At 31.7% G+C, this 72,089-nt stretch overlaps 4 protein-coding genes across 7 annotated transcripts; 2 read left to right on the forward strand and 2 right to left on the reverse strand.

Moving 5' to 3' along the window:
* The first annotated feature begins 15,805 nt into the window (after nt 1-15,805).
* LOC100159162 lies at nt 15,806-27,819 on the forward strand. Its single transcript, XM_001947147.5, has 5 exons — nt 15,806-16,488; nt 22,862-23,134; nt 25,628-25,828; nt 25,898-26,104; nt 27,133-27,819. The coding sequence occupies exons 1-5, from the start codon at nt 16,056-16,058 to the stop codon at nt 27,276-27,278; spliced, it is 1,260 nt and encodes a 419-aa protein (XP_001947182.2). The 5' UTR covers nt 15,806-16,055; the 3' UTR covers nt 27,279-27,819.
* Nucleotides 27,820-32,876: 5,057 nt separating this feature from the next.
* LOC100574589 (protein PRY1-like) lies at nt 32,877-41,564 on the forward strand. 4 transcript variants are annotated; one of them, XM_029489373.1, is made up of 8 exons: nt 32,877-33,442; nt 33,634-33,803; nt 33,911-34,028; nt 34,264-34,677; nt 38,981-39,124; nt 40,650-40,773; nt 40,879-40,996; nt 41,179-41,564. In XM_029489373.1, the coding sequence occupies exons 4-8, from the start codon at nt 34,327-34,329 to the stop codon at nt 41,345-41,347; spliced, it is 906 nt and encodes a 301-aa protein (XP_029345233.1). In that variant the 5' UTR covers nt 32,877-33,442; nt 33,634-33,803; nt 33,911-34,028; nt 34,264-34,326; the 3' UTR covers nt 41,348-41,564. The 4 variants fall into 4 exon arrangements, with proteins under 4 accessions (XP_029345233.1, XP_029345232.1, XP_016659271.1 ...); XM_029489372.1 differs by having other exon boundaries at nt 40,879-40,968; XM_016803782.2 differs by having other exon boundaries at nt 33,926-34,028; nt 40,879-40,968.
* A 2,948-nt stretch (nt 41,565-44,512) lies between these two features.
* LOC100574673 lies at nt 44,513-54,340 on the reverse strand. The gene is made up of 3 exons (XM_003243954.4): nt 53,827-54,340; nt 46,508-46,853; nt 44,513-45,189 (listed from the first exon to the last, which is right to left on the reverse strand). The coding sequence occupies exons 1-3, from the start codon at nt 54,037-54,039 to the stop codon at nt 44,741-44,743; spliced, it is 1,008 nt and encodes a 335-aa protein (XP_003244002.1). The 5' UTR covers nt 54,040-54,340; the 3' UTR covers nt 44,513-44,740.
* Nucleotides 54,341-61,799: 7,459 nt separating this feature from the next.
* Nucleotides 61,800-67,110, reverse strand: LOC100574758. The gene is made up of 3 exons (XM_003243955.4): nt 66,539-67,110; nt 63,817-63,960; nt 61,800-62,273 (listed from the first exon to the last, which is right to left on the reverse strand). Exons 1-3 carry the CDS (start codon nt 66,660-66,662, stop codon nt 61,921-61,923), a joined length of 621 nt encoding a protein of 206 aa, XP_003244003.1. The 5' UTR covers nt 66,663-67,110; the 3' UTR covers nt 61,800-61,920.
* Nucleotides 67,111-72,089: the final 4,979 nt, after the last annotated feature.

Below are 72,089 nucleotides of genomic sequence, written 5' to 3' on the forward strand. Positions count from 1 at the left end.
AAGCGTGGCGCAAAAATATCGGGAGAGTGTTCATAATTAAGAAATTCAACATTTTTATCGTTTATAAGCAACACATTACTAATTATTTATACCCATACAACTTCAACAGCCAGTATACTTTGCATTAGTCGCCGCTGAGGAGATAAAAATGAAAATCGAACTTTGTATATTTATAAACGCTCAAGCATAATAAATATAAAATGGAATACCGCGACTAGTCGTGTAAGACGCGAGATTGGTTTGTGAGGAACGTCAAATCAGCTGTGTAGAATGTGACACAGATTTTATAATTGTTATTTATGAATTATTATATAACTATAACACTATTATTCATATTCTCACTGAAGCTGATCGCCCACTATGATACATTTTTTTACGTGGTACATTTTCACGATATGATGTCCAGATTGCTTGTGGGTACGTCTAATATAATAAACAGGAAACAAATTTGGGAGGCATTTTGATTATTAATGATTAACATATTGTTATTGACTTATTGTTTATTAATTATAGTTATGCATTTTTGAAACGCTATCTCATTAAAGTGGTTAACTACGGTCTTAATAAAATCCATGAAGGTCTCTATAATGTAGATAATATCTATATGGAAAACATTAAAATTTTTTTTTGGTTAATACGTGTTTGTAATAAACAGTACCTATATCTAAAGAACGTTAATGATAATATTTTTGAATTTTCTAACTGATGAAAAGCTTACATGATTATTATAAGTTATAAGTTATAATATTATATATATACGCACTGTTGCTATAATATATTGGGTGAATAAATGAATAATTTATTATTATGTTTGCACAATTCGAATAATAATTTTAATTCAGACTTGAGAACATATTTGTACCCGTGCAGTGTAGGTATTAACGTGAATAAAGTACCTACAGGCGTGCAACGAATTACTTTTTATGTTTTGATAAAAATCTGACAGAATTGTTATTGCTCTATACATCAATCAAGATGTGTGTTTTTTAAGGGACAATATTAATAATGTTTATAAGCGCACTAGGCGTTTAACTACTATTAAACGAAATTACTTACGATGAAGATAAAATGTATAATGTTAATTTATTTTGAAACCATCGTAAATATATTTTTTATGTCGTACAAATTAATTGTCGGTAGTTATTATAATAATGTTATTAACTGCAATTCATTATAAAAACAGTACCTATATTGTAAAATTTAAATAAATATATTTTTTTCAATATGATTTATTCGAATAGGGTTATTATTTAGACCCCAAAAAATATGTTAAATCATGTAATTTTAATATCTTTACACTTTATATCGTAATAATAATAATAATAATACTATATATTTTAATGGGTGAACGAACAGGTGCCTATAAAATGATTTGTAAAATAGTGTTATATACATATTGTCACGCGATACTGTGTTTGTTGGATTCTTGGTATTATTTTTTAATGAATTATATACATTTTCAGAAAATATATTCGTTGCTCCAGTCAGACGTGTTTATAAACGGTTGCACAAAGAAGAAGGATTATACAATTATTTTGGAATGATTAATAAACGGATCTCTATGTTTAAACATATACGGTATACCGTATACCTATCATTAATCTGAAACATAAAAATACGCGCATCATGATATTACCATGACATAGGTACGCAATTCTTCTGCATCACGGATTTATAAATATTTCATTTTTTAAAAGTAGGTTATTTATAATAATCTTTGTTTAAAAATACTTTTGGGTGCATGGCTTTCGGAATTAATTAGGCCATCTTTTATATTTTCCTTATATTATTCATATTATTATGAAGTATAAACGTTTTGTATATACCTAAACTATATAAAGTGAAATTTGAAAACCAAGCAACACGAGTAAATGATTTAGTGAATGAGCGTCCGAAAATGTTATGAGCTGTTATTATTTATATGTGATTTACCGAATAAAATATTCCTAATGTTCAGTGAATATAATATTTAAATTTGTTTACGTACAAATCAATTTTTTACATTGATATATAACCTACAACGTGTTAGGTTTGTCCGCTATTGTTTAACTTGATCAAGTATATCAAGAAAATTACATTATAATAAAACTATTAATATTTAATATAAGTTAATATTATAACATAAATAATACCTATTATATGAACATAATATAATATTGTAAACATCGACATACAATAATAGTTGTTTGATTATATTAATAATATTAACCATCCCTCCGTGGATTATGGTTATAAATATAAATATCGCACTATATCAACACTACCCAAAGGCGAAACTATACCCAGCAGAAACAAAATACAAACAATCCTCGACGAGTACCAAGGGTATACTAAGTTTTTCACCGATGGATCCAAAATGGATGTCGGAGTAGGAGCCGCGGCGGCATAGAATGAAACAAAAAAGTGCTTAAGATACCAGATTCTTGCCCAATCTTCACGGCCGAAGCCCTTGTGATATCCCACGCTCTTGATATGATAAATGAAATCAAAATAAATAAAGCCATTGTTATCAGTGACTCTGTCAGTACTCTAAACAGTATCAACAACTTATGTGAACACAACATCTTAGTTAGAAAAATCCAAAATTTGATATGTCTTTCACATCTAATGCACAGACCATATTATTATCCTTCTACATTGGAGCCCAGCTTGAAATTCCAGAAAACCTTGATGAAGCACTAAATCCAGATCCAGACAACACCAACCAATTCTCAAATATCTAAAATCAACTAAATTGTACAACCTAATATTATAACGTATTATATTTAATGTATCATAATAATTGTACTATAAACCATTGCAACTTATTAATTTATAATTTCATTATTAAATAATAATAATAATTAACAAACCAACAACTGTAATTATTATTAATAACAATAAAGTCTGCAAAATATGTGATATAGATATCTATATACAATATTTTAATGAAACTCGTTATGCATGAATAATTATATTATCGTCTATAGCAGCAAATCTAATATTATTATTTTTAAACTAGGTTCATACTATTTTATCAATCGCGACTGTTATCAAATAAAAGCATTCGACATTTTCTTAACAGTATTATTGGTATATTATATGTTAGAGATATAAATAGTATTAGCACCTCACATACAATATTGTTGTATTGTTACAGGTGTCTGGTACCTCATTGTGTATGTAAATTATACGCTTTTCTTTATCTGAACGAAGATATTCCATGACTGTTGGTCTTATACTAGTATAATATTATGTTTTATACATTCATATTATTATACTTAAAGTCATTATTATATCTTATTCACACACATATTTTACGCACGCTACATTGAAAACGGAACCACGTGTCGTATATTTATTTAATATTGTTTTGTGAATTAAATATAAGTAAAATAACTATAAGCAGTAGGTTTATAAAAAGTATGAAATTATAGCATTAACAAAAATAATTAAATTATTATCGCAGGTATTAAATTTGAATACATACATATAAATAATATTATACCTACTATTGGAAGCAACCAATAAAACTAATACAGTTCTCAAAAAGTTTAAGAGTTCTTATTTCTTTATCAAATGTTTTCTGTTGTTAGTATTGATCTGTTTCTGTGATTATAGTATACATAATACATAATAATATAATATATTATGTTTTATATGGATAATATAATGATATAATAAGAAATTGTAATAATTATCGATACTGCAAAATGATATGCTGTTTAACATTATTTACATACAGCGTGGATTGTAAATCCTTAATGTGCCTTACCTAACTGTTAACCACGTAAGTTTTGAAAATATTGTGAAAAACTATAGAATATAACAAAGTTGTCGTTATGCACTGGTAAATTAGACACTGATGCTTTAATTTCTCAATGAAAATAATGATGCATATCAATTAAACGTATACCTAGCTATAGTGACTAGAGTGTGGTAAATAAAATGTACTTATTAATATTAATGCGTATAATATAGGTGCGCTGAACGATAACATGAAAATAATATGTACCTACTGAGACATTTTAAAATATACACTTTTACCTTTCAAAGAGTATATTAGCAGAAAAATACGCGTTTAAAATTATTAAAACTTGTGTGAGGATGCGGAGAGTTAGAATCCCGTCTCGGTTCGTTCAAGCCAGCACACGGTGTAATATCGTGTTTTTATTATAGGTACCTGCCTGACTATAATGCAATGAAAAATCATAATGCAATTAGTAAAACTGCTCTGTACGGAACTCATGTTACTGCAGTAGTGTATAGTTCACCCAAAGTGATTTTTTATCCTTTAAGTTAACCCATGTATATAATGTATACTTTTTTTTACATATATTATACGGTATAAAATGTTGACCTTGACTTTTATTTTATGAGAACAATTAGTATTAAGTCTATTTTTTCGGTATTGCATGGTCTTAGTAATTAACATACATAATTTTATATTTGCATGATTTAATATTATTTGTATGGAATACCTGGACATTTTCGTTCGTTAATTACCAACAATTAAATATTAATTGTACATTAATATTGAAATCAGTAAAATTCAAAATATATTTAGTAAACAAAATAGTAAAATACTCTAACTATTATATTTATAGTTTAGCGACAGATAAAAGTAATATAATATGTATACCTAAAGAATGGATTATGATACATACATAGACATCTGTACTTATCATTATTTAAAAATTGAAATCAACGACAGTGAAATTATTAAAACATCGAATTAAAAATTCGTATCGATAATTTAAAATTATTTGAAATTCTCGAATCTAATTCGATGGTGTTATAATTGTGTAACCATAATGGGTTTGTGACTCAATTATGTTTATTTTTTTTTCATTATAATTTTACGTTACTATTATATTTATTTATGTTTAATTGGTCAAGACTTTCACACTGTGAATTTAAAAAAAAGACAAATTCTAGGAACACGAGAAAAAAACGGAACATTGCCGGTGTACCTATACAAACATAATATTTAGTTATATTTTTCTTTGGGCGAATGGAAACTATATATATATATCTACAATTCATTCCTGTCGGTTTCTATAACATACAACAATACACAATATATTTGATATTATATTTGTTATATACGCATGCCATATAATAGATATTATGGTATTCTATAACGTCAAAAATGTACCAAAAAAAAAAAAACAAACAAACAAAAATGCGATTTCCCATAAACACTGTTTTTAACAGATATATAAAATAATATAATATTTCTTTTGACCGATTATAGATGAAGTACGCAGAGAGAGTGAGATTGTTTAGCTTCTCTGCCGCAGCTCAACGATGTAGTACATGTAGTACCTAGGTATATAATATATCTAGTATGTATTATATTATATACGTATACATATAATATAATACACAAACATGAAAATCATATATATATTTATTATTTATCAAGTCTTAAAACAATTATAATTAATTTAATAAAAAAATTTCATTTCTATAATCGATTACATTTTCTAACCCGTTAATTTGTACGCATAAATGTGTTGGTATGAAAAAACAAAAGTAATTCTAAGCGTTTTACGTATCGTACTATGAGACTAAACTCTAAGAGGGCTTACACCAAATCGTGTCGTATAAAATAATTTCCTCTGATTGGCTGAATCGCGTGGTTCAATTTATTATGGTATACCATTTCGTATATCATTATTTTATCACACGATATCACAGTAACCAAACGATACCGCATAGTTGAACATATTTAACTTTTGGCTGTGTGGTTACAGATATCAAGTGCAGACGAATTATAACTAAAAAAAAATATAAAATGTTATCATCAGACACAATATTATAATATCGTTGGAGTTGAATTTTGGTATACAGATAAAAAAAAGTCGCACTGCACGAAGATGCACGATCATGAAAAACATGACACGACACGATACGGTGTAAGTGTGAACCTTTTTAATGCCTCAATAGGTCTAAAATATAGGTCCAATACTGGAAGCATGTGACCAAACACACCCTATTTTCGTGACGGAATACGCCATACTGTGTGTAATGCGAAATTCATAATCGACTGAAATGTAAAGTGTGAAATGAAATATTATGACTACCTAATAATTTGTCCCAGTATTTATATAATATGTTTTAAAATAATAATATGGACCCTTTGAGACTGTACCTATATTATGTTATACGATTAGCCAGTATAATATTATATCGTCTCTGCTGTACAACGATATGCATGTTTAATACTGCAAGGTACATATTATTAAAAAATATTTATAATAATAATATATTGTCGTTGCGCGCTTAAAAATGTAACCTACATTCCAGCAAGTCAGCCGCAACAATAAGTAATATAAGCACGCGTGTATATTATATTTCCCGAAAAATAATAACTGCGGCCTCACAAAAGAACTCGCGTATCATGATGGTCGTCGCGGTACGACTTGCATGGGTCATCGCGAAAACCCATTATGATAACTTACTCGGAGAGTGGTCGTCCGTTCAGAGCAAAGCACTGTAATACTTTATTGTTGTTATGTTTAATTTCGAGTATACTCGCCGGGACGGGAAGGTACTACCAGCTACTACTACCGACGATGGAAACGCGAAAATCCTACTGAAAACGGCCACATAATATTATTATAACAATATCGTCGCCCGGTTCGTCGTTATAATAATATCGATATTGAACGCTCCATCGGCCTTGCCCCGTCTCGAGGTATCATCTCGACGATGACGACGGAGAAGAATACAAAAGAACGATAAGACGGTAACAATATAACGCAGAATATAGAATAATATCATAATACCTACACAATAAAGCTGTGCACTGCAGTGGGAACCACACGCCATAGAGTGTCGCGAAAGCATAATATATTATTATATACCTACATATTATTATTTGGGACAATCTGGTTCGAGACGAATCGACAAGAAAATACCTCAACGCCCGGAGTTGGTGAATTGCGTCCCCAAAAAAAGGTCACAGTGATATAGTTGTATAATATATTATTATATTATGCTATATAAATTTCAGCCCGGGTGTTATTGAATTTCACATAAATTCCATCTCAAGATATACTGTTTATTTCCAGTCAGCAAAACAATTTAAATATAATATGTTATAGGAAAATCTATTGAAGATATTATGTTATATATTATGTAGGCAATCTAAAATTATCCATTCTGAATTTATAAAATGCTGATATTAAAACTTTGACTTCTAAAGACGTAAAACTAGGTAGTTAAAATAAATGTACACAATATTCTCACAAGCTTCTATTTTACTTAAATATTACCATTTACCAACCACTTTTTTGGAATTAAATGAAATTTTTAAAAATAATACCCGATATATCCCGATGTGAGACTTTAAACGCACATCAATATTAATACATTCATATTGCCAGTCCTAAGTACACCTATAGGTCTGATAAATTAAAAGGAAAATATTGATTTTGATGAATACAAAATAAACTTGGACCGCAGTTTACGATGTGTACAAAATATGTACAATTTACACGAACAACTCAAAATGGGAAGTAATTTACAGCGACTCCCACCGACGTTCGACCGGACCAAAATTTGAAAATAGTCTTTTCCGCGAAAGAAAACCACGGTAATATTTAATAACCACACTCAGTAATTCTCACGATCGCTCAACAACATAACACTTTATTACACTACACGGTACCACATACCATAAGAGTACCACGTATTATATAGCTGCAGGTGTACCGCGACGAAACTCGGTCGTAGGTTTTTTTTTGGTTTTGTTCCTTTCGACCGGACGTTTTAAAAAACAATACGTCACGACAAACGTACTCGCACACTGTATATCATCAAAATATATAAAAATGCACACATATATGTGTTATAATAATATAAGCGTCAACGCGGCCCGGACACGGACGTCCGTCCATTCGTCGTCGTCGTCGTTTCTAATATTTATAAAGGTACGTTTGTGTGTACACAGAAAGACCGCCCATCATTATCGTCGTCGTCGTCGTCATTGCTCTCTCTAGAAAAAAGTAAAAAAATAAATAAAAACGGAGAAGACGCGTTTAATAATAATATTATATATTATGACAATAATATTATACACACCTGTGGACGGGCAGCACGCATCGGCGTTAAGTCCTGCAATACCGAAGTGGCGAAATTCTATTCTATCCCTCCCTACGCGCTGATAATATTATAACTCTGCTATAGTAATAACATTGTATCATTATTATTATAGCAGAGTTGACACAGTTTTTGGAAAATAAACATGACATTTACGTATGGGACGCGTATAATATTTTTATAAACGGTTGTCACACTACGCGTACACGAATCACGCCCTTGGTATAATCTGCATGCGCTCTCGGCGTGTACCATTATTATTATTATTATTATTATTATTATTATTGCTATCATCATGAATGTCGCGTGGTGTGTCCGCGATATTGTATTATATTTCATATTATTATATTATTTTTCCGCGACTGTCGGACTATTTATAAACGTACATTATTATTATACGTGGATTCGTCGGTCGAGAAAAAAACGGTATGAACAGAATAATAACCGATGAAAGGTAAAGGGGCTTAGCGACATGGAGTATATTATTATTATACGGGACGACCGACGGTTCGAGCTTTGGATCGTACAAGCGCCAGTCGTGGTGCTCTGATCGATTAGGACTTCGGGCTAATCGAAAAACACGTAGCTATATACTACCAATAATTGCTTAGCGGATGTTTTAAATGTTGATACATGATAGAACATGGTTAAAATTAAAAACGTGTTATTTCCTTTTCTTCAGTTTTTGTAGATACATTAATCACTTTCGTATACTAGATATGAGCTTATAGCTCAGATGGTATACGCATTAGCTGTTACTAATTGTCTTAGCTGAATAAAATATAAAATCGCCTTGCAACGCTAAAGTTAAGAAGGACGTATTATGAAAATGTTGATTTTGTTCTCCTGAAAAGTAGGTAGTAAAATTGTGCTTAGCCCCATATGCCTATAACCAGTCGAATGTTATGAGCGTTATAATATATGTATACAATTTTTATTTTTATTTCAAATGCCACTCCTTCCGAGCGACGAGGGTTGTACAGACTACCGCTATCAAGTCAGTAAATATTACAGAGTTTGAAGAAAACATTTGATATTCAATTATAAATAATTCCATTCTACACTGTCCGTCGGTGAACTTATAGCTATATAATATAACCCTAAAATTCAACCGTAAAATGAATAGTACGGTATGACATTGGAATTGTTATAAGTAACGGAGAAAGTTATTTTGTATTGATTCAAATACTTCGTAATAATTTATCGCATTGGTGGACCAAATAAGTGAGGCTTATTCAAACTAAAGAAAGGCAGTAAGGGCAGAAAAATTATTTACAGTTTCTTCAAAGAAAAAACTTTAGTTAAATATTTATAAAGATAGTTAATTTTTTTTATATACTTTGGAATACGTTTGGATTGATAGAGAAATCTAAGGATCAAAAAGTGTATTCTTAAGTTTTTTTTCTATTCGGGATATCTTATCACAAATAACTTTATAATTATTGATTTATTTATTTTGTGAAAAAAATAAATTTTGTAGCATTCGATTTCATTCCATTTGTGTCTTACCAGATTACTGCAATATCGATTTGTACACTAGCTGAATCCTGAAAAATAAGAATGAGTTTTAAAGTTATTTTTATTTGTGATCCCGGAGGAGAAATGTACTGCAGGTTGTGTCGTGACTTGTGAGTTATAAACAAGAGAATAATATACGAAAAGAGAGTATGATCTCCGTGACATTTTGAGATATTACTTAAAATCTGACATGAATATTTAAAATACCAAGTTCTTTTAGTTTCACATTTTACACGATCGTTGTGAACAAATACATATATGCACGTTTACTCGTCAAGTGTTATTTTTGGCAATATGACAGATCAAACTTATTATTATTTATAATAAATCCTAAGCATAAGCTCTAAAAAAAAACAAAAACATACTCCTGTCAGTAATATTACAATAATATGCTAAACGTGATGACGTAATTTAATTAAATTTTTGTACATACGTAACATTTTAAGCAGACCACTCAATTTTGGAAAAGAACGTCGCAAATTTAGGACCGAAAGGCGTACGCAGACTAACGCATTATATAGTTACTATAGCATTTTAAAATTTGAATTTTAATATGCAATTGTATACCATGTGTGGTCCAAATGATGTCACTGTATTCAGCTCAATACTTTGACAAAAATACTAATTTATTAGAATTTTAAGGTATGGATCTAGATATCAAAAAGTGAAAAGAATTCTCGAAATATAAAAAGTAAACGAATTATAGCAAATTGAATGACTTGTTGACTATTAATTTAAAAAGTATTTCCAGCTGATAAGCAAATACTTACAATTTAATAATTCTTAATTCAGTATCGAATCAAGAAAATAGAAAACGTTAGCATTTTGTTATAAAGTCGTTGTATTATAAATATGCTAAGGTTGTACAATTATTTAGCAATGTAAAAGTACTAATTTATAACTCATTTTATACACAATAATAATACTTATTATTAAACGGTACATTATTAGCTAACAATTTCCAACTTTGATTTACATTATGATAATTAATTTATTAGATAGATGGTGAAAATTTTCTTTTATTGAAGCGGAACTAATTGTATTAGTTTTCTGTACGGTTTCACTACTATATGTATTATTAGGTATTGTTAGTGAGGTACAATATTGTTTGAAAAGTAAATATTATAATGTCATGAACCATGGTAATTATATTAATTATAATATTATGTCATTGCAATAAAACCAAACGCTTAACTGTGTAATGTGTGTACAAAGATCTAAATCTTGTTCAATGATTGGCAAATAAATAGCTGTGAATGCATAATAATAATAGAAGCTACACAAATCATTTCAATTTAAACGCGTTACCAATGATGATGACGGTTCAATCGACTATCGAAATCATACAATATCGATGTTACACGTCTGTTTTCTGTAGTAGTACTTGTTTGTACTTAGTCAAATGCTCGTCAACGGATGGCAAAACTTGGTAAAAATGATAATAATTCCATAGTGTTAAAAAATATTGTTTTAAACGAATTAATATAGCTAAAAAAAAATTGGATTAAGCTGAAGTGCGGAAAAAAAAATTTGAATAAATCTGAAATGATGAGCATATTATTAGTAATATTATTATTATTATAAACAATCGATAGTTCGCACTGATAATAAACATATCTGTAGTTTCCCTTTGTCACGTTGATCTCTCATCTCTCATCTCGTGTTCACAGTGGCCGACTGTGTAAGTTTTTTTGAAAACGTTATAAATCGGTTTATAAATTAGATAGGTCGTAGGTGCTGGGTATTATTAATTTATAAACAGAGGGTAATTAATAATTATATAGATAACAATTGCATTAAACTATGGTGATAATATAATTTTAAGAATGACGCGCGAATCATAAGAAAGTACCCATTTATATATTTATAATTTTGACACACACACACACACACACACATACTGCTGTTGTTATTGAGTTATTATTATAATTATTAAAAATTATTTAAAAATTCAAACAATGTTTTTTCGTCTTCCATGTTAGCGTTTTTTTTTTTTGTTCACGTCCATTAAGTTTGCGCTAAAATATATTCCTGAAATAATGTTTTTATTTTTTTCCTATACCACGCTCGGTTGAGTACACTCACAGCAGAGACTATATAATAATAACAATATTTTAAATATGCATAATATACTCGCGTGTTATGGTGTAACGATACAACGACGATACCGCCGATTCGGTAAAATGTCGATCGGTATATTTAACGATTTCGTCTGCGATGACCCACGGTGGTCTCGACGATCGGTCAAAGTGAACGTGCCGTTTAATTATATAGTTAGGTGCCATCTACGGGAACATAATTCGACCGACGGCGAGTACACCCATTAAAATGAATCGCTAAAAATCGATCACGGGGTGTGGAAAACCGCATGGATCGTTGAGCTCTTTGTGTAAACACTATTCGCGTGTATTCTTTCCTGCCGATATTAATATAATATATTATGCTTTACAATATAGCCTACTTTCACGCGCGGATCGTCGCATTCAGTCGGTCTTAAAGATAATGATAATGAAATATAATATGCTCATATTATCATTATTATTATTATTATTATAGTCAACGCGTTTGTGTAGCCCGAGCAGTCAAACTGTGGGAATAGCGCACGTACTTATACGATAGGTATTATTATACATTGTACGCCGTACAACAGGACATAGGTATTATAATAATTTACGGATCCCGTCTACTTGACCAATTCGTTAATTCGATACGTCGCCGTACCTATAGGTCGATATCGTAAACACACGATCGATTTTGGCCGATTCATCCTCGTTATATAGGTACCCGAGGTATAATAGTACATGGGTATAGACATTAATATATCACACGACCGCTGGACTGCAGGCGTGATGGGTTCGTCGAAGTCGCCTCCGGTGGTAACGTAGTTTTTCACCACTCGACTAATAGGTGGGTCAAAATTATTAAAATTTCCAATGAGGCCGCCACTGCAATCAACTTTTATTGGACTTTAATTAGTATTTTAATCTTTGTCGTGTCAGGAAGTATCACTAAAAACAATTACGGCGTGATGACGATATACGTACAAATTAAAGATCTCAGTGAAATCATCGATTAAACTGTTCTGTTTAATAAAGAAAAAATTAGACACCATTTCTTTTTTACAATCATAATATTATAAAATATATAATCCTGGTATTCATAAAATTGTTCTCTACAATGAACAAATTTTATGAGTTGGACAGCGAATATGTTTTGTTAATATATTTTATGCAAGGTACAAAACAGCTATTTTTGAAAAACACAATATAAATATGGATATACAAATCATGTTTTCGTATTGAGTTTATACCTATACCTTACATAACTTAAAATCATTGTTGGCTATCTAGCTTAACAATTATTGATTTGGAAAAAATATATTGAATTTTAATATTTCATCAATATAATTAGGTAAAATAGACTAAATAAATATATAATTATTATATGGATATTATATTATTCATGGTTTTTTACCAAAAATAAGTTAATAAAAATATTAATTTGATAACTCGTGAATTTTTTCTAAAATCATCGTAAAATTTATATAGATAGCCAACAACCCTTTAAATCATATTATAATATAATATTATACTATACGGTAGTACTATATGTTATACTGTATAGTATGTTTCCAGTGTACCTAGGTTTTGAGTACAGGTCACTGTAATGGATATTGTGTTACATTTTAATTCAATGATAAATAGTGTATACAATGAAAATCTATATTGAGTGCAGTCGGTCCATCAGCCTATATTTCTAAGGATATTTTGCAATATATTTTTATTGTTAATAAATTGCTATTAGTATTTTTTCATATAAGGGCGGTTGACACATTTTTCCAAAAACAAATCTCATTATTAAATTAATTAACCCGCGGCAACTTAGGCCATTGGATGGTTTTTAACTGTGGGGGAGGGTACTGTGGGGTGTAGACACGTGTTTGTTGTTTTAGCAAATTTTCAAGTGGGCACCCGTAGGGATCTGCCATGCTCGGTTTAGTCCACTCGGCCACTCCATCCCCCTAAAATATATTGTTTCATAATATATTACTATTTATTGTTTCATATAATATTACTATTTATTTTGTTATTAACTGAGTATAAGTCAATACCGACACACCGTAGAGCGATGCCAATATAGATTCGTGACATAAATAGCTTAAATTCCATCCAAATTGCATTGTGTACTTATAGTAAATACTAATATATGTTAAGGCAAAAGTTTTAATTTCCTACAAATAATATTTTTTGAATTGCAACAAAATAACCAAACTCCTTATATTTGTTTATTTAAATATCGATTTTTTTCAAAATTTAAATTTAAAATGTCTTTAAAAGTACCCGTGTATTTTTAAGATTTTTCAGGTTGCTGTATGAAAAACGTATGAGGAATCTTGTGTTAAACATTTAAGTCTATGCTATACAAATTGTACTATAAAATAATATGCAAACTTTTGTAATTTTGATGAATTTTGTCAAAATATAAACTTTCAATGCTCAAAAAAACTATGCCTATACTTATGTAATTTGATATTATTGTTATAATTACAACTTTTAATGTACAACACGTTGTTTTACATTTTCAAGCTCTTTGACCGAGCATATCGATTATTTTTATCAACATTTATAGAAAACAATTGAAATTTTCAAAAGTGTATATTATAAATATATTGATATTAGTCGAATTATTATTAAAATTTCACTGTGAGTAGAAAATGATAATTTTCTGCCTCATCGACAATTGTTTCACGCGTAATATAACAACAGAGTTAGCTTCCTCGACTGTACTCTGCCGAAGCTGCCTCTTTGGATTAGCTTAAGGCAGTGGTTTTCAACGTGGGTGATATCGCCTCCCAGCGGGTGGTGAAGAGGTTCTAAGGGCGGTGAACTTGTTTTGGGTGATAGAGGGACATTGAGCAATCTTGGACGGTAGGGTGGTATTAAACTGATTTTCAGATATTATGCTTAGCCACGCGCCATGACTTATCTGTAATTATTTCCGAACCATATATCAAGTTATTTATAAAACGAACGCGATATTATAATAAAATACAAAAGACTTGGCTTGGCGTGGTGATTGCAATCAATACACAATACACATTACACATACATATAACTACATAAGTATTCAAAAACTAACTGTTACCTCCCTCACAGTAACAAACCTAATGTTTATTTTTCCAAAAAAGTTATTATATTGAGTAAATATTCATTCAAACTCGTAAGTTACAGTATTAAAAACAAAAATATGCATAATAATACAAAATTTATAAATAAATTGATTTTTCTCAATAAATTGTAAGTAGTTATTTAATTTATTGTAAATTTAAAGTCAATGTCGGAGAGTAAAAAAAAACAGCTTGAATATTCATTTTACAATGAAAAAATTTTTTGTTCTTGTCTTCACCTTTTGGAGTAGAAAAATGCATAGAGTTTTAGCTTAATTATGTTTTCTGGTAGGAAAGTGAGTCTTGCTTGAGGGTGAAAAAGAAAATTTATCGATTCGAACTTCGATAGCACAAAAACCTCGATAACTCACATATTTTTCTTGCTCCTAGAAGTGTTTTTAAGTTGTGTTTGTGATATATAACTTGAAAAACACAGAGGCCGAATTTTATTCTCCTTGAGATTCGAATTATAGAAATTCGACTAGACCTACATCATAAAATATACTTTGTCTTTATGTGCCTTTCCATTTTCAATTTAATGGATTTCGAAATCCTGGTCCCGGACACTCCAGCTGTATTCGGTACAAGTAAGTAGTAACATATTAATTAGTCGACGAACATTATACGAGTGTATGAGAAATATGAGCATCATGCGTTTGACAATCATATCATTATCTTCACGGATTTTATATGTATATAGTGTCTCAAATGGTACCTAATGAATATTTTGTTGAAAATTGTTTTCACGGGTAGATAATAATATTATAATATTAATATCTACTAACTCGTATAATAATTATCGCGATAATATTCCGTCGTGTATTTCTTTTAATTTTCGACAACAATAATTGTTTAATAATTATTATTAAAAAAAAGCGACAACGGTAAAAACGACGGAGCGCGTATCGCCTTCGTCGCGGTTTCGCCTTAACGTCACCGCCACTGGTTGCTGCTGCAGTCGCACGCGGTTCTTCGCGGGTGTCGTCGCTTGGGAAGGGGAGTCCTCTACAGACACTATAATACTGGAAGGCCCGCTCAGACGGTCGTATAAAACGTCTTGGACTCGTGTTCGTTGTAGTTATACTGCTCTGGTAACGTTCGCGTTCGGTACACCCGGTGAATCATTATTAGTTAATTCGGCTTTATACGCGTCTCTTCTCGTTCGTTTCTACCGTTCGCGTCCACGTTCATTATCGATTTCGTTTTAGCCAAATTAGTTAGTTGTAACACATAAACCCGCCGTCTTATCTCCGTCTCCGGCACGACGTACGATATTGCAACCATGGTGTCGTGCGCGGTGTCAATGTTGCTGACCGCGGCGGCTTGGTGCGCGTCCGCCAGTGCCCTTGCTGTCCCGGAGACCGTGACCGCGACCGTGTTAGCGAACGGCTCGTCGGCGACCACCGACTGGACCACGGAGTCCGTGGCCTCCGCTGCAGCAGGCGCCACCGAATCTCCGCCGACCATAGTGGTGTACAACAGCACCAGTGGCGAAGACGACAGCAGGGACTCTAGGTTCCTGAGCTTCACGATGGGCTCCGACCAGGCGGCCGGCACCGCCACCAACTCGCTGCTGCAAGAGAAACAGGACGACCCAACCACCGATCCGAGCGCCCATCTTGTCGACATCTACACCGACTGTCTGATGCAGCTGTCGTTCCCTTGCGTCCAGCGCAAATTGCTGTTGTTCCTGGACAAGCTTGGCAGGATGAAAGGTGAGTGTTAACGGTCGTCACCGTAACCGTGTTTTCGTTTACTCACCGCGGGTACCTATAGTCAGTAGTGACATGACCAACAGGGCATAGGTTCATACCTGCTCTTTGGTTTAGACACGATCGATTCGGATGTTTTATACCGTTCGATAATAATTCGTAAACAGCACTTTTATAACGTGTTTTGATACAGAATCCCGAACATCCTTTGACATATTATTTGAAATGCACTCGTCGTCACTCATACCAATACGGTAGGTACATTTGTAACATGCAAAAGTACTAAGCTGCTTACAGATTTTCGGTGTCCGATGATCGGGCGAATAATAAAAAAAAAATATAAATATATATAATATATATATATAATATCTTATATTATTATGGTTGTGTGGCGTTATGCCGTGAAAATGGTTTTGTGCGAAATCGGTTTCTGGGCGTGTAACTCGCTTTATTCGTTCGAAACACAAATTATCGGTCCGTGTATTCCGCCCGTGAAATCTGTTAAGAAGTTTTTTCCGATAACTACAAATATATATATAAACAAAAATAATATAACTGTTATAACTCTATGCTGTGTCGCAAATAAACTTAAATGACAGAAAATCGCGATTTTTATTAAGTTTACAATTTCACCATCGAACAGTTGACATAAGTGCAAGTGTCTTTCTGCGACATTAAAATATGATACCGTGTAGTAAATTTATAAAACAAAAAAACACTCCCATCGCTGTAATATCATTATTTATTATGTGTAACATGCCTGCAAAAAATGTAGACGATAAACGTTTGATTCTAGTTTTATTAGATTAATGCCGCTGGAAATTGTATACGTGACTACGTCATTATATTGTGTAGTTTCGAAAATTAAAAAAAAATAATACTTTTATTTTATTATACCGTCGTAATATTATAATATATTAAAAAAAAAATTAAAAACAAAATACTACTTCGATATGATTTTTTAAGCAAAAAAAATATATAAGTAGGTACTTAAGTAGGTATACGCGTATAGGTACCGTAGTAACGCGTTGGTATGCGGTCGTTTAATTTTATTGTATTATAGATACGTACATCGAGGTAAAGTTGAGAAAATTGTTGGCCATTAAGCACATCGTTTATAGATAGGCAGCAAATTATAAAAATTGACCTTTCACCATGTTTTCCGTATAATTCGGGCAATTTGGTTAGACTACATTATTAAACTACGACGATAGGTGTATATTATAAATTATAATATTATACCACCTATACCGTTTATAAAACCTTTTTCAACACGTTATTATTATATTATATCAATGAGTTATATCTTAAAAATGTCCGGGTACCTACAATGATAATAATAATATAGTTGCTTTAAATATGCCGCACATAGTATATTTTACAGTTAGTTTTAAAGTCCTACGCATCCTCCTAATTTGAGAGATTTTTTAAGTACCTCATCTATGTGCGACTGATATACAAATAAACTTGACGGATACTATATTATATAGTTTATTCTTTTTACATACTTTATTTTTATTACTACCTATAATATTATTGTTGTATAAATTGCTCCACTTCTCTGTGGGATGAAGTGGTGAAAAAAAGGATTATTGGTTGCAATTTCTCGTTTACTATATCTTGGGATAAAAGATAATAATAATACTAATAATATGTAAACTTACGTGTCTAATGTCAGAGTTTTGTCAATATTTAGAGTCATCGCGTCATAATGTTTACGTGCTTTGATCGCCTCAACTGATTTCTATGGTCATGTTTGTTTCAATTTGTTATTATCTGACAAAAAAATAAAAAAAAATATAGGAAAGCCGGAAAAACATTTCAAGTACCGTATATAGTTAGGTTTAGGTATTTAGTCGTTAAACTAGCATCAAAATATCTATTCACGAACTTCACAATAGATCTTACTGAAGTGAAACGCTTAATACCGGTGGCCAAAATATAGGCGTAGAATTGAACAGTTTACTTTCGGTTGGATCAGATAAGGATCTTTTTTTGACAATAACCATTAACGACCAAATACAATTTTTTGTTAAAACGGTTAGAAAGCAGAGGGATAATAATATTTATATTTTATCAATGTTTTTTTGAAAAATTTAAAGTAATTCACACGTAGGGGAAAAACGAGCACATAGATGCCTACGACTGTTTTACAGATAAGATGCAACCTGCCGGAGAAAAAAAAATCGATTGAATTGTGTAACAAAACAAATATATAAATTACTCGATAATTTGACACTAATAACTTCAGGCGAATCCATTATTTAAAATAGTAAAAATACAATGATCAATTCAATACGCAAACAATTGTTGAGACAGGCTTGGGTTCCCGTGGAAAATGTCAGAATTAAGTCGAAAGCATGGTGAAATCGGCCTTGGTTTTCATTTTCGGTCGGACCGAATGTAAAATATTTAAATACTATTCATATTGTATTTACACGTAAAAAAATATATCAATCACTTTTATTGCATGTATATATGTTTTTTATTTTTTTATTCAAGATTCGGTATGATTCAATTTTAAATACACATAAACACGTCACGGTTCGCCGCTTTTATTTCACTAGCTCGACCGCATACACACTGTATTTATTATAATACAACGAAAATCTGATATTTATTGGACGTGATTCAATATCACACTAAAGTTCAAGTTCTCCGCTTATAATATAATATATTAGTGATCGGAGAACAATGTGCTGTTAAATATCGGTATTATAATATTTTTCTCTTCGGATAACGCATAATAATAATAATAATAATGACACGTCCCTAAAATAATATTCGTTATACTTAATAAAAAAAACTATTTGCTGCACCACATAATGAATTCCAGTATATTATTATGATTATGTATCATAATATAATAATAATACCAATAATAATATAATAGGTAAGCTCGTTTAAAACGTATGACGACGTGACGTCCGAATCCCGTCGTACGTGACGTCCCGGATTTGTATTTAGCCGTCAATCGCCGAATTTTATTTCATTATGAAAAAAATAAACACACGTTTTGCACGCACAATGCGATGATGTCTAAGATAAATAATAATAACACATTGTATTAAACGTCTTGTCCGGCGGCGATGAAGGCCTTAGGTATTTGGTCTTATTTTTTAACACTCGGCTAATCGGTTTTTTTTTTCTCCCAATAATATTTTACGACATTTCTATATACCAATAATAATAATAATAATAACACAAACGTACAATAATATAATAAATCGTTCTCATTTCAATATCGTTCTGTATCTACAACTGATAGAGAATAAGCAGCAGCACAATGACGTATTCTAGTACGAGGCATATCTGTATATAATGCGCCGAGTGTCCTATTGTGTTCGGTGCCATATTATTATTACTGGGCTATGGGTTGATGGAATTTCTACACAGTTCTCACCACTGGAAAATGGGAAGAGTGAAATAAAAAAAAAATACAAACCGAAACATCATCGCGCGTTTAGTACAGCAGAGGAATGAATAACGCAAAGAGTGGACTGATGCGCTGTGTATGTGTAGTTGTACTATTATAGACCATTGGTACCTACCTACATCTAAACTGCAACAAGTCTGAGGTGGTTCATAGTTGTAGTAAACGATATTTTTACGAAAACGTGTTAAATTGAAACGTATAAAAAAAAAGTAGAAACTCGTCGAATACGAGTCGATCGATATTATTATAATTGATATATTATATTTGGGCGGGTTGCAGGTACTTGCGAGGTTTGTCCGAGAAGAGATTAAATGCGATTAAACCCGCGAAATCGAAGGACGTTTTATAACACTTTTTTCACGATAATGTTGTGGTCATCGTCGCCGACGATTGTTAATAATCCAATAATGATGACTCTTATAATATTGGATCGTTCTGAGATCGAATTATCTAAATGTATTGAGAGAGCAAAAGTGATAAAACCAAATAGAAATTGAAATTGGTTTCAATAATAGTGTACCTAATATAAACGTCTTGACAAAATACCAAACTATCGTTCGGCGCTATTAAAATCAAACAATGAATCGGCTTTCGTCGAGCATTAAATGTAATCAGATGTATAAATAAATTTGAAAGAAAATTATAAAAACTGTCCGTAAAAAATACAAAATGCAAAAAAACGCCAAACACGTGATTTCGTGCGTTTGTCAACACACATTTTTTTTTGTAGACAATTTATCATATAATATGTGCCTTCTATCGGTCAATAATTTTATTGGCACATTGATACGATTATTGACATTATATATTATTGTATTACTATAAAGACGATTGTAATAACCTATGTAAACACGTTCACAAATCAACGAATAATGATAATAAGATATCGCGTGTCTCATTTCGAAAATCTATACAATTTAACCATCTACCTACTTACATATTATTATATTTTATTTAAAACTCGCGAATAATACGAAAATACGTACACTCTGCGCGCGATAATTAGGTATTATAATGGACCGCCATTTCAAGAGAGGACCCGCAGAAAACGAGATAGGAGAGTTTTAAAAAAATATATTATTATTGTTTTCGCCTCCGGAAATTAGCAAAATCTGTCAGTTTTCCCGGTGAATTAGAAACGCCGGCAAACTGCAGTGTATACCTATGTATAAACAGTATGCAGCTAGACGATATTGTTGTTGTTATTATTATTATTATTATTGTACAACGCGTTGTTTACTTTTGTTTTCGAGTTTAATACTATATATATATATATATATTATTCTAGTTTTCATCTATTTACCGCGGACCGGTCTATTACAATAAAATAATAATAATATAAAGGATCCGCCGCCGTCATTCGCGACGGTTTCTTCTGCGGCGAGCTGCGATTTCGATTGGCGCGTAGGTCGCAGGAAAACATGCTGTCGGGAAAACGTCGTAACCCACATCGGTAGACATATTATAGTATAATATACCGTCGGGTGGGTCCTATGTGTGATAATGATAATTATAATAATAATAATAATAATAATATATTATAACCATATTTTCATATTAATATCGGCCACACGAGACTCTATAAGACCACGACGACGACTATTATTTATCTATTATTATTATTGTTGTCGTTGCTGTTATTATCATCATCATCATCACACTGTCACCGCTTCGGATCCATCGTATTTAAACACCATTAATGGGTCACACGACGCCGCGAAGACGAACCATTGTGTTCTTCATCCCATTCAAACTATACACTATGCACATATTATAAATCCCATTTGCCGTGTGTATAGTAAGTACAATAATATGACCATGTAGTGAACGTGTGTGTGTGTATAAAACCCTTTGTAATGGTAATTTTATCAACTACTCTGCTCCGAAGTTTTTCTTTATTTTCCTTTCGGATTTTTTTCGTACACCTCAAATTCGCGTTCGATCTTTGACCAGTCACGATGTCGCCACTCCTCCACACTAGTTCTCTTTTCTGAGCCCATGCATTATTATAATAACGCATTTACTTTATGACTTTCTTTTTTTTTTCATGTGGGAACTATATGGACTCGCCGCCGTTTTCTCCCTAAACGTCCGTCAGGCTGCAATATTAGTGGCCAGCCACTCTATTGCAGCGTCTGTTCAAATTGCAATTTCACAATTTTTTACTCCAGTCGGGATGACGGAGAATAAAACATACTTACTAAACTATAGGTATATAGAGTTTATAAAAAAAAATGACAAAATTCAGAAACAACAATTTACAGGATAATTTGATTAAACGGGCATGACAAATCACCGGTCTGGGGCAAGGTTATCGCGTCGTTTGTTTGAAACATTTTTCTTTTAACAGGCCACCACCCTCAAGGTATGATTAGTTTTCTCCGACTGACTTGAGATTATCTCAACAACAATACAACGATTGTAGTTGACTCGCTGATCGCTATGGCGTTTTAAATCTAGATCAATACTATTAAAAATCACGACAGTCGACGGATTGGTGTCATTGTCGTCAGACTTATGCACTCTTCTCCAGTAAATTACCTGTTTGGGTCACGTATTAGTTTAGATTCAATTTAATCACACGATGATACCACTTATTCATCCCTCGAAACGAGTCGTAACGAAAAATGTCGTACTTAATTAAAATAATAAAACGATCGTCACGAAACGAATTAATACTAATATGAACAATTTTACTTACCAACTACTCATAAGCCTTAATTAAATAATGATTACTATTCGATTAGCACGTCCTTGCAATGAATATGTGAATATTCCAGATAACTCCAATGATTTCATTGGCGAAACACTCTCTACAAATATGTTCAAATAATAAATTATAAAAATTCACAATTCTTTTTTAAATATATGGGCAATTTTTTTAAACGTAGACCGTAGGTACCTATTTTAGTTATCTAACAAATAGTTATATTTTTGCAGGATTCAGCGTTCTGGGTGATCTGCTGTCGGTGGTCAGGATCAAGAGGGATATGCGACCACCACTTAACGAGACCGACCTGATGGCCAGACTCAACACCGTCGACGAACAGAGTGCCCTGTCCGCGCTCATGGTGCATACCCTCGACCGTTTCATCGGGTCGCACATTCTCCGCGTCACTTTGCCATCCGGAATCACGGCGGCGCTAAAAGGAAACGCTCGGTCCATCGCCGGCAACACTTTAGACATAAACTTGTCTCGGGCCATCGGAGAAGGTACGTGATGACTGCCTTCAATGTTATATATAGTATAAAACAATATGGTTATTAACTTAACCGGTGTACCTTGTAAATTGCCGTGCTTGTGTGGCCAAAACAATTTATTTATGAATATTGCGTACACGTTCAAAGTATAAATATATTATGTCATTATGATGGTAAAAACCACAGATAAGAAAAACAATTGTGAAGATTCTCAATTTACATATAGGCTTAAAATTGTTGCTTTTTAAAAATTCTATTAATTTATTATAATATGAAGTGTGTTTTTATGAATCTAAATTAGCTAGGGTGTCGTCGTAATAAAAAGTTTGAGAAACACTGGGATAAACTATGTCTCCGAATCAACTTTTCCCATAGTGTCCATAGTATCCCGATAATATTATAATTAAATCTACCACAGTAATATGCTAATACAAAAAGTATAATATTATGTGAATGAAAAATTTTTAGAAATAATGCACAATAAGATAGATATTAGATAGTATATTGAAATTCAGACCAAGTATTAAAAAATCAAAAATATACAATGCAGCAGCTATATGGTAAACGAATATTATTTGATTTTCAATAGTTAAAGACAATTTAAATTCATATTTTAAACGCTAGTATATTGCTATCATATTTAAACAGAACATGATATCACAAAAACGTTTACAAGAAGCGGTTTATATTAATATTTCATTGAACGTTGTAACTATTAATTTATTTGTTCTCACACAAACCACCAGTAAGCAGAGTTGCAACGTCACACTGGAATTTCACAACTGTTCTTTTTAATAATGCGATAAAATTTACATTTCTCACACTTTGGAGCTTTAAAATCATGTTTTTTTCGACGCCCGTGAGTCGTGACGTCATATAATATCATACATAAAATGCCATTATAATAAGCGTAGGTATATAATATTATATCGTGTGTAGATCGCGCTTGATTCTGAAACTTACCGATTAACCGGTCTACGGTCGATGTTTTCTTTTTACTATTCAACAGAAATCCGTTTCGGAATTTCGGTCGAACTGTTTAAACGTCTACCTATTAATATTGAGACGCTATCTGAAAAAGTCATAATTGTGTCCTTTAAAAGGCGAGCGATAATCGAGCACCGCACCGCGTCCGTAATTATTAATTACTACACCGTCTGGTAAATTTTCAATATAATATACGTCACCGATGTGTAACGCCAAATTTTGTATTTTTATTTTGCTCTTTCCACCATTATCTTTTTTATTATTCCTACTACCTTTAGTACAATATAAAGCGATATAATTATTATTCGACGCGATATTATTTGACCTGGATGCGACTTTTACAGGCCACCGATCACATAAATTACCATCAAAGTATATTATTATTATTATTATTATTACGTGGTATAGTCGTTTGGTTTGGCGTGGTATACCTATACAATATAATATTGTATGGCACCACGCACAACAGTCACTTGATTACCGCTTTTTAATCGTACTAGTTATGTGTATCGCCCGTATAAAACCCCATACATTTTGTCAATACACCCTGACGAATCTCGAATCATTAAATTTTCCGACGAAACGTCAATTATTTTTCCATAATCGACTGGTGGACGACTGCGGCGGCGGCGGCGTCCAAATCATTTTCATCGATACGCGTCTCCCGCGGTCGGCTCCGGTCGGAGACGAAGAAGAAAATAAAACGACGTACATAATCCGCGACGGCGATCGACGTGGACGACGGACAAACTACAAACAACAATAATAATAACAATGTGATATATTTTACACTGGACGTCGAATTTTCACTTTTAGGCGTCGATTTGATTCGGAGTATTAAAGTTATTCGAAAACCTGTAGCGTACGACGATGACGACGGCGGAATATTACTTATATTTTCCGTATGGTTTAATTAACGCGATATTATTAAAGGAAACTCCTCGACGAAAATGTAAAATGTGTTACGGATCGCAACACATTATAATACGAACGGTGAATACTTTGTGATATATATTATAATATGTACGTTATTATTGTAATATTTCTAGGCACACATTATATTTTTAAACGCCCGTCGTACTTTCAAAAAAAATCGCTACGCCGCAGTACGTGCCAATAATAATTGCAGTCGAAGTATCTAAATAATATACGATGTTTTTAATGATAATTTTTCATTTCGATAAAACACATATTTTAATTTCATACTTAGTTTTCAATTGACATAGGTATTATTATAAAACTCAATTTCCCTAGGATGTGGGAAATAATTACGTGGATATTATAGGTAGGAGGTACGTGTGGTGTATAATATAATCGTTAAACGCGCGTTACAAACTAATTAGCAATAATTATTAATAATTATAATAATAATCATATCATTTACAGAGTTTGAATACACTGTAGAATGTGTTACAGCTCTCTCGTCCAATTTTTTTGAACTATTGTAATAAATAAATAATTATTAATAATTATTGAATCGTGTATTATCGTTTTTTTTTTTTTTTTGTTTGGAATCAGGCCGAGGAAAGGGAAAGAAGTACAAGAAAATGATGCACATGATGATGATGGGACTGATGGGTAAAATGGCGCTCATGGGTCCACTAATGATGTTGATGATCAAGGTGAAGGCCATTAAGGCGCTGCTCTTGAGCAAACTCGCGCTGCTGATGAGCTTGGCGCAACTGTTGAAGGGCAAGAAGAGCGGAGGAGGTGGATCTGGTAAGTACATATCACACGCGGGTAGTAAAAACGACAATGCCGGTGACAATCTTACGTCCAACGACTTAGGCAAAGAAGTGATCATCGTACACGACAACCACGGGGGAGGCGGTGGCGGTGCCGCGGAATATGGTGCTGGGACCGCAGCAGGATGGGTGTCCGGTCACACAGCAACAGGTTGGTCGACGGGCGGCGGTGCCGATAGCTACTCCGCGGGATCGCACATCGGCGGCGGCGACAACACGTACGCTGGCGGCCAGGACTCCTATTCATCAGGTATGAGAGAAAAACGACGATGACTCGCATTTTACACGGAATATTCGTAACCACGACCGACCACTAATTGTTGTGGTTTATATAGTTAGTGGAAAATAGAGGTCTAGCACGAGGTTACATAACTATTCGGGGCGAACAGATCGCACCTAAACCATACCTAAACCTAACCTAACAATAAGAAGTACATTTCAATATTTCTGTTTACATTTTATTTTGTTGACATTTCCCACAACACGAAAATTAGTGATAAATTAATATAAATAAACAAATAAATCACTGATAATTAATCAAAACAGTAGTTAATTACTATTATGCCGATAAAACAGCACACATTAACAATCCCACTAAAAATAGATGTTTATCATTCCGATGTGTGGTACTTATTAAATAATTCAATGCGATAGTAATAAGTTTTAGTTAAAAAATAGTTAAGCGCCCAAAATGTGAATATTATATTAATGATAACTGATAAGTCTCACCAATAAGACGTGATTTCATGTCGCTCTCAAAAAATGTTAATTTTGAGAACTTTGGATTTTGTATTTTTAACTAGCACACTAAAAATCATATTTGCCTAATAACTACCTTCTTGGGGTATAAAGCAGAAGTGTCTTTCACAGTAAATGTTTGTGTACCAATGACAACTGCTTGACAGTGGACTATTGTAGTTATATAGTCGAGTATCGATAACTCAAAAACTCGGAAACCTCAATACCTCGTATCTCAAGAGAAATACAAATAAATTTGACTTATCTATTTTTCGAGTTCTTCACGTCAAACACAACTTAAATACACGTCTTCTGGGGGTAACGAAAAAAAAATTCATTTATCTAAATTTTCTCATGGGACGTCGGGCGAGACCTCAGTTTTCGCGGTAAACGTGTACAATACAGTGCTCTGCACCGTCATCGAGATCGCTATGTACACGGAACTGACCACGGATAGGCTGACGAGGCCAATTTTCACATTCATTGCCATCGATAACAATTTGCGATTGATTTTTTCATGATTTTTTTTTTTACCTCTAGGCGCCGGAATGCCCAGTGGCTGGGCGGGCGTCAACGGACACGGCGGCAGCGGATGGGCAAGAAAGTCCATGGTGCACGAACCACATTGGGTGGCTTACCGAGCTTACATTCCCACGCCCGAAGACGACCACGCCAACGAAAAATGACTCGACAATCTAGACTAAGACCCATAACCCAACGCATATTAATATAATATTACTGTAACATATATGACGTATATCATATTATTATTGTGTACATAATAGTATTATGATTCGCGTTTTCGCAGTAAATACAACATATTATAGTTAAGTTATATTTTTTTTTCTAAAAACGGTCGGTTTGTGAGTGTATAATATTATTATATTATAATATATATTTCATGATATATGTGGTATGTACGATTAGGATGAAACGAGAAACTCGCGAGTACGTACACAGGTGTCAAAAGCGCATTTGCAAATTTAACGACCAGTGTAGTTTCGTCGACTATTCTATTTTAAAAATATCCTTTTCGTCGTGCCCCATATATTATTATTATAATTTAATATTATGCGTCATTGTGACCACGTCGATTATTATTTATATTCTATTTATTTGTAAATAATATTTTTTATCTATATATTCTCTCAATATTTATTATTTATTGAAGTAAACCATATTTATATATGTAAATTATTATATAATATATAAATATCGTGAACATTACATGCTCAATTTTTATTTGTTTTAAATCCGTCCGCTTTTCGTTGTTGCCTATTACTGTAAAAGTGTTATTATACTGATATTATCGCTGTGTGCTGTGTGCATATAGAATTTAAGCAAATATAAAAACACGAATTTTTACTGCGTATATAAAGACAAGATCGATTGACAATTATTATTGTATGGTACGCCACTTTGTATAAAATAGTATATTTGTTTAAAAATGTATAGTACGACCAACATGTAGACAGTTTTATGGTCATTGAGGTAGGTAGGTACTTTAGGAAAACTGTAAGATGTCCGCTAAAATATGTATTTTTTCACACTCTTCCATTCACGTTTTTAAGGCCAAACTTGTCTATAATACGTTTTTATCAATCTAGTTCTCCATACTTATTTAAGAGAGGAGGATAGTTCGGTGTTTTAGCAAAAAATATTACTTCACAAGATAAACTGTCAGGGATCGTAGTTTTGTCGGAATTTGATAACTATTTATTTTTTATCGGAACCTAATACCTATAGCCAGCATTGAAATATGATACTTTATGTTATTTAAAATAATAATATAAAACAATTTCAAAAAAAAGCTTAAAATTGCCTTTTTTAGACGAATAATACAATTTGAGATAAAATATTAAAAAATGAAAAATCACCATGGACTTTAAATCATTTTTCTCTGATAAAATAAAAAAAATAACTGACACTAGTTATCCCACGTCCTATTACTCTGCATACGTTTTTTGTAAAAAGTGTTAAGCTTAAAATATCTAAAACGTTTTATTTCTAAATAACGATAAACGCAAAATGCGTATAACGTTTTGAATTTAAATAACAATTATATTTTTATTAAAATTAAAATTTTTTAAGGCATCAACTGCATGGTAATTAGCCTGTTATTTTTCTGTAAGGAGGTATGGTTGGTATGGAACACGTGGTATGTGTGGCGAGAATTCGTCACTAAAACCTGGGTGGTCACCCATCCGGGAACTAGCAACACTGGCTGATGCTTGACCTCGGGACACAATAGTGACTGAGGCCAACAACAGTGCCACACGATAATAATATAAACACCGGAAGTCGTATGAGTTTTTAATTCTAAATAACGTATGACGAGATTTTTTTACAATCGCAAACCCTGCAGGCATAATATACTTTTTATACAGTATTGTATCGAGGGCTTGAAAAACGTCACCTGTAGCGTAACGTTATCATAGAATTAACTTTATTTAGCGACACGTTTTTTATACGCATTCCGATCTTCGTTGTTGATATGCGATAGTAACGGTTTTAGCGGTATCGCCAGCGGTTTCCAGCGTGTACTTCACGTAAAAAATTCTACGATCGATATTGAACGGCCGACATCGGACATTGTGCATTAAGTCTTAATATTTTCGTCACACATATCCAATAACTGAATCATCACGGCATGGGCCAAAAATACTAACTTATTGCAATAATGTTATAATATTGTTATTTATAATTAATCAGTTGAATTCTTATAATATTACGATATGTCAATATGTTAGAACATAAGCTATTATAGTCTTGTAAAAATCATCGATTTCCGCACAAGTGTACGACGTGCAACGAATACGAAATACTAAAATTATAATAAACGTTGTTTTAGTAGGTAATTATTAATTCGTGTTTAAAAAAAATTTGCAGAAATCGTCAATTAAGATTTATGTTTTCAGAAAACGTAAATGCGATTTTCCATTACTCCGGTGAAAACAACAATAAGATCGTCGCGGGGTTCCGAAAGAGAATTTATTATACATCGTTCGTTGTAATAATATAATCGTGGAACATGACGTATCTGTTATATTTTTGAATTGAGTCAGCGAAATAACCTGATTTTCAAATCACAACGTTTAAGATCAAATTGAATATATTATATTTTATGTATAATATAGGTTATGTTTAGTTATAACGCATTTGGCAATTGATAAAAACTCCGTCAGGTTTGGGGGCGTAGTTTAACTTTATTTTAGTGATGCGATCTTTTAAATAGGTAGGCCACTTTAAATGTTAGCAGGCTATTAAAAATATATATATATGTCCGGTTTTTAATTTTGTCTATGCTATTAAACTCATCGAATTCCAATAATTGTAAAAAATAATTTAAATAATTAGTTATCTATTAAACCCAATATGTACGACGAAAAAGCTTGTTGCGTTAAAAAAAAAATAATTAAAAAATAATGATCAGTTGGATGCTTATGTAAATTTGATTCGACTTTTGTATTTGCACTGTTCTCACAATAGGTAATAAGATTCCTGTTAAATCAAATTACATTTACCTACCTTAGAAAAATGTTCATCAGAGTTCTATGATAATAGATTCGTATTGAAGCCTTGAAGTAATAATAAAAAAAAAAATTAATTCCTTGTAATAAGTGATAAAAAAATATAAAAATTAACTTTAACTAATTAGATATAATTATACCATCAAATATTTTATAAGATATGTTTATTTGTGTTATATTCAAACAATGAAAATAATTTTGGCAGACCAGCTGGGATCGTTTTAAATGTAGGGGTGCAATAATATTCACGGAATATACTATTTGATATTATTATAAGATTTTAAATTTTTTAGTGTAAAAGTTGTTTGGAATGTACCTACTTTATATTTGACCTTTGTTGTAAAAAAATTTTCTCTCTGTTATAATTTCTGCAAATAAATTAAAATATTTTATTATAAGTTTTTTCAAATTCAGTTGTGTGTAATGTGTAGTGTCTACATAATTAAATAGTTTTAAAACGGGTACAATAAAATTATCGTTGTTAAAATATTATGAAGAAGACGAAACATTAATATATTTTGTATTGTAAATTAGTGACATTGTTTCAAATGTACAACCATATAATATTTTTTATATAATGGCTATTTATAATACTGCAAAATTTAAGTGAGTTAGGTGTTAATTTAGGGTTGTGCTTGTTTTGTTAAGATTCTAATAATAAAAATGCATAAATATAATATATAGATACAATTATTATGACATTAGGTATTATAAATCTGAAACGACGGCGATACCGCACACACCTAATTAGTTAATTATTTTTTTTTTTTATCTTATTACGATGTACGTATACCTATTATATGATGTATATTACTAATTATTGTATTATGATATTTATACTTATGAAAAAATGTATAATTATAATCGACAATAATAACAATATAATATAAACACGATATTATTAAACAAAAACAAATTATAGATTATTATAATATACTCTGTCCTGCAAAAGAACACGTCAATTCTACGCATTTCCACTTGATAATTTGCCATCGAGAACAGTTCCAATATTATGGCAGGATGTCACATGGTGATGCGCAGAAGAACCGATTTTTGTCGGAGTGTTCTCCCTCCCCTAGCATAATATAAAATAGTCTTAAATTTTAGATATCATAATTATTATATATTTTACAAAATATTGATCATAACTCAAATATTTTTGGACATGTGATTAAAAGTATCTGAATTACTTTAATCAATACTGAATACACTGAACAAAGTAATTGAATTAGTTTAATCAATTAAATCACTGAAAAAGGAAATTGTATTACTTTTTCATAATATAGCATCTATATTAATATTAGGAAATTGCACTATTGCGGTAGGTAGGTAGGTATTATGTGAATAGTAATGCATATTTACCAGCAACCTACAAAATACTTTGTTACTTTTTTACCTGCAGTTGAAATTTATTTTATTTTGATAAAAACAATTTTAATATAACTAATAACTTAACCTTATGTAATAATAATTTAGTTTATTGTATTTTTAAAATTCCTGAAGGGAGCTGCAATGAAATAAAATATGACAAATTTTTGGTAAAAATAATATGTCCTTCCAATATCATGATTATATTTTATATCATGTTAATACTATATAAAAGTCTTAGGGAAAAAATCAATGTAAGGTGCGTGGGTAATGGGAAATAAGTTAATTTTTCCATTTTTTTTTATTACCTTGCCATCATGTAGGAAAAAATTGTCTTGCCCATCTTAAGTTAATTATCTGTGGAAAATGAGACATTTTTTCGTTTCCTAAAAAAAGTGACTTTATTATTCTCTTTTACTCGCGCACTCTAAATAAAAATAAATGTTTGAAAAAAATGAATGTTGAATGTTGTGTGCTTGCTTAATGGTTTTTATTTAAATTTATAATTTGATTTTTCTTCTAATTCAGTGATTTGAAATATTAGGGCATCTGACTAATAAAGAATGATCGGATCTCGTTGATAACGTCTTAGAGAATATTTTAAATCTAAACGTTTATTTACGTAAATCAAAGATGATTATTTATTTTATAAAGTATGTTTCGTTTTGCTACTGGTATTCAACTATTAAGTATAAAGTACTCGTTTCCTTTCTACTGATATTAAGTCAGTATAGGTAGTATATCAAGTTAACAGCATATAACGACAGAAAATAATATGTAATAATATTACGTATTATAATATGGATTGCACACGAACGTGCACATATGAATAGGAATAAAACCATAATGCATCGTTATGAACTTATGACGAATGGGTTGACGAAAAAAAAAACGATAAAAAGAAAAATACAATTGAATTATTTACGTTTTTTTTTTTTTTTTATTGTTATTTGTCTTTTTACGATAAATCTCACGAAAAAACCCTACGACATAATGGACATTTCGTAATAAAATACCAAATAACTTCACATATTTTACTTTAGTTCGATACACTGATGTACATTATTATGTTGATTAGTAAGTATATATTATACGTCCGAACGCAGTCACGTAAGAACATAATAATAATATAATATCAAACGACGTCGGACGAACAACGCCAACGCATAACGATATTCTTATATTATATTATGCATTGTACTTTGGGTTATATAATAATTTAACGTAGGTACTTACGTTACTGCTGGATAAACACGTGATATTTAACCTTTTTGCCGCCCCTCTCTTTAGTGCGCCTCGACGCCGACCGTTTTTTCGAAACGCGACGGGCGCAGCGTAATAATAATAATATTATTACAACTATTGCACTATCGCCGTAGTCGGCTCACTCGCGCATTCGCCCCACGCGGCGCACAGCGGCCACACAACGCGGTCAGTCGTGTGTTGACTGCACCGAAAGGAGCGATATCGTTTAATTAATATTATTATTGTACGCAGTATACCAAAACAGTTGTGTAGTTTTCAATCCGACTTGTGGAATTTTTTTCATTGAGTATTAACACTTTTCTTCCGGAGTCGCGATATTATCATACCTATTTACTATGCACAACACCAAAACGGTAATTGTCGCGCTCAGACCGACTTGAGAAGTAAATTGTCTACGTTATCAAACCATTTCGACACCTCGTCGTCGTATTCGTTCGAATGATGATAATACGATATTATTAATGATCGTCGTATATCGTAATAATTACATTATAATTTTTTTATTTTAAACAATTTTTTTTCACATTCAAATATTTAAAACAATACAATATATTATTAAAACTAATTCATCCATGGAAGCTATTAGCTTGTAACAATACTATTATCATACTTTCGTCGACGTGCCATAATGTTGAACGCGGGACAAGTTGTGCCGGGTGTGGATGATATCTAATAACAATATCTAAGTAGGTATATTATAATTGTATTATAGTAAAATAATAATTTATTAAATTTTATCGATATTATGCTCCTCGATTATTTCTAGTGATTATTATTATTGTAATTATTGTTATCATGATATAACGACACGCCATGGAAAGTTTTTTTTTTTTTTTTATTATTAATGTTTAAAACGGCGCAATGACACAATTTATAGACTCGTGTGGAACATAAGCTGCCAGTTTCCTCACCATCTTGATGACGTGAATTTGCTGTAAGAACTCATCAAAAGGAAATCGGTTCGACATACCAGCTTGGTTATGTATTGTTTAAAAACAATATTATAGTACTGTTGATTATATTTTCACATAAACGCTGGGGTTTCCGGTAAGCTTAAAATATATATCTTTATACTTACAAAATGTTTCATTTATATCAAGTTATAATTCAAAAATTTAAAGAAATACAATATTTTAATTCATCATTATTTAAAGTGTTTTATGTCGTAGAGATTTTTCATAAAATTTACGGGACACGCAACACTGGTTCACGCGATATCTGTGTTGAAATTTTTTTCACTACAATCCAATCATCTAAACATTAATATTCTTGGTAAATAATTAAAATCAATATTCGAAGTTTGTATTTTCTATACTATTCTTTCGTACACAACGGTTCAAATGCTATATTAAAAACTTTAAATTACATCAAACATTTATTTCTTTAATATGAAACATAAAAAAATCGATTACTTTGTTGAATCGTTAAACTGCTCACTTTCTGTAAATAGTAATAAATTGTCAACGATTTTTTTTTTCTTGGTTTACCAACTTTTTCACATTTTCAGACCATGATGCTGACAACGGAAACGGTTATGGGCGCATGAGAGACCTTTGTACAATTATTCACAATGAACATTCGTGGGGCGGCTGGTGGGGGTGGCAGCGGCGACGGTTCCGGTTCACCTTCCGATGCCGGATACTCGGCCGCCTTGGTAGACGTTGGCCGGAAAATGTTGGCAATGGATGGGCTGCGGCTGCGGCCGATCAGGACCACAGGACCGTCGCCGGTGGCGCACAACGGACGCTACTGGACGCCGGACCGACGCAGGGAGAACGCGGAAACGGTCAGGTACATCCGGTGTCTGGTGCAGACTTGTGAGGCCATCAAGCCGTGGACCGCGGCTGGTTACCAAACGTCTTCGACACCGCAGACCCGAACCAAGGTAACGATGGACCAGTTGCCGAGAATAATGCAAAAGGTAAGCGAGATAGGTGGCAGAGTAGGTAGTCTGTGTCGAGCAGTAAGTGCTCTTGTGTACTTACGTCACATTGAAAGTGACGATATTCCATACGTCATAAGTACTATGCTTAACTATGGTGAAGACGATATTATGGTCAGTAAAAATGTATTCATGCATTCAGAATTATTTAAAATCTGAGAAATGTATGTATGTTGTACATTAGAACATAAAAGTATGCTCGATTGAACGATGTTAATATAATTTATTAGATAATATTAAGTTTTTATACTAGACTGGTTAAATATGCAATTTTCATAAACCACGAACGTCCATATTAACAAGAGTAATAACTTATGTGGTGGCTATATTAAATTGAGCATAAACTGTAGCACAACTATGCAACTATTCCTATAATTTTTGTTGCACTGAATGAATGTACCTAAATATTTTATATGTAAAATACAACATAATCATAGTCATTGAACATGGTAGGTGTAATTGGAAGAGTTGTGAGTATTTAGCATCCAAAGTGTTGATTTTGGCGCGATCATAATTTATCGCATTTGTGATTACAAAAATGTAAGTGCATAATAAAGCCATTATTTAGTATGTATTTGTTGAACTTTGTGGGAAGTAAAATTTATCAACGTGTCAAGCACTGTCATCGTTTTCATAAATAATGTCATCACTGATGATGGTTATATTATATTTAGCCAAATATAGCATTAATGTATTACTTTTATTTGTATTTAACAGCGACATTCAAAAATGAAAAAGCACGTTTTTCTTAAAAGTTATAACTTACATTATACATTACTAATTACATCAATACGCTCAAAGTGAACAAAATCTATCATGAGCCATTGATAAATTAATAAAAACGAACAATATTTTATTTACCATATTAAGCATACCGCGTTGGTAATTGATTATTTGTATAGGCTTGACGCTTTGGCTTTAGGTGCTTGAATATAGAATGCATCGTATATGCACCGTAAAGGTATATTTATTAAAAAACTGAGATTCGTATGGGGTGATAATTTATTTTGAATATTCTTACACCGGAAACAAAAATAATAGCTGCTGCAGGTTTAACGACTCACGAAATCGTTTCTAAAAAGTTTGCCTAAAATCTATACTTTGGTCATGCAATGGTAAAAATAAGAAGCGTTTTTATTTACATTGCTATCGCATGCCGACCACATAGGTAAATTAAAACGTTTCAATGTCATGTACAAAGTATGATATATATTGTATAAACATGCGTCATAATATTATACAGGGTAATGCATTTTTCATTCTCCTTATACCAATGAGCGCATCGTAATATCTAATGAAATTATTAAAATATATAATAATATTCAAGTGTAGGTACATTAAATGTTAGTAGATATAATTATTAATTTCTTGTCCATATCTACGTGATCGATTAATTAGTTCTAAAAGTTTTTAAAAAAATATCATTTTATTGGTTTATGCCTATGGAAATCGTTCGAAAAAAAAGTTTGGGCCTTTTATTTTATTTTACTTTATGTATATTGATGGGTGATCTCTTTTTACAACTATGCAATTGATACAAATTACTATGGATTTAAAGGTCATACATAGGAGTGATAAGATACAATTTATTGTTATTCGTTGAAGAGAGAATGTTTTTTTTTTTTTTTGGGGGGGGGGGTTGGTCTGCATTGGCTGACTGAATTAATCCTACAGATTGTTTGATATGTAATTGGTGGAATTGGTGGAGCATTTATGAATGTGAAATGGAGCGTTTAGATGGATCGAGCGAGAAGGAACTCTAAAATGAAATTAAGACATTTAAGAGTGAATCGATTGTAAGAACCGCCTAAGAATTTGTAGTTGACATTAAGTCGGTGGTTTGGCCATGAAAGAAGATTAATTTTGTTGGCGATAGGTTACACATCAGTTCGGCATAAAGTATATTCAGTCAAAACCAACGAATCTCGAGAGTTTACGTTAGATTCTATACCTACGTATGGAATATTTTATTCATAATGTCCAATAAAATGCCGTGATAATTCGATAGGAATATAGGATATAATATCATTATGGTTCCCAGGCAGCGCTTTAAGCTGGTTTTACGCCTGAGCTTGAAATATTGTCGTTACTGAAAATTGAGACTATAAAAATGTATAATAATATAATATACAATGTTATATAGAAGCACGTACAAATTTCCGTGAGAAAATCGTTCACGAGAATCGTCGTAAATGGAAAATACGGGCGAACAAAAGAAATTCGGTAACGGTTTTATAACACGTTGAGAAATAATAAAAACACGGTAGCGGCGATAGGTAGGTAGAATGTAGATGCGTCATTAAAAGTGACTAGAAACAAAAAAAAATAAAATACATTGAAACGAAGCGTCGCGAGTGCAATAAATATTATTTCGAAATAACACACGATCGATTTGCGCATAAAAAATAAAATGTAAAAAACTATCTTGTATAAACAGCACACTAATAATAATAATAATAATACAAATACCGTTGTGTTACAAAGTAGTTTTTAGATAAGAAAAAACAACAAAAAATTAACACGTCGCGACTCCTTTGATATTGTTATGGCCCACGCGCGCGAGCTCGTGCAAGGCGTCGTGCAGTGCTTCGGGATCGCGTGCGCAAAAGGAAAGTATAATATTATAATATTATTAAAATATTTACGTGTTATATTATATTATGTTCATTATATATTTTTTTGTTATGATAGTCGACATTTTTCATTGGCCGTAAAACAAATGCGATTAATTCCGAATTCAAGGTCTCTCGACCACGTCGAGGAGCCATCTGTTTGTATAGCATAGGTACCTGAAGCATAATGTGCGCCGCGGATGCTCCCGTCTTTTTAGTGCGCACAAATAAATACCATAATGGTCATTGTCGTCGTACATTTTAGAGTTAATTAGTATTAGTAAACAGTCCAATGCGCAAACTATGTAAATATGTTAAAGGCGAAACGTGGAACTAAAAATGATTGAAATACATTAAAATACAAAGAAATGTTAATTTTTAATGACTTACTTATTAATTAAATGTAAAAAAAGAAACTCGTCAAAGACAATGCTCACAATTTACTAATGACGAAGAGTTCAACATTGAAGGCGACAAATCTACTCGATTAGAGAAATGCTAACTTTATACATATTACATAATATTAATATATTATTTATATGGTATATCTTTATCGATTGTTGTTTAACGCTAGCCTGGTTTTTGGATTTTCGTTTTAAACAATGGGTAAAAGACGTGTTTCTCGATCACATTTTCTGATAATAACAATATTATACTATGCATTAAATTGTATCTGTAGAATGTAGAACGTAGATGGACGACGATCATCGGCGGGCGTTAACCTAACCAGTAACTATGAAGACCTTACGACTTTTCGAGTGCTTTCCGATTTTTTATCAACCCCTCTGCGCGCTACACGATTACATTTTATAATATTATATTGTACTCTACTGCACCAAAGGCGATTAGGGTTTTTCGTTTTAGAATGGGCGTCCAGGCCGTCCAACCGACGATGAACGACTGGTCGGCATGGCGTGCCTCAATGTTATCGGCTTGACGTTCGTCCTTATCTATTTTCTGTATAATCTCCTTATCTTTAATATTATTATTCAGCTGTTACGGGGTGCTGGCGGTTCTGAGGTGAGGGTGGTGGCGCCACACCGTCTGCACATAAATCACGCGCGGCGTAAGGTCCCCGGTGATTAAAACTAGGTACCTACCTATGTGTATTTATATACATATATACTCAGAGTATTATTATCATCGTATAATATAATATAATTATTATTATTATTATTATTATCCTAATATATTATAAGCTCTGACCTTAAGGGCGCAGTAGTGTTCATGACCGAAAGCAATCACGGTAAACAAATGTGGATACCTTGGTATATACCTATAACATAAATTAACGCGTAAGATATACCTCCCCACGAATACCCTAATATCGGGGGGGGGGGGGCTGGCTAGGGCGGCTAGTGAGCGATCTCCGCCTGGTGAAAATTTGAGCTGCTTGAATAAATTTGGTCTGATAACTCATAAATATTTTATTATTGGCCCAAAATTGACCCGAATTTTCTGTTTCCCCGGGACCAATTTTTATTACTAGTCCCGCCCCTGGCCATCATTGGCAACCTTCTGCTCGATCGAATTTGTATTATTATTCTTATCACCAAAGCGTATGTACTTATATGGCTATATACTATTATACGGTGATGCGCACAAGTAAATGATTACCTACTTAATATGTAGGTGCATTACCCTACATTAATTGTTTTCATTTTGCGCAGGTACTCGGAAACAAGATCCGGAGCAACAGAGACCACAAGTTCGTAAACTACTGGACGCCCAGCGATTTCGTCAAAAACTGTTTGTTTTGGCACAACTTCTACAGGCACTTTCATAGGTCATCCGACTTGGTCTTGAGTCCACACGTAAGTCAAATGTGGGGGTAGGGGTCCGTCAACGAACCTATATAGAAACAATCAAAACACCAAAGATATCATATCATTATATCTTACGTAATGCTATTGTTTTGGCTAAAATACTTAATTTCGGTCTTCGATGATATGGTCATTAAAAAATTACAGTTTTAACGTTGATAACATAATAAATGTTCCAATTCAATCGCATTAACTTATTAATTGATTAGGTACCTACCAAACAAGTAAAATGTTAATTTTTACAAACAAATATTATAATAACGTGATTTTCTGACTGCGACACTCAGTCGGACACTAAAAGTATTTTTATTTAATTTTTTTCTTGATTGGTTTTATCCATTTCATATAGGATACTAATGTATAGCTATATATTTTGTTTGATTATTAGTTTTAATCAACAAAAATATTAATTGTTATTCGAGTTCAGTGTTACGTAAATACAGCAATTTGTCTCTAAACTAAAACGTTATTTTTGTGTTGAATCATAATTAAATATAATATAATAATAGCAATATTAAATTAACACGCATAAGAAAACAAAAACATGAAAACAAAATATTATATACCTACTTTATTAAATTAAAAATAATATAAGTATAATATTATTCAATCAAAATTTAGAACTAAATATGCAATTTAAATTGTTATCCATCTTGGCTTTATAATCGTGGTCGATGGTTTTATATTTAACTGTTATTATCATATTATTATTATTATATTATTTAAATGTAAGTGTGTTTTTAACTTCTGTCTCGTTTCGTGAAAATCCGTTTTGTTATAATTTAATTCGCTTAAATGTGGTTTAACTTCACACGCACATCGGTTTTCGACTTGGATACGCCCTACAGCGGGGAATCGAAATAAAAACTGAGTCCATACGACCGTTCAAAATATTTTTTTTTTTTTTTTTTAGAAGAAAATATACAATCTATATCATAGACATAATAAGTATATGTGCGATAGAGGAGAGAAACAAATAGGGTGATACTTAAGTTTGAGGAAAGAAGCCACCCACTGATGACACTTTCGAATTGTTCAAAATCATGAAACAGAATTTTTAGACGTTGAGCAAATTATATAATAACAATACTATAGAAATCACTGCGCTCATCTAGTAGTTAACACTCCACTGCAGAAAGACAATCGTTAGGACTTATGAACACTATAAGAATGGTTATTGCATGTCTTCTGTGTGGCCAAAAAAATAATATGCTCTGTGTTTTTCTTGTGACTGAACAATAATACACGATAAATTTTATCAAAGTATATACATTTAGGACGTCCCATATATACAGTGGTAGGCATTTTGAGACACTTTGATAGGAAATTGATGTCGATTGACGCATTACGTACGAATTCGAAATTTAGGATTATAAGATTATATTTATTGAGACTATAGTTTACATGTACATATTTTGTAACATAATTCATAGTAATTATTATGCTGTGACGTTCGAAAAATACTAAATATTTACATTGTAGAAACTTCTATATAATATCACTTTTTATACTATAGTTATGCGTAGAAGCGCAGAACTGGGCCAATCATTTGGCTCACACGGAGACGTTCGCTTATCAGAACAAAATCAATTACGGACAGAATCTGTTTTGCCGGAAACCGACGAACACCGAAATCGAAGGTAAACATCTTTGTCACAATAAGTCATTATAATATCATATAGTTTCGACCAAAGAGGAATAAATATTTTTTTTTTAACCATTTTTCTATATTAATTGAGCCGCAGGAAAGGACGTGGTCCGAGAATGGTATTCGTCTTCGAGAGTTTACAAGCCGAGAAAAAATCCCAAAATGTACTCGGCCAACATCAATTCGGGTAAATCACCACCGCGCTTCGTTGTGCGGTACCTATACCTAATTTGTTTTCTAACCACGAACGTATTAACAATTACTATAATTTAAGTGACAAAAAAAATTATTAATACCCCGATATGAAACCTCTGATGCTTTGCCCACTATTCGGAGGTGTCCGTTAGGGGAGGTTTCACTATATGTAATATAATAATATATATATATATATATCTAGGTCCTTTCACGCAGCTCGTGTGGTCGAACACAAAAGAGTTGGGCGTCGGAAAAGCGTGCAGCCGGTCTGGTCGGATAATCGTCGTGGCCAATTACCTGCCGAAAGGAAACGTCAACGGACAGTACGCCAACAACGTGCACATGAACCAATACTTTTTGCCGGCCAATAAGAAGAAATTAGAATTCATCACCAGACAGGGAGAATAGAGACGCCGAAACGACTTCGACGGACTATAAATTAATATTATGCTCAAAATACCGTTTAAATGTCACGAAAAAAATTATATCATGATATTATAAACATCGTCGACCATTTTGTTCGAATATATAATAACCACAATGTAATTATCGTTCCGTGAGTTTTTGCAGTAAATTGTTGCAACCGTTTTTTTTTTTTTTTTTATGATTATTTATGTTTATGACGTACGTCCAATCAATCGGAGGACCCGACACGGTATTACTTCATAATCGATTCCACACTAATCACAATATATTATAATACGACTGACCGATACGTATTGAGTATTATTATATTATTATTTAAGTTGTATAAAATACATGGGTAAACGACTGTTGTATTGTTAAGACTTAATTAATATTGTTGTAACAAAATATGTGGCTCTTAATAATTCGTTTTAAAAAATTTAATATAATATCATGCTACTCCTCGATCAAATAATATATTATTATACGTGACATTTTTTGAAAATTCCGTTTCTTGCACGTTAAAATTACATTTTGTTTATAGCTGGTCTGAACTAAGACACCTCCACATTCTTGTGGAACGTGTAAAATCAATAAATTGTAAGAAATTTTCGTATTTATTTTATGTTCTTGTAAAAATCTCAATAAAGACCAGACACGTCTTATGAATAACGAATTTCTGATCATATGTATGTTTATACACTGCAACTCTTATACATTAACTATGTTTAAATATTTATTTTAACAATATGCATTGTTATTATATATTTTTACGATTAAAATTATTTGATATAAAATTATTGAATCCGTATTATTAAAATATGTAATTATAAATTTTTAACAACATCACGATCTACTCAGCAATTATTTCTTAGCCTCGTAGCTGGCTCATACACTCCTAATATTCCATGGAAATGATTAAATTCTGTTTTTATCATGTATAAGCTAAATGATGAATGAAATATTATAATATTAACTATAGACTAAATTTAAATTGTTTTGATATTGTTCTGTATTATTCGTGAAATATGGTCATAATTTCGTCGGATGGGAACAGACAGAATATCTCAAAATGTAAAAGTAAATATATTGTGTTTATAAAAAATAGTCATATACTGAATAACTCACCTTGACGAGTAAATGAAATAGAGTTCTCGGTTGTATCTGATCTCTTTTCCTGTATAATTGTTTTTTAAATTATTATAAAATATATAACAAGGCGCATTATATAGGCAATATAGGTACATCAAAATATGGTATTAATTGTGGTGGACGATTATATTATTCTTTAATTAATATTCCATTTAACTTTAAAATCGTCATAAAATCGTCTTATTTGAACTAATGTAGTATGATTTTTTTATTTTCAATGATTTTGTAATGTTTTCTAAAATCCATAGATTTTGAAATAAATAATTCGTTATAATACATTTATTATAAGTAAGAAAAAACCACTTAGAAAAAAAATATGGTTATGATATCCATATCAATGAATCTGGAATCAGGGACAGCCTGTCCCACTGAGTTTCCAGAAAAATTCTGATGGATAGGTTAATTACCATATTGAGTCATGGTAATCAACAATCATGTATCATAAGACATTTATTTGTATGAGTATAATATGTATATTCAGTATTCGTTTTAGAAATTTTAATTCTATAGGTTAAATTACTAATAATTTGAGCGGTAATCCTTCCTCAAAGCTGGCTAGTAGTTGTTATTCAAAATCTAATAACCGTAGAAATGTAGAATACTTGTAATTTTAACTAAATGTTAACTACCTATAATAACATTTTCTGGACACAATAAAATAAAAAAAATATTTTGACCGTATTTCCATGCTATTTATATATATTTAAAATAGTCAACATCTCGTTTTTGTTTGTACGTCAAAAACGTTAAACAAGGTCTTCACTAGTTTTACTTACATTCCAAAAATTTCAAAAATATAAAGAGTGATTTTTAATCATGCAAACCCCCATATTTTATCCTTTTAATACTACATTTTTTCAAATTTTGATTTTCATACTTACCTAAAATTCATATTTTATATTTTGATATTTTTGATATTACATAAGGAGTATCCTGTGTGAAAATATGGTCTTCAAAGTTTAAATAATGTATTTAAAAAATTTAAAAATCAGAATTTAAATGTATGTAAAATTTAAGCATAAAAATGAGGTGAGCATATAGTTAATAATATAATATTAATTCTTTAATCACTTTATAATTTAAATTTATAACATTTTAATAAAATAATTCACTCTCTTTGAATCGTCTGGATCTTTTAGCAAATCATATGTCCCGAAAGGTTTTTAATGACATTTTGGACCATTATTTCTTATCTCTTTTAAAAATGGAGAACACTATACACCCGCATGAGTTGTCTCCGTTTTACAAATGTACAACATATAGCAAAAACTGTTTTGCGTGAGAAAAGACCGAGAAAGTTACAGTCATAACTATAAGAAATGACATTTTCATCACATAAAAAAAGAACTTTGGCTGTGCAATATCGTTTTAATTTTTTTGGCATCATTTACACGAAAAAAGTTTTTATTGTTTCAAAATCTAGTATTGTTTATGTTTTTCAAATTTAAATAACTTTTGTTGAAGTTCCCATTATTTATCATTTAAACTTGATTATTAGAATACATTTGTTTTTTATATATAAAATATATGTTTACTATTTTTATAGTCGTTGTTTAACTAACAATTTGTTACTTACCTATCTACCAATAATGAACTATATGTAATATTTTACGACATAGGTTTAATTATTATATTAACTATTATATGGACATATTAAGTAAAGAAAAATATAACCAATAGCCAATATTAAGAATAATTAAGTAGGACGTATTTCATACAAAATTTTGTACCCATTACATGGTTTCCATAATATAATATAAATACCATATTATACAATATAACTATTTGGAGACTATAATGTACAAAGCACCTTAAAAATCACTTGATTTAAGAGGAAGAATGAAGATTTTTAAAAATAAATATTTTTTTTCGATGAAAAATGTACTACTCATGATTGTCACTCGTAAAAAAATAAATTAACAAAGAACCATTCATTTTGATTTCTTCCTGACATAATAGGTATAACGTGTAAGCATAAATTAACGCAAAACAGCATAGAATCATGATATAATAAGGAATTAATAAAAATGAACAAACGGTAAATAAATAATAATAATAATGACGCGTACTATGTATAGGTACACAATAATTTGAATAAATTAGCATTGCCGTCGACGTATGTAGACAATAAAATAAAATAATAATAATAAAATAAATAATAATAATACAATATTAAGTCAAACACGAGTCGACTAGGTGGGCGGTGGTCAGCGGCGATCGATGATTGGTATGTAAATGGGCGTCTTATCTGAAGTGTGAATGCGGTACACGACGTGGTCGGCATCCTCAGCCGACGACGGGGCCGGCACGTGTTGCAACCCCACGACGCCGCTGCCACCCCCCGCTCCACCGCCGATGGACCGTCTGTACGTGGGGTTGTTCTGAGACGCGGCGGAGTGCGTGTCATCCGCGGTCGAGTGCGAGTGCGAGTACACCGGCTTGGTGACGATCTCGTACGTGGTGCTCTTGGGCTCGGAGTGACCGCCACCCCCGCGGAACGATGCCAGCCCGGACAGGAGCAGCGACATGAGCGCCGTCATGAGCGCCTTGCCCGCGAGCACGGCGATCGCCTTCATGCCGAGCGCCAGCAGCATGGCCCCGGTCACCCATCCGGCCAACAGGATGGACTGCGCGTACTTTTGCTTCTTGCCCCTGCCTGCGAACAACGCCCAACCGGATATTATAATAATTATTGTTGTTGTTGACGTTCTAGGTGGTGCTCGGGTAGGTAAAAGTGCAATTTTTATACTGAACTTTTTTTATTTAATCTGTATGTATGTATTTATATTAGAAATTAATTTTTGTCTGTCGTTTATGAATTCCTAAGTGGCTGGATCGATTGCGATGAAATTCGGTACAGAGATAGATTAGACCTCTGGAAAGAAGATAGGCTAATTTAAAAAGGGTAAATTAGAGGTTCAACCCGGAGAGGTGCTCAAACAGGGATTTTGAGATTTACGACGGAAATTTTTGTTCGTAAATGGTTGCTATTTGTTTTAATAGTTATTAATATTTGGCGATGGTTTTTTTTTCGGTCGATCGTCTTATTTTGATAATAATCGTGATCGTGTTGCACAAACGAATAACGCATGATTGCAACTAATGGAAAAAATGTATGAACGACTTGTGTGTAAAACATTTATATTGATTGATTGATGGAAACCGATTTATTTCAATCGAGAAATATTTATATAATAGTCGTCGACTATTATAAAGATTCCACTGCGTATATATAGATTTCGCTAATAGGTTATTAAATTTTGACGGGTTCGACCAAAACCAAAAAAAAAAAAAAACGTAATCGCGCATATAATTGCATGTAATAGAAACTCCAATGTTATCTTCCGGAAAAGCAATCACTCTGATTGAGTTATGTATTAAATATCCTAATGTATTGTACAAACAGAATCACTGTTTTGTTCAATTATTATCAATTTAAGTACCAGCTATAACTGTGTCATGCAATTATGCCCGTAAACGGTGAGCGTGGTTCATAATTCAATCAATACACGATTAAATGATTAAGTGAGTAGGTAGGTACTTATTAGAGGTATTTGGCTGGAATGCATATACAAAAACCCCCTCTTATAGTTGCGTTACATTATATTATTACTTAGGTATCCTCCTAGTTTTAAATGTTTTTGTTTATCATAAATAACACATATGTAATTTTTTTATTTTTTTTTTTTTTTACCTGACATACTGGAAAATAAATATAAAGTTATCATTATTTAACACACAGGGTAAATACAACTATGATAAGTAAACAGGTCATGTTTAATAATAAATACATTGTATGTTTATGGTGTTTTAGATTTAATTTAATATTAAATAGCACTTCTAGAAAGGTATGGTAAAATATAAAGAAAAATTATGGCATTAAAAGAGTCTCTAATGTCAGACAGTCAAATTTCGATTATTATTATTATTTTCAAATCGTCTACCTATAAAATATGAAAAACGAAACTACGTACCCGATTGAATGGACGCGTTGGCCGCAGCCTCTCCCAACTTCCGGACCGACCGCACTGTCGCGTCGTCCAACAGCTTGACGTTGAGAGTAAGCGTGCCGAAGTACCGGCCCAACTTGTCGACGAGCAACCGGTCAAAGGCCTCGGACGAGTCACGACCCGTGGTCGTTTGCGCCGGTACGTCTCCGTCTCCGTCCTCTGCCCGACCGACCAACTTACGACTGGACACCGTGACGCCGGACACCAGCGAGTAGCTGTCGTTGGACCTCTCCAGACGGTCCACGAGATGCACCAGCGCCAGCTTCGCGCACGTCACGTAGTTCTTGGACACGCATCTCTTCCACATGACCTACATTCGACGATCGTGACGAAAACGCAACGTTAACAACAATAACAATATACCAATAGTAAAATGATATTATTAATGTTACGACGATATGAAATAAAATATAACGAGACGCGACGTCGATCGATTAAATATAATATAATAATATAATATAAATCGGATGCGAGTACGCCGCGCGGTAACATAATAAAGGTAGCGCTGAAGGGGAGGCCTGCAGCTGCGTTTAGGCCTAGAAAAAAACAAACAATAATAGATCCGTTCTTTTTGTTCGGGTCGGTCGAATGAAATATCAATATTTTCCCCAGTCGGAATATCGGCGACGTACTATACACAGTACTTACATTATATTTTAATAGTGTGCCAAACTGTCGTTAAGTAAAAGTCCTCGTTTATTTTTGTTTTATAATATCAGCTGTATACACTCTAATTACTCAGTGCATTAATAATCGTACTGTAATTAAATGAAATAATATTATATTAAAATATATTTTGGCTAGGTGCATGTTAACGAGTTTTTATGACATATTTCCTACACGATTGGATTTTAATGTTGAGTTATACGCAAGGCCGTTGAATGTTTTCACTGATCTTTGATGATGTTTTTAAGTATACGTTCATCAATGTTATCGATGTTTTTCCTCTAAAAAGAAAATGACAGCGAAAACCTTACGAAAATTGGTCAGAAATATTTTATCGCGTATCGAGCCCAAAAACATTATATTTTTGCTAAAGTGCATTATAAATGCTCAATCCTACGCACAGTATTGGTCAGCGAGCGCGCGTTAAATTATATATATATAACGCTGTCCCCACATGCCGAGAATCCGGTGAACGGAAATTCCTGGTTGGTGGAAAATAAATGAAAAGTGCGACGGGTTCGATCGACGATGTCTGCGCGCGCGAACGCAATAATCGTCGTGTGAAATCATCAAATTGTCTGTCGCGAAAACCTGTTAACTCGGTACATGGACGATCATTGTTCATTTTTGTCGGAATCGAATTTATTGGAAATTCACTGCATAGCACACATACACATACACACACTCCGGTTTCATTTCACCGATTGTCCTTAGTATTGGAAAATCAAATGCTCCTTACGATACGCATTATTATAGGTACGTGACAGGTACGCTCGATCATAATAATAATAATATAATGATGATCGAACACACACACATACGCACGATTTAAGGACGACATCAATTTACAGAATTGGTTATCGAATCGGTTTTCACACGCATAAATATAAAATATATATTATAATAATGTGGAAGAATCTCTGTTCCAGATAATTTCCAACACAACTATAATATAACAATAATACGCAGGTGGGTAAATTATAATAATATCGTTACTACGATATTGTATTGTATAGGTACCTAATATAGGATACTAGGATAGCTATTCTTATGGTTTACTCGTGTGCCCCGACACGGAAAACTTCGTCCGCTTGTCTATCCGTCCCTGACGTCGGTCGATTCGACTTTGTTTCTTTTTTTCGATAATCTCCGAACGAAAAAAAGCGTTTACAATCATTATCGCGACGCACCAATAGGACGGACCGTGAAAAAACCGTTTACAGAGATGATCTGATGGTAACAATAATTGTTTTACAAAAAATTCCTTTATAACTACACCGCTGCTCCGTTGCCGTCGGTACAAGTGGGTCGCTCACTCGTCAAAAAATAACGCCCGAACTCGACAATAATATGCCTACACTGGTCTATAAATAGGTATAATATATACACAAGGATAATTACGTAAACGATTTTCATTTACATATTTTAGAGCAAAATCGGGATCGGCAATATATTTTTTCGCCGTCGTCGTCGTGACCATCACATTGTAACGTTTCATGGGTAGAATAATGAGCCGCGGAGTGTTCGTAAGGTTTTACACAAAAAATAAGTTGGGTATTAGGTATTTATAGGTAGGTTATATATTATTCACGCGGTATTCGGCCGCGAACCCAACAATACTAATATAATAATCGAGAAAAACGTATTTTTCGAAAATCGTTGAAATGTATTGCAAGTATCGCGTAAACCTACATTTTCTTACCACATAGGAACGCGCATTGTCGTCCGCGAATACCTAAACGACACGTGTGTTTACAGCGGACCAGCGGGACGTCCCGATCGTAGGTATACGGTTTTCTTTCAAGTCAATACACGAATGGTACAACTGTTATACCTAGTTGGGTACCTATATATATATATATTACGATCACGTGGTCAATAGCGTCGAAAACAGTCGTCAGCGGAAACAGCCGCCGAAGAAGAGCGTAGGTAATACGCGTATCACAGAAACACTCATCGCGCAGACGTCGAGTCGATGGATTTGATTAGGACGTGATAAAAAATTACAAGAATAAACCGATTTGACGATACCGAATGGGAAACTGTAATGCTACATAATAATAATAATAACAATTTTCGAAGGCTTTCTTTTTTTAATTTGTAATGTTTTTTTCGTTAAAAATCGAAATCACACGCACATGGCATTATAATAATAATAATATAATGCGTACGCGCGAACCTCCGATCGCCTATATATGTACGTATTTATTGTTATATTCGGACTTCTGCACAAGCAGTGGTCGATCTCGACAATTATAATCGACACGTGCCCATTTATTGGACGAGATGATGCGTCGTATATACAGGTACGACATGTAATATTGAATAACGGCTGACAAATCGGATCGTTGTATACAATATATCAGTACCTATGATATTGTAGAGTGCAGTCTTCACTCTTCGCCACCGCCGCCGTCACCGGAATTATGGTCACGTATTTGCGACTGTGACTATTGTGAATGTGTGACTTTCCAACCCAGATTTCGCTAACAAAAATCATTTGAAATCTATAATTTTTAGGTTAAACGATAACAGACGACGCGTAGTCGTTTCTCCGACCGCCCAAATTCGAAACGCGTTGCCGCCGGACATAATATTGCTATTTTATGCAACACTAATGTATTATTACAACCCTATGCGAAAATCGTTTCGGACCGATCGTCTAAACAAAGTTTACAACACCTCAATATATTATCGTCGTGTCCGCCCATCCGTTAGTTACTAGTAGGCGCATATAATATAGTTACGATTGTTGATATTAAGATAGCGTTATATATTGCCCGCAGTAAGGTACTGTACATTTAAAATATACTCACGTTTAGAAACAGGAGATTCAGCCTGCTCGTAGAATGAGCTTTCCTACTTAGTTTTTATATGGTATGAAATAAAAAAATTACAATATGGACGTAACTGTATTATAGATAGTAATTAAAAATGTTAATAGGTAGTGAAAACGGCTGAAGTTTGATGTGTTGAAAAGAACCAACAAATCTGGTCTTGAGATAGATATTTACATTTTACCAAAAAAACGTAGTTCGTATTAATACTTTAAGGAAAATTTATATTAGGTATGATGATAGAGAAATGTTTACAATATGGACAACATTTGAATTGTGTCACTGTAACATTAACGATACGTGTGCACCTATCTACTGTATGCGTATTATAGACGCCTAATATCTTGAATAATGAATATTATTTTTGTTTATTCCTCGTATTATGTAATTATATACGTTATATTTTATAATGATCATTTTAACTAAGTGCCTAAGTGTTCAGTCTAAATTTAGTTAAAAAGTTTTTGTTTTACCTAGGTATATTTTTATTGTAAGTTATTAATATCCAGAGAAAAAAAATGTTATGAATAAAATCGAGAAAACTAGCAAAAAAATCGTTTTGATTCATCACATTATTGGGGCATAACAACGTAATTGTTTTTTCTAGTTAACTATTTTACTGAATAAATAGATAGTAAATATGCATTAAGAGACATGTTTTTACCTATATAGTAGATAATAGGTACCTACTTGAAAAAAGTTATATCCATGATCCCACGGTTCTCAGAGATGTTTTAGTGTTTTAAGTTATTTGAATATTAATAAGCATATTACTTGGATTCATATAAAAAAAAAAACTATAAAATATGGACTTTTAGTTACATTCAACTAAACTATCAAAACATGCGATGAAATTAAATTCAATAAATAATATATATTGCAGGGTTGCCCACGACGAAGACAGCCAAAATAAGATAAGTTATTAAGATCTTATGTCTTAAAATTATAGTTATTATATTTTAATGAGGTTATAACTTAAAATGACGTTTCTTTAAAAAAAAACCAACCTTGCTATGTTTTAATATTTAATTGTTGCTAAGATAATATACGGTATACCCATTTGATTGGAGATGCATGAGTGGGCTGCTTCATTTTCAAAAACAAAACTACACATTTTAACATTTCCAGAGGTTTATATTTTTAACTCGATGTTAACCGGTGTACATTGTACTTACGCTTATGATTTTAAAAATACATGAAGCAAAACATCACGGTCTCAAGCTCAATAAAACTAAAGAACGAAAAACAAAAAAATAAACAAAAAAAACATACAATTGTCAATTTAATATAATAATGCTGTAGAAAACAATTCGTCAACACGATACAAATATTAAAATAATATAATTCAGTTTTTTTTATTATTATTATTATTATGTCGATTTCATTTTCTCCACTTTAAGTGAATAATTGATAGTATCATTTTCGCTAGAAAACCAATTTAAAGGCCTACACACATTTAAAGAAAATCGATATCACCAGGAAAAAAATTAGCCTCTTCTTCGGATGCAGGTATATATGCTGTTTGAATGGTGTGAACGGTCCGCGCGGAACGATCGTAATGGTTCGTAATCGTTATAATATTATTATATTATTGTTGAATCGGACATAATACATGAGTTATTATTGTTGTTGTTATTGTAGTTGTTTTTTTTTTTTTTTTAGAAATTATACTTGAAAGTGTCGGTATCGCTTTCGATGTGTACGGAATACGATCAATATATCACGAGAATAATAACAATAAGAAAACGGATTTAAATGGAATAATATAATATTAATATGATAACATCATTATATGTATAACCATAATACAATGTTTTCTATAACGTTGCAATCGAAATCGCATATTCGTACGTATCTTATGGATTTCAGTTGATCAAACGGATAGGTGTGAAAAAAAAATCGTATAATACAATATAATCCTACGCACCTATATCCAAAAATAAAGTAAAAATATGTCGTATGAATTACGTCATTGATTTTCGATTGCAGTGTTTCCATACCCAATCATTTCATAAACAATAAGTTTCTATTTTTGTTTCTCGTCATTTGTTATAACTTGACGGATTTCGCTCTCAAAAGAAGATTCTAAATTGGACAATACAACTTGCTACCTAGCTGGTGTTTGATGAAATATAATGTCACAGTAGAAACATCAATTCGGATGAAACGGAGGCACAAAACAAAAAGCGTTTATCTATATACAATATTACCTTCACGTGTAATATCGACACTGCGCCGGTAGCTACATGACTTTCATCATTCGTTAGACTGTCAATAATATGTTTTCCCAGACACCCCGCGACTATATTAAGTGAAATAGCCAAATAGGTACATCCAGTCATTACCTATATTGTTATAAATTATTTACAATTTATACCTAATATACGTTGCTTATTCGACCGACCGCAAAATTTTTATTTTTCCTATATTATATTCAAAAACTAGAGAAAAAGTTCGACTTGGACGCACCTGTTCCACCTACTGTCAATATTTTTTACGTCGGCTATTCGATAAAGATGGTCTTGACGTCTTGTTCGTAATAAACTGAAATCGAACACCGTCCACGTGGTGTTTTTTGATAACGCAACGATTTTCTCAGCGTGAGTTATATATTATTATTATTGTTGTATTGTACGCCACGGCGTTGTTAAACCGAATTAATATTTTCTTTTGATATTTTGCCACAGTTACGCGTGAAACTGCCGATTTAGTCGTACCCATCGTTTTTCTTTTTTACGAACAATATCTACGAAATCATAAAACCGTTCTGGACGAAGGTCATTCTAATTGGTCTCATCAACCGTGGGTGTAAATATTACAATATTATTCTTATTTGAATTCCCATAGATGTATTAAAACCGTGTCTAAAACCATAGACCCTAAACGCAATTTCATCACACATCGAATTTCGAAAATGCCTTTTTTAAAATAACCTTTTCGAGACTCCAGAGATGACGAAGCACCAGGCAACAACATACGTAAGTACACCAGTTTGCCCACCCCTCTTCCCCCAAATTGAGATCATATTTCAAAAATTATTATATTATTTACTATTGTCAATATTTCACTTAGTCCCTAAAAACCAATCGCTATTGTCATATTATATATAGTGCTCGGTAATGGTCTCGCATTGTCCAGTTTCTCACATCATATTTTTATATAAACCATAATAATATTATATGTACATTATTCAATGTGGATATTATATTTTTTTTTCTATCGCGGCGTGCACATACTCAAATAATATGAACGTAATCCGTTTGAAAATCGATTAACGGTTAAATACATGAACAGAAATCGTATACCTACAAATAGGTATACGTGCATAGTATGAAGTCAATAAACGTAAAAATAAAAATGTAACAATAATCGCAAATCGTTTGTTGTTTTCTAATCTCGTTATTTCAGTGACCTAAAACGTCATGACGTATTCGAATTATTTTCTCAATTCCACAACCAAACGTGTAATAACTATAAGTATTCATTAATACATATGATTGAAGAACTATTCTCATAGCCAACAAAACGATCGAAATAACAAATTTGGAAATTATTTCTAATTCGAGCAAACGGAAAATTCAAGGTATCTAATATGTATACCTATATATTATATAGGTGCCTAATATAATATAATATTACTACCGAGTTATGAGTCTGAGTCATCTATATACAAAAAATAGACGAAACGACGTGGATGTAGATATACGTTCGTCGTCTTGCAGGTAGGTAGGTTAGTTAGGTTACGTGTAATAATATAATACAGATAGCATATATACGTACTTTTTTCAAACTTTCAGCCGATCCATTGAAGGGCCTGGAAAACGCGGCGGCTGCTGGGTCGATGGAGTTGATGTCGTCTGCGGAGGACTGATCGGACGTTGCTGTTTCCCGCGATCCGGATGCGTCGGCAGTCGGTTGTCCCCGAGTTCCAGCCAACGTCAACAGCGCCAAAGCGGCCATCATCACAGCACAGGAATCGCGGCAGCCGTACATGACGACGGTTCGATGTGATACGACGGCGTGCAATACGGTTACGTACGCGTATATATACCTGGGTACTAAAACAGAGCAGCCGTTGAGCTTATACAACTATAGACCGCAACGCCGACCGTGTGTGTACGATAAATCGCGTCGCATATGTACACGCAAATATTATGATAATTGTCTGCCGTCACTTGGGTATATAATGTGGACGAGTCGCGATTTTTCACGGTTTATACCACGGTCGTGAGCGGAGGGCTGCGGCGGACGATCGAACGCTGTGGCGGTCGCGCGGTTGTGTGATGCGCCGGGACGCTGCGAGATCAGTTATAGGCGGACGAGCGGGGCCGACGATTTGGGTCGCGCGGTGGCAGTCCATCCCCCCGCGGAAAATATCGCGGTAGGGAAAACGGCAGTGTGCATACCTAAATATATATATATATATATATACACACACACCAGCTTTATACACTTGGCATAATTTTTATAATAATAAATAATAATATATCCAAGTATATGGCAAGTATATGGTATACGGCGTGCTTCATGTCATCTAGGCATCGTAACAATAATATTACAACATAACAGATACCCTGCACAAGATATAAACTGCCTATTTCTCGCCACACCCTGCGAATGAAGAATGCACCAACGTGATGTTCACATAAATGTTTAGATAATATTATATTATTATTTGGTAAATTGATTTTTAAGGGGGCTGCAGCCGGTTTTGTCAAAAGTCAAAACTAATGTAGATTTAACCAATCTATAAATATAAATTTTGTTTGTTTTTCAATATAACTTATAAGTATTTAAATTCCGTATCATAAAATAGACCTAAAAGAATTTGGTTTGACAGATTTTAATTTTGAAAACGAATTATGATTGATCAACAAGTTTACCAGGGAATGATCGAGACGATTTTGAATATTCCAATTATTGTTAGTGTCATAATGAATAATATAAATACAAAAATATCTAATTTTTTCGATATTTTTATTCTTGGATGTCACAGCTGAAAAAAAAAATTCAAAATCGCTTCGATCATTCCCTAGTAAACTTGTTTTCAAAATAAAAATTTGTCGAATCAAATTCTTCCAGTTTTGTCTAGCTTATTGGTCTTAAAGTCACTTTTTTTCATCTTAAAATAAAAAAATAAGTATCTATTTGTCGAATATAAATCCAATAGCAAATTATTATTAATTTTTGTTTATATAATATTACGCAAGTATTAGTTGTTAATGTGACGATATAGACAAATTATTTTCAAGTTTTTTCTAAATCATTATTGGTGGCTGTCATTTGATGAACGGAGATAATTGATAACCGAGTTTAAGGCATAACTTAAATGTTCAGGTTGAATCTCGAAATCGATTAGAAAAATGTATTAGGTTATTAATTAGAAGCCTGATTTTAATAAATTACCCAATCAGGTACATATTATAAACAGAAACTACTGAAATATACTACATTAAACTAAAACAGTGGACTATATATTATTATGTATTGACTAATAATTATTAATTAGTACCTACCCTATAGGCAATAATGTCCGAAAATAACTATTGATAATCAATTAGTTGTTATTTATTGGGTTATTTACCAAACATGATCGCCCGGCCATTTACCTTTAATAATTTATTTATTCAATTTCTAAATTTGGAAATTCAGAAGTGTAATATTTTAGATTTTTTTTAGATTATAGATTTTTATGCAATTTATAGAGTGTCCTGTGGCGATACTAACATTTTTCGAATAAAAACCACTCTTTTTATTGTAAATTGTTAGAGATAATTTTTGTGAACAATATTTATTTATGTATATCGTATTCATACCTGTAGTTTCTGAGTTTTTAGACTTTCAGTACTATAGGATAATATTCCATGGTAATATAGTTAAAAGATATGAAGGCTATTAATTTTAAGTAGGTAATGCGTAATAATAATATTAGTTACTTGTCCGAAAATAATATGTATTATACTAATACATATATTTTGTACCTATTTTTTTTTATTTTGTATTTAAAAGTATAAAATCATTTTCCTTAAAATAGTCCTTAGAACTATATTTTCCTCAGGCCTTAGCTTACATAGTTCAATGACTCAGAAACTATAACTACTCGTTCGAATTTTGATTTAGATGCCTCGAATTGTTGATAAAATTTATCTGATTAATACTTTACAGTAAAATAAAGAGTTATACCGCTACAAGATAGGTACTCCTTAAAATATTATGCTACCCATATACAATCTAACTATTTTAAAATACCCATTGTGTTTAAGTGTACCTACTTAAAAATTCAAGATTAACATTAAATAAAAAAAGTGATGAACATGGTCGGTGAATCGACATGTATATGAACGACATTCGGTTTCGGTACGTATTGTATTTATTGACTACACTAAATGAAAATGGTTCAAAAACGTGCAAGTTTGTACAAGAGGGCATGAAAAACGCATCTCCCGAGAACTGCCACATCATTACGCTTGGCCATTAGGGGCACATTTTTAAGAAGTCGCACATACATTGTGCAAACGAATTCCTGACTTCACTTGGGCGTATAATAAATTATATACCTATATATGTATATATGACATATGTATATACTTCGCCAGACGGTTAATAGTTATTGGGCCTACACGTTGGAAAAAGAAAGGAAAAACACAATGCGCCGCCGCGGCCGTTCATATCATTTACCGGACCGGACTGCCCCATTATCGCGCGTGTGTTTATTGTTGTCGTAATGTATAATATAATAATAATATTATTATTATATTCATGTAGCACAAAAGAGTAAAAGACTATTGAAATTTACGCGCGCGCGACGTGCTCTGACCATTTTTACACGCTCTGGCCTGGAGCTCGTCATTCGCACGTACCTAAATAATAATAATATTATGTACCTACGACTACATATAACTATTTACAGGCTGTAATGGCTGTTACGGGACGTCGCGCGACAATGATAATATCGTTTTGCTTAATTTAATATCCCGTCACTCGTCAGCAGCTACGGAGCGGCGTTTCCACGCTACGCCATATAATCACTGAGTTAGTCGGTTTGGAAAATGTCTAGTGAAGGAAGTAATGTTGAACCCTTTACCCCCTCCCTCCAAATAATTATATGATATCATGTTTCATGATAAGATATTGACTATTTGAGTGATTTATCGATTTAAATGGTGATTTTGGGCGATATCAGAGATCTTTATTGGTGATTTGACCTTTGAGTCACCTGGCAACTCTGTCTCCACCTGCAGTTACGACGTTGTTGACATGCAAGTCCTATCATATTATTATAAATGTTTAATTACAATATATTATAGAAAGTATTTAATAAGTAGTAGATAGTATAGTAGTTATCACATAGATTTTATTTATTATTTTTCATCAATTCTGTGATAAAGATGGGCGACAGCACATAGAAGATATTATCGAATTGTAGCTTATTTTTTCCTGAAACTTGCAGGGACACCAAAACCTCAGAATCATAAATTTGACACATCATAGGAGGTTTTTTGTGTCTACGGTACACTAATGAGGCAGTGATTGGAATAAAATAAGAAAGCCAACTTTTTACGTTCCTAAAATTATATTATAGTATTGTTTCATGAGGTATTTTCCGTATTAAATTATTAGAAATATCATGGGAAGCTATTGCGCTAGAAATATGTACTTAAAAACAATATATTAAATTAGGTACGAGTACGAGATAAATAATGTAAACGTCACTTATATTGCTTGACAAGTACTCGAATTCATATCGTTTTCTGTGTCAGATCTCTAGACGTGGTAGATAATATAGTATTGCAGAAGTACGTGGCATGTCAATAATCTCATTATTTTCGTTAATTTTTCAACAAACAAATAATATTGTGCTCGTCGAAGCCTTCGCGCAGTTATTTCGATCACTGTATATGTGTGTACGATCACTGACTTGTTCGAACACACATACATATTACATATTACTATATACCCTGGCGTTTTCGTTCAACACGAAACAAGCCAAAATACGTATAATATACGCCACAAGTCATTATTATTGTCTAGAACTCTAGAAATAAGATACAACGCACGTGTGTAGACGAAGAACACACTCTTAATGACAATAATAATAATGTACAATAATATAATATATTCTCGTTGGCATACATGACGTTGGTACTTACATATAAACTGCCATGTTATCAAATTTTTCAGAAAAAGAGTTAAGCCACCGATCATAAATCACGCGTCAGGTCTGGGAGTTTATTCCAATTATCGCACATACTCGACTAAAATGTAATGCGTTCGTCATGACTCGTAGTAACGGTGGTCAGACTTAGAGTGCGTCGTCACACAACGAAACGGAATATTCGCATTTAATATTATGATCGTTATCTTAGCGCCAAATTCAGCAAACTATGACAGTTAAGTTTATACAGGGCTGGTAAAACGATGACGATCTCACAAATTAAGATTCTAGACGCAATTAAGTGACCGTTTCGGCTATAATAAGAGTATAGGACGCGTAATAAATATCATATTTTTTGTTGAGAAGATTATAATTGTGTGATTTTCAAGAATTTTTGAACAATGAATAAAACAACATCCAAAAATAATGTTTGGATCAAAACAAATAGAATATTATAATATTATAGTGTGTGTTTTAAAATTGCAGTAAAATATTGTATAATAATTAATAATTGCGCACAGACTTCTCGCGATATCTCAAAACCTATTTAATTATAATATTAATAATAATTTAAACAATTTATTATTGTCTATAATAAATGCAACAGAAACGCTAAGTAATAAATATTTAAAAGGAATCAAAAATTTTACCAAGTTCAAAACATATTCTGAAATTGGAAATTGGATCATATTTTTCATTTTCACTTTTATTGACTATTAATGTTTATGACGATTGGTATTTACTGTATATTATTACTTCGTATTTGTATAGACAGAATGATAATCCCGAGATATCACTTTTTTTTCCAATTAGAAAATGTTTCTATTCGGACGTTTGATGTTTTTTTTTTTTTTTTATTTGACAATGGTTCTAGAAATCTGGTATTCTCGATTGCTAATTGAGCATATGCAATTTATAAAATCGAATAGTAAAATATGTTTGTGCACATCGGCATCTACTTATAGGCATTGTATTGTAGGCAAAGCTAGTATTATATATCGCTTGTCACGTTTCTACAATTATTATTTATTTAAACCGCATCGAAAAGCATTATACGATTATTAGCATACCTACTAGTAACAGCTAACAAGACATATTATAATCACAAGTCAAACACCTCTAAAGAAAGTACAGCTACCTAAAATTATATTTAATGAATATTTTTAGATAGGTACCTATACCTACCTACTAATAATTAAAAAATAATCATTTGGTGGACATAATTTGTTTTTAAATTAGTAAACGTATATAATATTATGTACGTTAAACTTATGAAATTGATAAACAATATCACGTTACCTACTATATAAATTTAGTTAGTTAATTTAGTTTTTAAAATAATTAAAATATTAAATAAAATAACTATTTATACATTTTTGTATTTTTTTTTAATATCATGATTATTCATATTTATTTATATTTTATACAATATATTGTAATAATATGATTATGGTGATAACCAAGTTATAAAAGAAACCATTATAAACTGTTTTATTAGATTTATCATAATCAACTCATGCATTATACTTGCAATTATATGCTTAAAATTAAATTGTTTGTTCCGAGGTGTACAATATAATATGTACTATTGAACTGACCTAAAAGTTAAGATTTGTTTTTACACGAAAGAATAACTTTTGCTCTAATCCGTTCAAATTACTTTTATACATTTCCAGAAGCTAATTAACGGGCCTATAAATGTTAAATTAATTTTTATCGGTTTTGCTATTCATTCATATAGTAATAAACAATACACATTATAATATGAAGTTAAGAATGAATAAATAATGGATTCGACTAACCGATGTTCAATCACTGCAACGTTAACGGTGACATGATATTAATGTATTGCATAATAATATACAGATAAGGGCCAGTGGTGGCACAAACAATTTTTATTCATGGACAGAAAAATGTTTTCAACCCATCTACCCCTGAAATATTGATACTGAAGTTTAGTTATACCCAAAAGTCATTCGGTGCCAAGCGGGCTACTCTACCAATCTACCCAGCCAGCAATTTTTTGTCTGGGATGATATCAATGTTGTCCCAAAAATTCTCGGTCGTTCCGTCACTGATACGAGGGGCTTAAGCGAACGCATTTGAATCACGGAAGTCACAGTCGAACGGGTGAGCTAATAATATATTATTATTTTTCCGCCGCCGGTTCGATTAGGGCTGACCGTCTGTCATAATATTGTGAAATTACGAATATAATAATAATATTATAATAATATGGGGGATCGGACGGACGACGACGACGGACCCATTTGAGTATATTTTGACGGACATTTAAATGAACACGTAGGGACGCAATACGCGCGCCGGCAAATCGACAGCAGCTAATAATAGTAAATAATAATATAATATATTATTATACTGTACGATTAAACGTGAAGATATTCGACGAGAAATCGCATTGTTTTCGGGACGAAATGCGTGAAATGCAGCAGCTGATGTCGGCCTGCCTATAATATTATGCTATTATGCGATTTATAATGTACAATAATAAATAATAATAATAGTTACTCGCAAATAATACAATAATACGATGGCTGATGGGAGACGTTTTTTATTATTCGACGGATATAGGTACTCCGCTGCAGAAACGGACGGGACCTGCGAAGCAAAGTCGTGGAAAACCGCCGCCGCAAATCGTCACTGTCGGGTTAGAAAATCGTCGCGTACGAAAATCGGTTATAAATTATAATATAAAAATAACAATAAAATCACATCGATGGCGTAGAATATAATAACGCATGACGATTCACCGAGTTTTCTCCGACGCGATTTCCGCGAACATACATGCGACAATCGAATGCTTTTCTTTTAATGTACTATAAAATATGAACGTCGTTTTTATTAGGATATCTAGTCTCTACGGGCAGTATTGAGAATAGATTACGAAAATTTGATCTATATAAGATAGAAATAATTGTGTATACAATTATCTAGAAACTGATAAAAATAAATACATTTTACATTTTTCTAGATTAGATAAAGATGTGGTAGATAAAACTAATTTTTATTATACTTAAATAACATATTTACTTCGTTGCCCACATGAACATAATATAGTAAATAATATTCAATGGGTGCATATACAGTAGTATATTAATATGGTAATATTATGTACTAATTGTATAATGAGAACAATTTTAGTAAAAAAACTGAATATTATAAATTTATTATTATAATTATTATAAGTATTATAAATCTAGATAAGTCTCAACACTATCGACAGATTTCGCTCGTCCTTACAGCAGTCGTTTGCTGTTTCTCTGCAACTTCCCCCAATCCCTGCATCAAAGTCTTTTAGATTAATTCTGGCTTGCCATCTTAACGCCGTTTACATACCTAACAACATTACCTAGTAGGTACCACAGACCTATAAACTGCCTCAGTTTATTTGTCTATCATAAGGTAGGTAGGTAGGTATATCTGGTATTTTCCCTGCAAGGCTATACTATATCCCTGGTATACCTAATCTTAAAACAATACAAGATGACAGATGCGTTGATATAAATCTTCATATACAATTCATTTTTTTGAAGGACATGATCGGAATCGATAATAATAATAATAACAACAACAACAATATTAACGCTCATAATCGTAATATCATAGTGATGATAATAAAAATAATAAATTAATAAATAATAATGATAATAATATTGTGACGTTTAACAGCTGAATAGGAGCGGTGTCTCTGGCGCCCATCAATGTGGCTGTACCGGATATCCGCTGTAGTATTCACCGGCACCGGACGACTGCGGCTGCTGCTGCGGGTACGTTGCTGTGTAAGGATCGTGGTGCACTTCCTCGGAGTAGGTGTGACCGTGCACGATCTGTGGTTTAGCCACCACTTCGTAGACGGTGCTCGACTTTCCCCAGGGCTTGTGCCATCCTGTCGTCCAGCTCGAGTTCATGCACGTCAACACGATAGCGCCGAACGCGAACAGCAGAGCTTTGCTGGCCATCACGACCATAGCCAGTGCGCCCAGCGACAAAAGCGTGCCGCCCGACATGAGAGACGCACCCACCACGTGCTCCATGAAATCGTCTTTTTTCCCTGCAAAATAAAAACGCAATTCAACAGCTTATAACGAAATTAATGTTAAGATGTATACCCATAATATTATAATCTATCGAACATATAATCGAACATGCAGCGATTGAGTGATCGACGTAAAGCCTGCACTATGATAGCTAGAGATTTAAAATTGTCATTGTACCTTCATACCACTATGCAGGAGTGACTAATACACATATCACATATCACATAAGAAAGGATTTTCCAAAATTCGCATTTTAAACAAGTGGTCTCACCCGTGGATTTTGAGATTGACGATAGAGATCTGAATTTTTTTTTATAAATGGTTCCCATTGGTTACCCGATCAGATGAGAAAAAATCATACGCAAAATCGTCTCGTCTATGGGCTTCTATATTATATCTAATCATAATAATAATATTATCATCAATCTATAATCATAATAGTAGGTGTCGAAAGGTTTGCCTATCTTTTTTAATTTCAGTTTTTTTTAAAACTATGTTTTGTCATTAGTATTTCAGGTCTTCTCATTACGAAAGTGAAAAAAATGTAGAGATATATACACCAATCTAGAGAAAATGTTTAATATTATCGACTCGATAATATCATGTCAACACATAAATTCTTTAAATCGTATGCAATAGCAAATTTATAAAAAAAAAATAAAGCATACGTGTATTTTTACATTGAGGTGAATAAAAATATAAAACGATTATAATATTTTAATAAAATAAAATAAAATTAGTAACATTTTTATATGATTAAATTCTTTAACCATTGGAAATTAAACAATTTTGGAATTGTCAGCTCAATTTTTTCTCAGTTTCTTATACCTGCTATAACTTATACATTTATCACTATAATACAAAAACAAATATCATAACAGTAATTTATTTTTGTTTATTCAGTTATAAAAGCGGTGTAAAAGAAATTCTGTAATGCAGATTTAATCGCAACCATAGTTTCATACATTACAGTTGAATTAATATAACGGTTCGCAGCGCTCGGACTCAGTACTAACCCTAACTAATTTTACAGAAAATTTAGCATACATCTACTATTTTTTTTAATAATTTGTATTATGGATTATTTCATAACTACGGATCCATAGTTAATATTAACTAATTATTAGTAAACTATTAATTAATTAACTTTTACTATCGTTTTAAGTTTGCTATTATTTATAACTATAATATAAGATTATATAATAGGTACCTTCAGACGACAACAAATATTTATGTCTTATATTTAACTTTTTATTTTTTTATATTGATTATTTACAAATATCTTTTATTTGATCTAAAAAGGGATGTTATTGGTATTAGGAGGCCCAATAACGTTTAACAAGTGATGTGGAGCTCTTTTTTTAAAATGCAAATAGTCCCTGTACTTCAATTTTGCTAAGTCGCGCACTGGTTGTTCGTCATACCAACAACTGGCGATTATCAATGCGACAGATATTGAACTGTTTTTATTTTTGACCATGCTGTCAAACAATACCACGATATTTTTGATTTAATTTATTTTACTTCCGAGAAGATGGTATTTATCGAATCAATTACCAGGACTGTGATGGTGTTTCTTCTTTCCCAAAAATTGTGTAGACGGGACACCGTAACGTTGTCCGATTTTCACAATTGCCGGTGTAATTTGAGTGACAGTCGGTAGATCTGAATTCTCGGGTAGTGGCATGCCGTCAAATTCTTCTGAAAATCCAGGCCTATATTAATATATTTTTTTTCAAACTGAATCCTATATTATAATAGAATGTATCATATTAACAGTGGTGTATTGGTAAATAATTTATGGGTATACGCACCAATAAAATATGTACGTAACCTAAACGATCAAATTATATCATCGTATATATTATATATCGTTATTGCAGTTCAATTAGTACATAGTTTTTAACATTATTTTATTAATTTTTTTATAATGTAACAATAGAAAATAAAACAAAATCAACTCGAATGTCAAAAAAATTAAAATAATAATAACATTATTATTATAGGTACAATCTATAGAATTTTCCACATAGATTTTTTGTATTCAATATTGGGTTTACTAAATTGAACTTAAAGTCTTAAAATACATTAAACACGATGCATATTGTTATATAACTTATATTCAATACCTACCTCAATTGATAAGTTATTCATTAATACATATAATAACGAATAACGTTTTTTTCCTATATGAATTATTAAATAAATTTTAAATCTTATTTGGTTTTCTGGTTATTTTGGAAGCGTATACCCGCGTAAAATAAGATTTTACCTTGGGTATACGCCGAAAATCTTCTGATGGGTATACGGCGTATACCCGCGTACCCGTACCAATACACCACTGCATATTAATGTGAGTTTAGGCTATTTTAAACAATTTTGCAGTAATAATATAATATATTAAACTAAATAGCAATACAATTAATCTAAATAATAATTAAATAAACTCTATTTAAGTATATAAATATCAATCGTGTACAATGTATTATTGAGTAATAACATTATAATGACGTACAATTAATATAAACAATAGTGAAACGTATTATTTTAGTTCGTTTTTTAATCACTAGAAAGCACTCTGGTTATATTAAATGTATTTATTTTGAAAATATTCTAGTCGAAAGCAGTCAAATAGAATAGGCAGCTACACTGGCAGTTAAGAACAGTGTATCATCCAACTGTTTTGAAACTCGGAGCAATAATGATCGTTTTGCGTTCAGAATTAATATTAAATATCATCTGACATACCTCATTAACAACCTTTGTTATTTGGTTGGATTATTACGTGGACAAATCGATTTACCTTACTTATATTCTCCCAAATCCCTTTTACAGCTGTTTATGTCTGTTTTTCTGACTCATAGTTCCTTTTTTCGAGCTCGTCAAAAAATCATGGTTTAAATGAAATTATGTGTTGTATCTGTACAGCAAATAATATTCTAAAACATCCTTTTCTAAATATTTTACGTACCTATTTTGAATATGTAATTAAATCTACTTTGCGATTAGATATTTTTATTGTTATTAAATATTATGTTATATTTACACCACTATTTCTTACGTTTGAGTAAGCTAATTATAAATTGGTCGAACCCGTATTGTATCATTAACATAATTAAGTAAATAAATAAATTAAAATATTGAGAATTTCCTTTGGTATCTGCAAATTATTATTATAGACATTCACGTAGTTAAGGGGACGCTACACACTCGTCGTTAAAGGGGCTTAGAATAGGCAATATTAATGAAATTTCGAGAAGAACCAAATTGTTTAATTCTAAATATAATATATTTAAAAAGAAATACTAGTTTAAACTAGTTTAAAAAGGTCCCGTCTCAGAACCAACAATGTTATTGCGTAATAATGATATTATAATATAGAAACATATGGTTTCTTGCGGGTAAAACAATATGAGTACATTATTTACAGTAGATTTATCAAATGTTCATAATATCTTACATAGAAGATACTTTTTCTGTGTCGTAGCGTTTTTGTTTTTTTTTGATATGAATAATGTTAATGGTTTTTTATAAACAAATTTTTAATCAAAAACAAAAAATGAATCTGTACGAATGAATAATTTGGACTGTCATAAAGTTATAAAAAAAAAACCAAAACATAAAAGGTCACAAAATATGGAATTTTTATTTTTTTGTGTGTGATAAAAAATTGGTAAGGTTTCTTTGAGTACTGTAATTTTTTTCGGTATAAAACTATTTTCATGGATGAATATTACAGTTAAAGTAGCGTCCTGTAATCATTCTGACGGGTTATTTTCCTAATCCCTGATCATAAATCTCCGGCCACTTATTCATGACAGTCAGAGCGTGTATAACGTGTTCAGTGCACAGGTAAATATCAAATGGTATTATTAATTGTTTGAAACGAAGTTAAACGGCACCTTTAATACTATTAGTTAAAAGTTAAATATATTATTATTGAATTGAAACATTTTAATTTACAAATTATATATTATATTTTTTAGTAACAATTTGTTATGATTGTATAATTATAATTTTGACACTACATATTATAATAACACATAAATATTATTTTGATAAACAAATTTAATGAATTAGAAAAAAAAGTGTTCAAAATAATTGGACAATCATTTTAATATTATTATGCACATTATTATGTTCTTAATAATTTAGAAACGATTAAGGTAATTTATCGAATCTTATGACCCTAAAATGATGAGTAGTAAATTACAATAATCGAAAAATTATAGCATTCAATTCCTATTTATTATAGGGATAACATTTTACATTTTAATACCTTGTCTCATCGTTGTTTCCCATATCTTGTCGAATTCAGATTCTTTTTTCCCAGCATTATGGTTAAACGCTGTCAATGGTATCGCCGTAGCCAGAGTAGCCACACAAATTAATTTCAAAGCCATTATGGTTCAAAAACACATCGCCAACTACTATGTTAACGCCTCGACGAAGACTGAACACAATTTTAATGTGATGTCCTTTATTAATAAAACTTACCAAATGCCAAGTCAGCTAGTGTGTGAACTGTTTATGTCTTATTTGATTTTTTACGTGTGTTTTCGCGTAAACAATTGAGTTTGTGTTTTTAGAACAATAGTTCGCAACTTCTTCGAGTCAAAACAGTCATCTTTGACTGTGATATAGTTTTGTTTTGGTAATTTTTTCATTCTTTCCCCTTGTTAGCCACAATGAAGAAGTGTTTGGAATCGATTACTCGTATCACACGTTTGTAATGCAAATGAGTGTTTTGTGTTTTCTATTTTGTCGCATAGTGTGGGTGTATTATTGTTGTTTAACGACCCATAGGACATGCGTATACACAAACAAAATGTGTTTTGAAAACATTATGTAAATATTAATATTTTAATTTTAAACGGTACCTTTATGAAATATCACGTGTATAAATGAATAGATACTCAGGATATTATTACGAGGACCTTACAATTATTTCACATTAATACCGTTTATTTGCTAAATAATAGTGTAATGCAATACCTACTTTATTACGGCCATTTTTTTTAAAGTTCACTTCAATATTATGTTTTCCTTGTGTGAATAATTAGTTCTCTAATACCATGGTCCCAAACTACAGAATACATTAATAAAATAATAGTATCTTCTTGCCTAGGTGCAAAATTAACTAAAAATGCACAAATGACTCAAAATATAATTATTAAAATTAAAAAAAAAAATCAGGAACTTAACATTTACTTAAAAGTAAATATATTTTCTTGAGTGATACGATATTTTGATCTAAATACGTGAATTACATTGTGTTTATGAGTGTGCCTGTGTGTAATATATTATATGTCAGTCAAACCACATACATAAATTAGGTAATACTGATAAAATATAATTATCGAGTAATGAAACCGCCATACCGTCATTACCGTGAAAATATTATTGGCAGATAATATTCCAAAAATAAATAGAAAATATTATGATATTATATTGATATGGATTCAAAATTATATCAGTAAACATTAAATGAAAAACATATATTGTTTAAATGAATCATCTACAATATTATTATATTGATAGCAGGTCATAATATAAGCAATAGGATTTCTTCGTTCTTCATTAAAGCTATATTTATGGTAGGTAATAATAGGTTTAAAACAACATGACAACACATTTCAACGTGAATAACATTTTATCTTCGGAAAATATTTGCCAAAAAACATTCACATCACATTTAATAAAACGTGGCTTTAAATTATAAAATATGCCTTAGACATCTAAAAAAATTACAAAGTATGTACCTAGTAAAAAGATGTTTAGTTTAAATTCAATACGTTTCGAAACATATTTAAATGTGACTTATATGAGTTATAAAATATCTTCCTAACTATTATTATAGACCTATCAATAAAAAAATATCCAAATGCCTAAAACATAATATATCAATATATAATATATACGCTTTTCATATAACACATCCCACGCAGCATTTGGGAAATGATAATATTTTGTGAATATTTTGGAGTGAGTAATGAATATTTTACTAATAATATTGTATAAATATTTTATTCTCATAAAATAATAAAATATTGCACAAAAATGTTGACTCAATATTTTTATAATATTTCCATGAAAATGTTTTTTAAAAAAATATGATTAAAATGTTTTGTTAATGTTTTTACAAAATATTTTTCAAAAGTGAACTTCTTGGCCAAAAAATATAAATAAAATATTTCCTTATTATTTACGCAACTTTTTCAAATATTTTGACAACTAAATTGTTTTCTTGAAAATATTTATACCATAGTTGGAAAATATTAAAATGGTGTGTGGGATTATATCATTATTAGAATTTGCTCTCTATTGGTATAAAATATCATAATATTATAAACCTATTGTATTATATACCCCGACTTTTCCGGAGCATCGCATATGTGAGATTCCAATTTATAGTTATAATAATATCTACCAATAAATATATTTAATACCATATACCTATATCTATAATAATTGTATAATATGTAAAAAGGAAATTATTTTATTCGGAGAAAAATAGTTATAGCATAAAGCCGGACAGTTGGACGAAGATTCTAGAATCATCGGTTCCATAGCTAGGTGTGTCTGTGCGGCGTGTGTGCATTTTATGTCGGTACATTTTTTTTTATATATATATATAATATACCTAACCCACCTAGCAGCCGCGGTTTATTCACACGCGCGCACGCGCGTTCGAACAGGAGAGAGAAGAAAGTGCTGCAGGTGCCCGATGGGCGATCGACGATGGAAAGTAGTCTGGAGGCCGCGGATCGATGTTCTTTTTATTTATTTCATGTACCTATATTATTATACCTATATAATAATATCTACGACCGTATAGGGACCGTGCGCTCACGACTAGTTTCTCATTGTGGGTCAACACAACCTTGGCCGTAACATTCCGACAGACGTTTCCCATCCGTTCATGTGTGTGTATACGCACACGCACACATCAAGGACACGAATTCGGGTCATATACATACACGGCTCATTGTAATTATTTCAGATAGGTTATCCATCCTACCTACGCCTGAATAATGAAAAATCGAAATAAAAAATATTAAGATGTTTAGACGTAAGCGCGGACAATCGTTTAATATTCGACAAAGACGATATTTTATTGTTGGTACTAGACGAAAATTTAATGATATTACTGCTATAGCCTATAGCACATTAAAATATTTATTTTATTGCCAAAATAATAATAATGCTATAAATAAATAATATTATTTATACGAAAACGTGAGAATTGGCGAATCGTCGTATACCCAACGGAGACTTTAATGCGCGGTCCATCGTTTCAGAAATTAAAATACGTGGTACTATTAATTAGTCAGATATTGTAGCTAGTATGTTCTACTCACTGTAACGGCAACTATTGATATATTGGGTTAAAAGTCCAATTATAATAAATAGATGAAAATAATTACTGTTACAATTCTTTTGCTTATTCATTACATATAAATAATAGGTACCTAAACTGTCACGTCGTTATACTGATTCTTGCAGGTTTGTACATTATATTAATTATTGATTAGGTATCCATAATTTATAGATTTACATACAATTACCTATATAAGCCAATTCACATTTTACCATACATCGAATTATCAATAAGCCATTTAAAATTATTCTAACTGTGATTCTTACGATATTCATATTATATGTAAATGTTAAGTCTTTCATCATTGTTTACATATAATATATTTTTAAAAACTATTCAAAAGCTTAAAATACCTATAACAATTTCAGAGCTATTGAATTTTCACTCGTGGGCTTACAAAAAAAATATAATTATATTTAGAATAAGAATTATTTTCGTATCTAGACATGTTTCGAATATTAAATTATTTTGTTCAAATCAATTTATTATTCGATTAAAAATTAAAAATTAATAATTGTATAAACTATAGAAGTGAATCGATTTTTTTAAATTTAAGTAGATTTAGTAAATTTAGTATTTTTTGCTAAATGTTAAGAATAATTTTTGGTAAAATATTTTGATATCACCTTAGGTTAAATGGTATAAGTAAGTTACAAAATAGATAGTTATGATTTATGAAAGAATAGCCTCAAAATTATTTTTTAACAAAATAGCGAAACCAAAATAATCTTAAAACAATTTTATTAATTTCATATGTAACTATATTACATTTTATGGTTTTGTTAATATTTCTCATCGTTATTATTATTATTTTAATTATATTTTCATCAAAATTATGCATATTCAAATACTATTGTAATGCCTTATAGTTTAAAATGTATAATAATTTATAATAACGAAATATTATCGTTATGCACCCCCACTCAACGTATATAAATTGAGCATTGAGTTTTTTTTTATTTAACTTAAAAATGTAACTTGCAATTGTTAAAAAACACATTTTTGATGGTATTTGTGTATGTATACAAACTATTCCATCTAGGTATCTACATTTTGTTGTGGAAAAAAACCAAATAATTTAGTATTCTGCATTTTCTGAACATGTAATTTTAAATAATATTTACAACATAATAAATGCCTTGCACGTCTTTTTTATTTTATCAAAATTAATGATTAGAGTAAATTAATGGTTATGATTAAATAAATAAACACAATTAGTAGGTATATGATTTCGGTAATTATAAAAATAGTAAATAATATCTGTTATAAGTTGTTAAAAGATAAAGTTTAAGTTTATAATTATATTATAATACTGATACTGAGCGTATAAAAAAAAATATATATATACTTATATAAAGTTTTAATTGTTTGTATAGATTTTTTTTTAGTTATAATTTGAGCATTCAATTTATTATTATACGTTGAAATATTTTCGTAGAAAACGTATGAGTAAATTACTACAATAGTTTATAGTAATATTTAGTATGGAATGATAACTATTACCTGTGATGTATTTATAATACATCGGTGGACCCGGATCTAACGATGTTTCACCATTAAAACCACTTTAAAGAAAGAGAAAGTTTTGGACTAATCCTAATAGAAAAAAATGAAGCCTGATCACCCGAAAAAAAATATTAACAACACGGATTTCTTTATACATTTTAAAATAGTAATAATATCTTATGTTAAAATATACCTACTGATGCATACTAATTTATAGGCATCTACTATAAGCATGATCATCTAGAAAATTATTATTTTAAATAATCTTGTTTCTTTTTTTTTAAACTATAGGTAAATTTAAAAAAAATATATCTTATTTTGTCAAGTCAAAAGAAACAACTTAAGTGTAACAATAAATAAAATAAAAATATACTTGTCGAATGCAGACGAACAGACGCTTCTAGAATCTAGAACCGAACACAAAATTCTAGAATTTCGTTATATCAGTCACAAGGTCTGAACATATCAACCATCAAACAGACTCTAAGTTTCATAAAAGAAATACAAATTGAAAATGTATTGCAAGCAATTAATGAATAATTATAAGTAAAAACAATAATTATTGTAATAACTAATATTATGTAAAACAAATGATGTCAAAGTCAGCCAATGGCCATCGCTGCCGAGGCTTATTTCAATAAAAAAACAAACAAATAAATAAAATACATCATAATTAAAAATTATTTATATTTTGTAGGTATAATATTATAATGCATGTTGCATTGAATTTCAAAATAAACTTATGTTTCAATGCGCTCATCGCAGGTTAAAAAGTGAATAAACGATGACGATAGTTGGAATATAATTCTTCTAATAACTATTTTGAGTCACATACTCAACAGCTGCTAACAATTAATGTTGATAATATATCGTACATTGCGTTCATCGTGACACAATTAAAAATAGTATTGCCCTAACCATTTTAAATGTATACATGAATAAA

Source organism: Acyrthosiphon pisum, chromosome A2 (assembly GCF_005508785.2).
Source record: "Acyrthosiphon pisum isolate AL4f chromosome A2, pea_aphid_22Mar2018_4r6ur, whole genome shotgun sequence".
In the NCBI taxonomy this organism is placed as follows: Eukaryota; Metazoa; Arthropoda; class Insecta; order Hemiptera; family Aphididae; genus Acyrthosiphon; species Acyrthosiphon pisum.

Bases quoted from the DNA above. Each gene is read 5' to 3' on its own strand.
- LOC100159162 (XM_001947147.5), top strand. From the start codon at position 16,056: ATGGTGTCGTGCGCGGTGTCAATGTTGCTGACCGCGGCGGCTTGGTGC. The intron at 23,135-25,627 runs GTACGTGATGAC...GTTTGGAATCAG, and splicing joins GTCTCGGGCCATCGGAGAAG to GCCGAGGAAAGGGAAAGAAG. The intron at 26,105-27,132 runs GTATGAGAGAAA...TTTTACCTCTAG, and splicing joins CCAGGACTCCTATTCATCAG to GCGCCGGAATGCCCAGTGGC.
- LOC100574589 (XM_029489372.1), top strand. From the start codon at position 34,327: ATGAACATTCGTGGGGCGGCTGGTGGGGGTGGCAGCGGCGACGGTTCC. The intron at 40,774-40,878 runs GTAAACATCTTT...ATTGAGCCGCAG, and splicing joins GACGAACACCGAAATCGAAG to GAAAGGACGTGGTCCGAGAA. The intron at 40,969-41,178 runs GTAAATCACCAC...ATATATATCTAG, and splicing joins CTCGGCCAACATCAATTCGG to GTCCTTTCACGCAGCTCGTG.
- LOC100574673 (XM_003243954.4), bottom strand. From the start codon at position 54,039: ATGTACGGCTGCCGCGATTCCTGTGCTGTGATGATGGCCGCTTTGGCG. The intron at 46,854-53,826 runs GTACGTATATAT...CGTCGAATGTAG, and splicing joins CGGCTGAAAGTTTGAAAAAA to GTCATGTGGAAGAGATGCGT. The intron at 45,190-46,507 runs GTACGTAGTTTC...CGTTGTTCGCAG, and splicing joins CAACGCGTCCATTCAATCGG to GCAGGGGCAAGAAGCAAAAG.
- LOC100574758 (XM_003243955.4), bottom strand. From the start codon at position 66,662: ATGGCTTTGAAATTAATTTGTGTGGCTACTCTGGCTACGGCGATACCA. The intron at 63,961-66,538 runs GTATTAAAATGT...CTGGATTTTCAG, and splicing joins GGAAACAACGATGAGACAAG to AAGAATTTGACGGCATGCCA. The intron at 62,274-63,816 runs GTAATTGATTCG...TTTATTTTGCAG, and splicing joins GAAACACCATCACAGTCCTG to GGAAAAAAGACGATTTCATG.